The sequence below is a fragment of the Nicotiana attenuata genome, unplaced genomic scaffold (assembly GCF_001879085.1).
Source record: "Nicotiana attenuata strain UT unplaced genomic scaffold, NIATTr2, whole genome shotgun sequence".
NCBI classification, from domain to species: domain Eukaryota; kingdom Viridiplantae; phylum Streptophyta; class Magnoliopsida; order Solanales; family Solanaceae; genus Nicotiana; species Nicotiana attenuata.
In genome coordinates this window covers 91,427-151,218 of record NW_017673013.1, presented here as the reverse complement: position 1 = coordinate 151,218, position 59,792 = coordinate 91,427, and the positions used below count along the sequence as shown (strand labels likewise).

General features: G+C 40.2%; 1 protein-coding gene across 2 annotated transcripts; it reads right to left on the bottom strand.

The window, feature by feature from the left end:
• Positions 1 to 16,744: 16,744 nt before the first annotated feature.
• Positions 16,745 to 27,735, bottom strand: LOC109215191. Of its 2 annotated transcripts, none has more exons than XM_019379207.1 (8): positions 27,518 to 27,735; positions 25,925 to 26,438; positions 25,394 to 25,774; positions 25,193 to 25,274; positions 24,981 to 25,047; positions 19,549 to 19,734; positions 19,377 to 19,437; positions 16,745 to 17,389 (listed from the first exon to the last, which is right to left on the bottom strand). In XM_019379207.1, the coding sequence occupies exons 2-8, from the start codon at positions 26,394 to 26,396 to the stop codon at positions 17,223 to 17,225; spliced, it is 1,416 nt and encodes a 471-aa protein (XP_019234752.1). In that variant the 5' UTR covers positions 26,397 to 26,438; positions 27,518 to 27,735; the 3' UTR covers positions 16,745 to 17,222. The 2 variants fall into 2 exon arrangements, with proteins under 2 accessions (XP_019234752.1, XP_019234753.1); XM_019379208.1 differs by having other exon boundaries at positions 25,925 to 26,427.
• Between the last annotated feature and the right edge of the window lie 32,057 nt (positions 27,736 to 59,792).

Below are 59,792 nucleotides of genomic sequence, written 5' to 3'. Positions count from 1 at the left end.
GCTAGGCTCAAGGCTCGTGTGGTTGAAGTGAAAACTGAGAGGGATGGTCTCAGATCTGAGCTTGCCAAAGAAAAGGAGAAGAATGATGGAATTCTTCAGAACATGCTGAATCTTCTCCAAACCCAAACCCCACCCTCCAGTTCCTCCAAGCCTTAGGACTCCTAGCTCCTGTCCCCTGAACTTGCCTAGTACCTCACTGACCTAGATTAGGGATTTTTCTATCTTTTTGTTTTTGCTCATGGTTTGAATGTTTTTCTTTCTTTTTGTGGATTGTAGGTGGCAACATATCTCTATCAATGATAACTACTATTTTTTTCTCTTGTTCAATGATTAATTTGTCCTTGATAGTTTAAATATGTTTGTTTGATTGCACCATGATTGCACTTGCAGCTGCCCCAGTGGCCATGAGTACTTATTAAAATCTGGAATTCACACTTTGTGTGCAACTTTTCGATGATGCCAAAAGGGGGAAGAGACATTGTGCTTTACACATTCTGAAAAAACTGATATTTATGACCTAATTAACCTGGTCCTTGATGATAAGTGAATTTTCTAAGGATTAGTATTGATGGTTAAGCTGAGTTCTTACAGGTTCCACATCAGTAAAAAGCACAGAGTTTGTCATCATCAAAAAGGGGAAATTTGTTGGCCCAAGAATAGGTGACGTTTTGAAGATTGACAAAAGAACTCAGTCATGGACCAGGTCCATCTTGTGAAGCACAATCATGATCAATCTATACATGTGAGATGCACGTGAAGGAGATAAGGACTACTGATCAAGCAGCAATATCTCCTGATCTGATCGAAAAGGTTGCATATTAGATAAGGGGAGAAAGTCTCCTTATATGAAGAGAACACAATCCAGGATGAAGATAGTGTTAGAGTTTGAGAACATCATGAACTCTTCTACGATAGAAGAGCAGCAATTGAGTCCTAATCAAACTCTGATCACTAACCTATTAAATGACAGTTATTGTTCTCTTTTATAGGTATTGCACATACGCAGAAGTTAAACTAAATTGAGAGCAAAAGATCAAGGAGATTTTGCAAGAAATTTATGTGTGATTTAAGTGTGCACTCCCGGAGCTACTTGAACGAGATAGAAGAACCAGTTACATTGTGTTTATCTTTTATTCTAGTTCAATTGTAGTAGGTGGTTTAAAATTGTACCTTTCAGCTTTCATAGAAGCAATTATATTAGGTACCTAAAGTGTTCAAGTTATATCTAACTTAAAGTTGTCGCAACAGTTGAGGTTGTGTGCCACAACGGGATTAGAGTTAATCCTTAGGTTTACAAGAGTTTTGTAAATGCTGTTTTAGCTCAGTGATTTAGTGGAAGTTTGGGAAAATCCTACTGAGTAGTAGGTCGTGGTTTTTTCACCTTTTGAGCCAGGTGTTTTCCACGTAAAATCTCTGTGTTCTTTATTTTTAGTATCTATTATTCCACAAACAGTAGTAGTTGGAACACCTAGAAGAACCAGGTTCTTCAATAGTTCAGTTAAGCGAAAATTGGGTACAGCGCAAATCACCCCCCCCCCCTCTTGTGTGGTATTGACGTTTAAAACATCAGCAACAAATTAGGAAATCATACCAAAAATCCTCCCGGGCCCACATATCGAAATCGGGTAAAAGTCACAAAATACCGAACACCCATTCACTCACGAGTCTAACCATACAAGAATTACTCGAATACGACCTCAATTCGTCTTCCAAAACTCGAAATTATAGCCTATGAAGTTTCTGCCGTTTTCCCCCAAATTTCCAACTCAAATCCCTAATTAGAAGATAAAAATAACGATAGATTCATGAAATATAGCCCAATCCGAGTTAGAACCACTTACCCCAACAATATTCTTGAAGAAATCTCGAAAAATCGCCTCACACCGAGCTCTCAAACTCCCAAAATCGAAAATGGGAAATCAACCCTCGAGATCCTATTTTCTGGCCAGCAAACTCGCTTCTGCAAGCCTTCAACCGCACTAGCGGGAAACTTATCGTAGGTGAAAAAATCACTTATGAGGGCTGGGTCCACATCTGCGGCAAGGGGGCCGCACCTGCGTGTGCGCGCCTGCAGAATACTGTCCGCTTCTGCGGTCCTTCTCCACACTTGCGATTCCTTAGGTACTTCCCTCGCACCTGCACTCCTTGGTCAAGCCTCCAAACTCCGCGTCTGCGCCCTTCACTCCACACGTGCAAGTCCGCACCTGCAGTCTCCCCACCGCAGGTGCGAAACACCAGAAACCAGCAAACTTCAGAAATTGCATAAGTCCAATATTTCATCCGTTAAGCATCTGAAACACACCCGAGGTCCCCGGGACCTCAACCAAACATACCAACCAGTCCTAAACACCACAAAGACTTAGTCGAGCCCTCAAATCACACTAAAAATGCTAAAAACACAATTCACCCTCTGATTCAAACTTAAAGAACTTAAAACTTCCAAATTCGACAACCGATGCCGGAACCTATCAAACCACGTCTGATTGACCCCAAATTTTGCACACAAGTCATAGTCAACCTTACAAACCTACTCCAACTTCCGGAATCGAAATCCGAGCCCGATATCAAAAAGTCCACTACCAGTCAAAATCTCCAAAAATTCAACTTTCGCCATTTCAAGCCTAAATAAGCTATGGACCTCCAAAACACAATCTGGACACGCCCCTAAGCCCAAAATCACCCAACGGAGCTAACGGAATCGAAGGAACTCCATTCCGGAGTCATATTCATACGGTACCAACTACGGTCCAAATTCTAAGACTTAAGCCTCCATTTAGGGACTTAGTGTCCCAAAACACTCCATAAACCAAAAATGAAACCTACCGGCAAGTCACAATAGCAGAAATAGATATGGGGGAAGCAGTTAATAGGGGATCGGAGCTATAACTCTCAAAATGACCGGCCGGGGTTGTTACATCTTCCCCCTCTTAAAATAATCGATCGTCCTCGAACGAGCATAGAGACATACCTGAAGTGGTGAAAAGATGAGGATAAAAGCTGCGCATATCCTGCTCGGTCTCCCAAGTCGCCTCCTCGGCCAGCTGACCCCTCCACTGAACCTTCACTAAAGCAATGTTCTTTGACCTCAGCTTTCGAATCTGCCTGTCCAAGATAGTCACTGGCTCTCAACATAAGATAGATCTTTGTCCAACTGGACTGAGCTTAAATCCAACACATGAGATGGATCACCATGATACTTCCGGAGCATGGAAACATGGAATACCGGATGAACTCCTGCTAGACTGGGAGGTAAGGCAAGCTCATAAGCAACCTTCCCAACTCACCGCAACACCTCAAAGGGGCCAATAAACCTTGGGCTCAGTTTTCCCTTCTTTCCAAACTTCATAACGCTCTTCATAGGCGAAACCCGGAGCAAGACCTGCTCTCTAACCATGAATGCCACATCGCGAACCTTCCGGTCCGCATAACTCTTCTATCTGGACTTGGCAGTGCGAAGTCTATCCTGAATTACCTTAACCTTCTCCAAGGCATCCTGAACCAAGTCTGTACCTAATAATCTAACCTCGCCCAGCTCGAACCAACCCATTGGGAACCGACATCGCCTACCATATAGAGCCTCATAAGATGCCATCTGAATGTTAGACTGATAACTGTTGTTGTAGGCAAACTCCGCAAGGGGCACGAACTGATCCCAAGAACCTCCAAACTCCATCACACGCGCTGGAGCATATCCTCAAGAATTTGAATAGTGCGCTCGGACTGCCCGTCCGTATAGGGGTGAAATGTTGTGCTCAACTCCACCCGAGTACCTAACTCCTGCTGTACGGCCCTCCAGAACCGTGATGTAAACTACGTACCCCGGTTAGAGATGATAGATACCGGCATGCCATTATGTCTGATAATCTCGCGGATATGCCAACTGCTTGGAAGAATAGATAGTCATTACAGGAATGAAATGAGCTGACTTGGTCAGTCTATCCACAATCACCCAAACTGCATCAAACTTCCGCTGAGTCCGTGGGAGGCTAACAACAAAATCCATAGTGATCTGCTCCTATTTCCACTCCGGAATCTCTAACTTCTGAATCAATCCATCTGGCCGCTGATGCCCATACTTCACCTGCTGGCAATATAGACACCGGGCTACAAATTCCACTATGTCCTTCTTCATTCTACGCCACCAATAATGCTGCCTCAAGTCCTGATACATCTTCGTGGCACCCGAATGAATAGAGTACAGCGAGTTGTGAGCCTCCTAAAGAATCAACTCACGCAATCCGTCCATATTAGGCACACATAGCCTGCCCTGCATCCTCAATGCACTATCATCTCCAATAGTGACCTCCTTAGCATAACTGTGCTGAACCGTGTCCTTAAGGACAAGTAGATGGGGGTCATCATACTGACGCTCCCTGATACGATCATAAAGAAAAGACTGGGAGACCACACAAGCCAAAACTCGACTCGGCTTAGAAATATCCAATCTAACAAACTGGCTGGCTAAGGCCTGAACATCTAGTGCAAAAGGCCTCTCTGCTGCTGGCAAGTATGCTAAGCTTCCCAAACTCTCCGCCCTACGACTCAAGGCATCGGCTACCACATTGGCCTTCCCGGGATGGTATAAAATGGTGATATCATAGTCCTTAAGCAGCTTTAGCCACCTCCACTGACGCAAGTTAAGATCCTTCTGCTTGAACAGATACTGCAAACTCCGGTGATCAGTGTAGATCTCACAAGGGACACCGTACAAATAGTGCCTCCAAATCTTAGAGGCATGAACAATAGCTGCTAACTCAAGATCGTGGACAGGATAGTTCTTTTCATGCACCTTCAGTTGTCTAGATGCGTAGGCAATCACCCTACAGTCCTGCATCAACACCGTGTCATGACCAATCCGCGACGCATCATAATAAATAGTATAAGACCCCGAACCTGTAGGCAATACCAATACTGGGTTGTAGTCAAAGTTGTCTTGAGCTTTTGGAAGCTCTCCTTACACTCCTCGGTCCACCTGAACGGAGCCTTCTGGGTCAGCCTGGTCATAGACGCTACGATAGATGAAAATCCCTCAATAAATCGACGGTAATACCTTGCCAAACCAAGGAAACTCCAAATCTCTGTAGCTGAGGACAGTCTTGGCCAACTCTGCACTGCTTCCACCTTCTTCGAATCCACCTTGATCCCTTCACTCGACACTATGTGACCCAAAAATGCCACTAAATCTCACAGTTTGAGAACTTTGTACGTAACTTCTTTTCTCTCAAGGTCTAAAGCACAGTCCTGAGGTGTTGCTCATGATCCTCCCGACTCCGGGAGTACACTAGAATGTCGTCAATGAACACAATGATGAATGAATCAAGATAAGGCTGAAATACATTGTGCATCAAATGCATAAATGCTGCTGGGGCGTTGGTCAACCCAAATGACATCACAAGGAACTCATAATGACCATACCGAGTCCTAAAAGTAGTCTTCGGGATATTCGGCTGCCGAATCTTCAACTGATGATAACATGAACGCAAGTCAATCTTGGAGAACACTCTGGCACCCTGTAACTGATCAAATAAGTCATCAATACGAGGCAAAGGATACTTGTTTTTCATTGTGACTTTGTTCAACTGGCGATAATCGATGCACATACGCATAGAACCATCCTTTTTCTTCACAAACAAGACAGGAGCACCCCAAGGTGACACACTGGGCCAAATGAAGCCCTTATCAAGCAATTCCTATAACTATTCCTTCAACTCCTTCAACTCAGGAGAGGCCATACGATATTGAGGAATAGAGATGGGCTGAGTGTCCGGCAACAAATCAATGCCAAAATCAATATCTCTGTCGGGCAGCATGCCCGGAAGATCAGCTGGAAACACATCTGGAAAGTCCCTCACTACTGGAACTGACTCAGCTGTAGGGGTATCAATACTGACATCTCTCACATAAGCTAGATACGCGTCATACCCCTTCTCAACCATTCGTTGAGCTTTAAGAAATAAAATAACTCCGTTGGGAGTGTAATCTAAAGTACCCCTCCACTCTAACCGCGGTAAACCTGGCATAGCCAGCATCACGGTCTTGGCGTGACAATCAAGAATAGCATAATGGGGCGACAACCAGTCCATGCCCAAGATAACATCAAAGTCTACCATGCTGAGCAATAATAAATCGGCTCTGGTCTCAAAATCACTAAGTGCAATGAAATAGGACCGTTATACGCGGTCCACAACAAGAGAATCTCCCATAGGAGTACATAAACAGGGGAACTCAAAGAATCCCAATATACGCCCAAATGCGGGGCAAAATAAGATGACACATAGGAATAAATGGATCCTGGATCGAATAGAACCGATGCATCTCTATGATAGACAGGGAAAATACCTATAATGACAGAGTCGAAAGAAACTCCCTCTGTACGAGCAGGAAGGGCTTAGTATCTGGCCTGGCCTCCCCCTCTAGGGAGACCTCTACCTCCCCGACCTCCACCTCGAGCTGGCTGAGTAGGAAGAGTGGAAGCTGGTGCTGTGATCATAGCCTGAGGACCCTGTGGAGCACGCTGTGGCTGAGAAGTCTGTGGAGGTGCACCCCTCCTAAGTCTAAGGCAATCCCTCACCATATGACGAGTGTCGCCACACTCAAAACAAGCTCTAGGATGGCTTGGCTACTGTGGTTGACTCAGGCCAGGTCTGCTGGATTGACCGCTAAAAGCACCATGTGCAGGAGTCACACTAGATACTAGAGGTGCATAATAAAGCTCTTGAGGCCTAGAAGGGGCTGGAATGCCACTGGCGGATGGAAGAGCTGAATGAACAGGGCTACTCACATAGCCCCTACCATGTCAAACTGCAGTTGGGGCACGAGCACCAGAATAATGGCAAAACTCTCGAGACCTCTTGGCCTCTCTCTCCTCTCTCTCCCGAGCAAGCATGCCCTCCACTCTCCTAGCAATACTCACAACCCGCTGATATGAGATATCCGTCTCTAACTCCCGGGCCATGCTAGTCCTGATGCTGGGATAGAGCACCTCAATAAACCGACAGACCCTCTCTCAAACTTTAGAAACCAAGGCCGGTGCATGGCGAGCCAAATCACTGAAACAAACTACATACTCTGAGACAGTCATAGCACCCAGGCGCAACTGATCAACTCTGCGCCCCATGCGTATTTGAGGCTCTGAGGGACATACTCTCTCAAAAACATGTCCGAGAATTGGTTCCATGTAAGGGAAGTTGCCTCAGCCGGACTATCCAACTCATAAGCACGCCACCACTGATAGGCTGCTCCTCGAAGCTGATACGCAGTTAAAGAAACCCCACTCGACTTTGTTATGCCCATAGTACGGAGGATAAGGTGACACTCCTCCAAAAATCCCTAAGCATCCTCTGAAGCTAGGCCACTAAATGTAGGAGGGTCGTACTTCTTGAACCTCTCGAGTCTACGCTGCTCCTCCTATGAAACTACTACCCTACCCTTGGGCTGAACTGGGGCTACCAGTGGCAACTGTATAACCTCTAGAATCTGATAAACCTGAACCTGCTGCTCTAGGGTTCGGGTGGCAGGAGTCTGTGCTCCTCCCCCGGCCTGAGATGTGGTTGGAGCAAGGGTAATCAACCCTGCCTGAGCTAGAGTACCGAACATGCTCAGGAACTGTGCAAGGGTCTCCTGAAGAGCTGGTATAGTAGTAGTAGGCGTCTCGGGTGCTTGTGCTCCAACTGGAGCTAATGGTGGCTCCTCTGTAGCAGCTCGCTAGGGGTCCGTGGCAGCACCCCGTAGGCGTCCTCGGCCTCTACCCCGGCCCCGGCCTCAAGCGGCTCTAGCAGGGGACACGGGTGCCTGTTCATCTCCGACTGCACGTCTCCTCACCATCTGTGAGAGAATAGAAGACAGAAGTTTAGAATTTCGAAGTCAACAATTTCGCACGATAAGGAATCCAAAGAAGTTAAATTTTCCTAACAATCCCATAGCCTCCCGAAGATAAGTACAGATACCTATCCGCGAGACTCTAATAAACCGGCTTGTGACTCACGACACCTATGAACCTAGAGCTCTGACACCAACTTGTCACGACCCAAATTTTCCCTCCGTGAATTGTCGTGACGGTACCTAGTCTCTACGACTAGGTAAGCCTAACATTTGCAGAAAAGAAATGAAAAACATAAGAATTAACAACAATCAAAAATAGATAATTTAAATAAAACATTTGAGATACCGCTCGGCATATACAATAATCAGTCTCGAAATGTACACAACTCTCCCAAGACCCGGAACACCGTAAGTCACAAGCTTCTACAAATCTCTAACTGTTCTATACATCTGTACTAGAATAAATAAAAGGGAAGCAATATCAGAAAGGATAGAAGGGGACTCCGAGGTCTGCGGACGCGGCAGATATACCTTGAAGTCTCTGGAATAGCAGCAACTAAACAACTAGGAATGCAGCTGGTAGGAGGTACCTGGATCTGCACACGAAAAAACATGTGCAGGGAAGGGCATGAGTACACCACAACGATACGCAGTAAGTGCCAAGCCTAACTTCGGTCGGATAGTGACGAGGTCAGGTCAGGACACACTGGTATATATATAATAAAAACAAGACAAAATGAAATATCGCAGTAAAATAAAGACTAAAATTTAACAAGAATGAAATCATAGGAGGTAACAGCTCAGTACACAGAGATAACAACAGGGGATCTCCCGAGATACTGTCTCGTAGTCCAAACGTAAATGTGCAGGGGGATATCCCGAAATACCGTTCCGCAGACCCAAAGTAAATATGTAAGATCGGGGGGATCCCTCGGAATACCGTTCCGTAGTCCCAAAGTAAATATGCATGGGAATCTGCCGGAATACCATTCCGTAGCCCTAAAGTAAATGTGCAGCTTAAACAACGGAAGTAGTAGTTACAGGAAGAAAAGCCTACAGTTTAGACTAAGTTCAAATCAAGGGAAAACAGGGAATTCACTAAACATGCTGCACAGAGTTCAGATAGGCAACTAAGGCAAGTAGTCATGCTATTCTAAGCTAACAGGATACAACGCATGCTGATATAACTCAATTAAGAAGGAAAACAGGTTATTACTTAGCAGAAATCGGGTTTTACAACAATTAGCCCGTGTACGTACTCGTCACCTCACGTACACGGCGCTCACATATCAAAAACAGTACCAAATCCTATGGGGAGTTCCTCACACAAGGTTAGGCAAGCCACTTACCTCGAACCAAGCTCAAATCAATCCATAACAATGCTTTTCCCACGAATATCCGGCTCCGAATGGCCCAAATCTAGCCAAAATCAATTACATACCATAGATATAGCTATAAGAAACTAATGTCAATGAAATCTAAGCTAAAGCGAGAAATTAGGAAATCGTTCCAAAAAGCCTCCCGGGCTCACATCTCAGAATCAGGTAAAAGCCACAAAATACGAACACCCATTCACTCACGTGTCTAACCATACAAGAATTACTCGAATCCGACCTCAATTCGTCTTCCAAAACTCGAAATTATAGCCTATGAAGTTTTTACCATTTTTCCCCAAATTTCCAAATCAAATCCCTAATTAGAAGATAAAAATAACGATAAATTCATGAAATATAGCCCAATCCGAGTTAGAACCACTTACCCCAACAATTTTCTTGAAGAACTTTCAAAAAATCACCTCTCCCAAAATCAAAATGGGAAATCAACCCTCGAAATCCTATTTTCTACCCATCAAACTCGCTTCTACGAGCCTTCAACCACACATGCGGTAGCGCACCTGCGGGAAATCCGTCGTATGTGCTAAAATCACTTATGAGGGTTGGGCCCCCATCTGCGACAAGGGGGACGCACCTGCGTATGCGCGCCTGCGGAACACTGTATGCCTCTGTGGTCCTTCTCCGAGCATTGCGATTCCTTAGGCGCATCGCAGCTGCAGTACTCCCTCGCACCTGAGATCCCTGGTCAAGCCTTCAGACTCCGGATCTGCGCCCTTCACTCCGCACCTGCGGTCTCCCAACCGCAGGTGCGAAACACCAGAAATCAGCAAACTTTAGAAATTGTATAAGTCCAATATTTTATCCGTTAAGCATCCGAAACACGCCCGAGGCCCACGGGACCTGAACCAAACATACCAATAGTCCTAAAACTGCACAAATACTTAGTCGAGCCCTCAAATCACACCAAACAACGCTAAAAACTCAATTCACCATCCGATTCAAACTTAAAGAACTTGAAACTTCCAAATTCAACAACCGATGTTGGAACCTATCAAACCATGTCCGATTGACCCCAGAACACAAGTCAAAATCAACCTTATGGACCTACTCCAACTTCCGGAATCGGAATCCGACCCCAATATCAAAAAGTCCACTACCGGTCAAAATCTTCAAATATTCGACTTTTGCCATTTCAAGCCTAAATAAGCTACGGACTTCTAAAACACAATCTGGACACGCCCCTAAGCTCAAAATCACCCAACGGAACTAACATAATCGACGGAACTCTATTCCGGAGTCGTCTTCACACAGTACCGACTACGGTCTAAATTCTAAGACTTAAGCCTCTGTTTAGGGACTAAGTGTCCCAAAACACTTCATAAACCAAAATGAAACCTCCCAGCAAGTCACAATAGCAGAAATAGATATGGGGGAAGCAGTTAATAGGGGATTGGGGATATAACTCTCAAAACGACCGGCCGGGTCGTTACAGGTATTTCATATGCTTTGGATTAATTGTTGGTACCAATCGAAGTCATGTGTTAGTGCCTAGAGTAGACCTTTTTAACTGGGCATGATATTGATGCACTATTGAGTTAAATACTTGGAAGGAGATTTTGTCGCTTTTATTGCTTGAGGACAAGCAATAGTTTAAGTTTGGAGGTTTGATAAGTTGGTATTTTACCAACTTATCTCGTCTTTAAGCTTAGATTTATGCTATGTTTGATTGATAAAATCGTGTGTTTAATATCTTTTACTTCTATATTATAGGTTCTATGTGATTTAGAAGTGACCATGAAGAAACCAAGTGAAAACGAGTCAAAAAGAAGTTGAAAATAAGAAAATCTGGAAAATGGCCTCAGATGTTGCAATTGCGACATAGATGTGAGAAATGCGAAGAAAGCAGTGTTCGCAAATGCGAAAAAGGACTTCGCAAATGTGAAGTCAACCCAGTCAAGCAGTGTTCGCAAATGCAAAAAAGTACATTACAAATGCTAAGTCAAACTAGACGGTCAACCTTTGCAAATGCGAAGTCTTTATCGCAAATGCAATAGTCAACAGGAAAGTCATTTTTCGCAAATGCGAACATTGCTTCGCAAATGAGAAGATCGCGCTTTAGTTCTGGGTACTTCTGTAATTTCACATTTTTTTGCCCCAAACCCTTTAATACACGACCTAGCTTATTGGAAAAACATCTTTGGTTTATTTTTCTATCTTTGGACTAGAGAACACAAGTTTTGGAGCAAGGGTTCTTGACTTCTTGCACACACACTTGGGTCTTGAAGATTTGAAGCTTTTGGTTGAGAATTTCTTACCCATTTATGTTCAGTTCTTCATTTCCTTGCTTTGTATTGTATATCTAAGTGGTGTAGTATTTATTCCAACACTTGAATCTTGTTTATGGGAATATTCATATTTAAAGTGTGGATTAAATATCTTGTTGTGTTTATGTATTGAACGATTTTCATTTATTATGAAGTGAGTTATTGTTTCTTTAATTATTCTTGTTCTTTAATGTGTCCAAATGGATTAGCTAACCCTAGGACTCGCCCGTTAACTTCGAATTAATTTTGGGAAAGATAATTTGGGGTTGGGAAAGATTAATTAACAAGAACTTGAGGCTCTAACCCTCATTTTATAGATTCTACCTAGGGATAAGATTGAACTACTTGTAGCCATAATTGGGTGTGCTTAATCTCTTAATTGTTTTAGGGATAATTCAATTAGGAAGTCTTGTTAGTCTTTAAAAGAAGCTAATATATAATTATTACCCGAGGCTAATTAACATAAACTCGCTCATATTTGTTAAATCGTGAAATACATTGGATCGGTACTTGAGTATAATTCTCCGTGCATCTATACTTGTAGCCATTGATCATTTTACTTGCTTTCTAGGTTACTTTACATTTTCGCATTTAGTGATAAATATTTTTTCAAAACTTTTCTAAGTGTTTGGCTTAGCATTATAAGTGATAATTTTCTTACACGCCTAATCACCTACATATTATTCTCTGTGGGATTCGACCCCGACTCATAGTTGGGTAAATTATATTGCATACGATCGTGTCCATTTATTTTTTAGTAGTAGATTTGGACGTCATCACTTAACTACAATTATGTCTACAACTACTATACGAAGTACATAATCTATTCAATTTAAGCAGTGTTGTTAGGAAAGGCTAAATAGTAATAAATATACACAGTATTTGAACAAAACAACTACAAACCAATTGCATTAAGTTTTGAAATATGTTTATCAAACATTCATTATAGGAGACAATCTTTATTCAAATTAGCAACACAATTACACCACAACTATAATTCTCCAGAACAGAACAAATAGAACTTCATATGTCTTAAAGGATAGATTATCATCAACAGTACTCAGGAAAAAAAATCTTTAAATTGTATCAATTTTTATTTCCTTTTGGGAGCATTCCTACAAGATCTTTTGTTATGCCCTTCTAGTCTGCAGGTTCCACATGATACATTGTACTTCTTTGCATTTACTTCATCATACGGTTCGTATCTTTGTTTTTGAGGTCTCCCTAGATGTCTTTTCGCCGTAGGTGGCATTACAACTTCTTCAGCTTTATGTGGTGGCACATTCCATTTGCTTTCGTCAGGCAGCGGGTCTACTGGTATTTCATAAGTCTGCAGAAGACTCTCCCTCGTGTAATAAGGAGAACAATAGTTTTTTACGACTCGTTCATGTGCCTCAAAGCCACCAAAGCATGTGCACAAGGAAGTTCGTCAAGCTGGAATTGTCCACAACTACATCTCTTGTTTTGAAGGCAAATAATGAAGCGCTTCACACCATCTATAATAGTATGGATGTAATCTGTTGAAGCCCTCACCTACAATTTCATTACAAATACACAACAAGTTGTCAGCAACAGATAAAAAACAAAATAACTACAATTATACTATAACTTTTCTACAATTAACAGTATATATTTAGTTTGATGGAATCAATGATCTAATGTTATTGGCTATAGCTTACTCTCATCTTCTGTGATAATGTCATGTTGTCCTCCAACTCTTTGTTGTATTTTTTCCCAAGGTATGTGAACGTACCCTTTGCATTTAATGACTCTGCAATGTTTGATGTCATCGTCCACGTTCTGTTCATCGTAGCATGCATCCGAGACCATCTATGATAGCCAATATCGTATAGCTATGCTTTTAACATGCGTGTCGATCTCTTCAATCTTTGATATTCTTTCATTAAATTCATTAAGCGTGTATGATCTTGTCGTGGAAAAGTATAATTCACTTAACTTTAGATGACCCTTCTTGAACTTTGACCTTACATTTGTCCAAATATGCCACATGCAAGCATAAAGTGGCATGCCGGTATAAATAATAGATGTTTCCTTCAAGATACTCTCATTCCGGTCCGAAACAACACACATATTTAGTTTTTTACCATATGCACGTTTGAATTGCTCAAAAAACCACCTCCATGATGCTTCATTTTCTGAATCATCAACGGCGTATGCTAGTGGTAATATGCTACCTATCACACAGGTGGCAAAAAGAAATTCAATTTCTGTAATAAAACTTGAGAATATAAAATATACAGTCTCAAAAACAACTTTATAATAATATTTTTACAATTAATCTACATTACCTGTTGCATCCATTGTGCTAGTTGTTAGCATGATTCCCCTATATGCCGACTTCAAGAAGGTGCCATCAACTACTACAACTGGCCTACAATGCTCCCAACCCTTGATGGGCGTACTAACCGAAACAAATGCATACAAGAAACAGTCATCTTCAGTCTTCTGCAATTTCAGTATCGACCCCGGATAAGTCTTCTCCAGAATATACAAATAACTAGGTAACGACTGTAGGAATCAGTAGGATGACCTCTCAAAAATTCCAAAGCCTTTTCCTTTGCTCTCCAAGCTTGCATGTATGTTAAGTTCCCACCATGATCCGAAAACATATCAGTTTGTATGTATTTTGGTGTGTGTATATTGTCTTAGGATCCGCATATTTTGGCATCACCATGCTGCCAATTACCATGGCAGTAGGTTTGTGTTGTATGTATGTGTTGTCCATCAAAGAGCATGTGTGCAAGCTGTTGAATTTTTGAATCTTGAACAATGTTGATTTGCTTATGCTGGTGGACTTGAAGTGCCACGTACAATTGTCCCCAACACATACGAGGCAGTAGCTACAGAATAAAAACAATTCAAAAAATGTTATGCAAATTGTAGCTACAAAATACGAGGTTGTTTATGCACCAAAACATATATTAAACAATTTATATACAATTTATATACCAAAAAACTACAACTTATACACAATATGAATTTGGCAAATAAAATTTTCCTACCTTCTTGCACTAGATCTTTTCACCCTAAATTGAAACTTATTCATGATAGAATAGTGTTTCATTGCACAGACAATTGTTTGCTTGTCTTGATAAGCTTGGTCTACTTCAATAACATTTGGTGTATGTTCTGTTATGATGATACTTTCATATTTCACAATCGCTGGAGATGTTGGCCTATCAATCAACTTCTTTGTTCCTGATACTTCTCCAATTGTGTTACAATTGCTTGACAATTGTACCACGTTGGACATACGATAATCAGATGAACCTGCACTCAATTAAAAGTATAGTAATTCAGACCTCAGTATATTCATGTGTTCAGTATTTGACTGAATACTTGTAAAGACATAATAGTTGAACTACATTTGTTATTTAGTATTATTGTAGATAATTTATAGTAAAATTGTAGAACACTTGAAATTGAAAAAACATCAGCACTGAAAAAACAGAGCAAACCTGCAATTGTGCTCGAATTAGAGATACTGCATTCCAAATTAAAATCACGCACTGTTATACACAGCGGATACATTCCTAAGTTTTTGTTTTCCTTTTTCGTCTCCATATACACTCGAACTCCCATATCGTTCTGAATTTTCATTGGAGGACAACGTTCGTTGACAGTGTATTTGATTTCGATAATTTTTGCGGAGGTATCAATCATTAGATGCTCTGCAATTGCGAAATTCAATTGACTATAATTTGAATCTTCATTGCCTACAATTCTATCAACATCAAAATCTTTGTGTCTCCCAACGCTATCCCAGCGACCATTTAGCTGAAGCATAATCGCTGATTTTGACATTATGTCGCGAAATTCAATACAATTGTAGCTAATTGTTTGAAAAAAAAATTTTCAAAACCTTCGTTTATGAAAAACCAGAGAAAACCAGAGAATAGAACTTGATTATGGTGCGACGATAATCAGAGAAAATTTGCGTAATAGCAGGATTCAACAAATAAGTTGGCTTGATTAAGGTGCGATGATTGCGTCAGTAAAATCTCCAATTGAAATATACACAATCCCAAAATCCCGCGTCTAAATAAGGAAGGCTACCGCAGAAAGGAGTCTAGTTTAAATAAATGTATATTTTTTGTAGCTGAAACTTGTTTGGGTCGGGGTAAAAACAAAACGTGGACATTTTTGGTAATAAAGTTTCAAATAGTATATAGGAACGAAAAAATCTCTAATTGTATTGCACACCAAAAGACTTTATCACTTTTTGAAAGTTATATGCCTTTGCTAAAGTGTAGCTACGTTTTTTCCTTTTTAACTCGTTGAGCTCTGAGATTAAGGTTTTTCGAAATATCAATATATTTGAATTATAGGCTACTTTAACTGCTTTAGCTTATATAATATTTATTCTATTCGTTCAGTCCTTTTGAAATCAGAGGCGGAGTCAAAATTTAAAGTTTATGGGTTCTGAATTTGCAACCGAACCCATAGCTCGTTAGTTATTGGGTTCGCAATTAAGTATTTATACATATTTAATAGATTTCTAATACAAATATAATATCTAGACAAAAAGCTATTGGATTCGTCCGAACCCGTAATTAACACTCTCCCTCCGCCCCTGTTTGAAACACAATAAACATGGGACACATGCATGGTTTTGGACATATCAAATTAACAGGCTATTTCAATAAACCTCCTGAGGTCCATCAACTAGATTAAAAGAGGTGATAAGGTAAAAAGTGGCTAGATAACATACACCAAGAACGTCGTTTGTAAAAAGGATACAATAACATCCATCAACTAGATTAAAAGGGGTGATAAGGTAAAAAATGGCTAGATAACATACACCAAGAACGTCATTTGTAAAAAGGATACAATAACATAACATGCTTTTATTCATAGAAGGCGGTCTGGTACATAAGGTATCCCACATTCATGCAAGATGTCCATGCAAGATTTGTCCGAGAAGAGCCGCACCCCAAGGGATATAATATAAATAGCATACCATGATACAAGCATTAGTGTATGCTTATATCATATACTAATACAATATATACAAACACTATATGGCTAACTTAACTAATTAAATTGTTCATGTTTGACCAATATATGTATGTTGGATCTATTTAAACGCCAACTGCTATTATACATAGTTTATTCTTGTTATATACATTTTTATTATTAATAGACGCGGTTTTCACGTATAACGCATGTACCACAAATTAGTTATACAAATTGACTCTTTTCATCGTCACGTAAAAACAGATTTAACAATATAAGATAACCATATTTAAGTAACAACCAAAACAACTATTGAATTTAAAGTACCAATACAATATAGTACATGGGTAATAACTAACCGACCAAGCTGCTAAAGGAAAGCCTAAGCTACAAAAGCATCATTACCCTGAAAGCAGACAGAGGGATCATGAAAGTAAGCAGATAATATTACATAATCAACAGGAGAAAGAAGCCTAAGCAACTAAACGTTCCCCAAAAAGGAGGGAGAGAAGAAAATGAAGAAAATTAACATGATACTGTTAAAAAATAGCAGGCAAATAATCAATCAACTCCTGAAGGAAGAACGTCGATGAGTTCAAAGAAACTCCAGCCACCACATTCCACATTATTGTGATTGCTACACAGCTCGGACCAGTTATCTGTTTTTAAATTGTCAAAAGTCCGAAAGCAAGCCTCTGTTCTTATGGTGTCTGGCATCACAGTATGTCTCTCACATGCAAATTATACAAAGAGCATATCAAGAATTTTAGCTTGATTGACCAAGCAGACTGCAAAGAACATCAGAGTAAAAATTCCAATCTGAGCTTGTATCATCGATTGCCCGCTGACCAAATGGATGTTGCTCTACGTACTTCTGTACATGTTCGGCTTTTAATAACCCTTCCAAATAAATTCGCAAATCACCTCCAGGGCCTACAACATTGTGCAACTTTTCAATCTTCAAAATCTCCACAATTTTATACCAACATATTAGAAGTTTCTAAGAAAAACTTTGAACAATTATCAGTGTTTTTCGAAGCAAAAGGTGCAAAGGTCCATGATGCTTGAAGTGAGACACGAGAAGCGCACAATATATGAAAAATAAGAAAATTGCCAAACATACATGAATTTAGTACTATAATAAATAGCAATTGAGACAACTAATTGGCCATGCGCAACGGTGGAGCAGATTTGTCTTCCAATCCCTCGGTGCTGGTGGGCACAAAAATCTTTATGGTATCCTTGGATCTCTCGCTGTTAGAGTTGTTGAACACTTTTCATCATGTTCACTAGTTCAGACTCCTCTTTTTGTTTCGTAGAAATTGATGAAAGGAGCTAGAATAGTAGTTCCAACAATTACCTACTTCACTTCTTTGTTTCGTAGCATTTGGTGCTTCTTTGGAAAACTCATGTCCTATGAAAACCCCATAACTCAAAAGAACTCCTAATTGCAAAAATTGACTGAAAGCTATTAACTTTGTAAATATAACTCCTCAAATTCTTGGAAACAAAGACAACCTCGCTATAAGAAACTAGTAAGATATAATAATACAGAGATGCGATAGTGCACAGTTGTGGTCTGTGCGCAGCAATGGTGGTATTTTCGAGTGAAATCATGGAGTTGAAATGGAGCTTATTGAGGTTACAGGTGAAGGTGGAGATTTAAAGAATGAAGTTGTTGACTGGTGCGACTATAGCAGTGACAGGCTGTTCAGGAGGAAGAATATTGGAGGTTTGAAAATGAATGCATGTTAGGTACTTGTGAAAAGGTCTGAAAAGGAAAAAAAAGGTAGTAGATGGTGGTGGATGGAGTAGGTCTCACAGAGGTGGTGGTGGAGATGCAGAGTGAAGAAGACAGCTGGTGGCTTGTTGTGATCACTAATGAAGTAATGATGTATCAAAATGGTTCCAATGGGCCTTATCAAGAAAAAAAAAATGGTTCCACTAGGTTGTTCTGTTTCCCTTGGTTCCTTTTTTTTTTAAAATTTGGGTTAAAGCCAAGTGTCGTGTTACTGTTACTGGTTTCTTTTTCCCATGTTATCGTGTTTGATCTGCCAAACTCAGGTGTTCAATAGATAAAGGCCTCAATTGAGGTGTCTAAATGAAAAGTGGTGACAACTTTAAACCATCTCAAAAAAAAAACTTTAAAGGACCATCTACGTATTTGGCCGAACTAATTTCAGCATCCAATATACCATAATACCAATATTAATCCAACTCCTCAAAGTTGAGATCTAAAGAACCGCCGCTTTTTACAGCTTTTGTAATGCTTCAGTACTATCTTGATACAGCCTAACATTTTTTTTCTTGATAAGGTAAAGGTTTATTAACGAAGTAGCAAGATGGTACCAAAAAGAAACAAAATACTGCAGGGAGGGAATATCCATGCAGTTAGTTACAACATTTTCCTAACAACTCCAGGAAGTCCAAGTAGTGATCAATACTATCAATTAGACTACTCTTGCACCAAAGTAACAAATTATGCAAACACTTGCCTAACATTTTTTTTAATAATTATCTTTTGCTGATAAAAAAGAATCGCCGCTTTTCATTTGGATAACTTTGCAATCGCACACTTCTTTGAAGCACGTGGCTTCATCAATGAAGCGATAACCCCTCGCTTCATTGCTTTAAGAGTGATGGCTTTTAGTAATACTAGTAATCATAGCAAATGAATCACCACTAGCAGATTGTTGCTTGCATATGTCCATCTATGTTAATCTAACTTCGCATGTTGCTCATATGCATCACACGTAAAATAATCAAACAAGGAAAGGAATCAAGCGGCAAGTGTGTCTAAACCACTGTGGCTCACGCTATTAGATGGTGGGAATCAATTCTAATAGCCACTAAAAGGCCCACATCAAACATGAAAAGGAAAACAATTATCAAGTATTAAGCAGTACCATAGGGGTCTCACCTAGTGAATCATCATTCTCGACCTTGAAGTTGTAAGAATGAGGAAATATCGCAGTGTGCGCCTGAGGAAGGTCATGCACAAAGTAGTTACAATCACGAGAAGAAATACCAAGTCAGAAGGGGTCATTTGAGCGTTAGTCTTGAGGCCAAAAAGAGGGTGGTGTGAAGCTTACAGGATTTAGCAAGGCCTTGTACGGAGAATCATCCAATAGTAAAGTATTTGATTCATCATAATCCCCTCTTTCCCAGGGTAGATTCGGATCATATCTGTCCCACACCTTGCTCAGCTCCTTGCAAACCAAGGGCTTATGTTTGTTATCAAGTGTCTTGAACGTTGTCTGAGTGCTATGTGACATATCCTGCGAAATTTAGTAAATAGAAACTGCTTATTCTTCTAAGAGGGAAGGAACCAACAATAAATGAAATATACCAAACAATATAAACACACACACACATATACACATCAATAGTCACAGAGAAGCATCATCCTGTGACTGCAGTCTCATTTTTTCTTCTTTGTCTTTTCTTTTACCTTTCTTAATGGCAGGGCTGTGAGAGAAGAAAAGAATGAACTAATCTTTAGTTAAGAAAGTTAATGCAACATAAGAAGGTATATTTTCACCAGCAACCACCTCTCCTACATTACAATAAAGGTGGCTTCTTTCACAATTTGCTATCTTTGCCAAGACAAGGGCACAGTCAAGCTACGTAACCGGTAAAGTATAAATGAAGTAGGATCAATATAGTCACGAGAAGGAAGTCAAATATAATTTTCCCTCCCCCTTTTTTTCTTTTCCAAAAGGGGAAAAAACAGTTCCAAAAGGGGAAAAAACAGCCCATGTGTTCATACAGTTGATACTGTTATTCCCATGTTCGTGAAGGCTTCTTAAAATCACAGTGACCCATCAGAGTCCTGACAATCTGGCTGACCACAAAGAATTCCTTATGCATCAGTGTAGGAAATGGCCAAAAGATCACATAGGAAATTGATGTTTTCCCCAAGCAAAGAAAGAAAGTGGTAGGAAAAATCATACTCCTTATTCTTTGCTTCTCTTTTGCTTAATGGTTATTGAGACCTCTCATTGGACCAAGGTTGCTATGACCAAAGCATGCAAGGCTTTCGGAGTTGACTCAGTTGGATTTGAACATGAAATTTTTGATATGATCCTCAGAATGGAGCAAAAGAGGCAATCACAAATACAGTTGCAAAAGGGAAGAAGGGTGAAAGGGTGCTGGAATGCACACTTACATATGAAAAGGGTGAAGGGTCTGACAGGAGCAGGTTTCACAAAGCTTTTTAGAATGAAAGCAAAAATTATTAGCTGGAATAAAGGGGGTTCAATGATGAGAGCAAGTGAAGCACTATTAAGGCACTTATTCAAAAGTGGAAACCTGACATTTTGTGTTTGCAAGAAACCAAGACTGAAACTTGTTCTGTGGCTATAGCCAGGCAGATTTGGGGCTCGAGATGGGTCGAGTGGACTGAGTTGAAGGCTAGTGGCAACAGAGGAGGGCTAATAATTCTATGGGATAAAAGACAGTGGAATTGCATTGACTCTTTGCAAGGGAAGTATTCTATCTCTACAATGCTTGAAGAGGTTCGGATTGATCTCAGATTGTGCTTCACAGGAGTATATGGTCCTCATACTAACTGGGAGAGGATTGTATTTTGGGAAGAACTAGCTGTTGTAAGGGGTTTATGAAATGATAGTTGGATTATTGGGGGAGATTATAATGTATGCCGTTTTGAGAATGAAGGTTTAATTGTATAAGAAGATAAAGGCTATGAAAATATTTTCTGACTCATTCAAGACAGGGGCTTGGTGGATCTCCCTTTACAGAGAGCTTTTTACACTTGGGCTAGGGGTGAAAATTCTTTACAGGCATCAAGAATTGACAGGTTTTTGATCTCTTCTGAATGGAATGATCTCTTTGGTTCAGTTCAACAACTAGCCCTTCCTAGAGTTGTTTCTAATCATAGGCCTATTGCCTTGGAAAGTGGAGATTGGACTTCTGAACCTTCTTATTTTAAATTCGAAAACATGTGGCTACAACATGAAGGGTTTTGTGATATGATCAAACAATGGTGGTAGGGTTATGGTAGGGGTGGCAAATAAGCGGGTTGGGCTGAATTTGGGCGGGTCAAGATGGGTTAAGTCAATAAATGGGTCATTGTCCAACCCAGCCCAAAGTGTACTTGGGCTAAGATGGGCTGGGTCAAGATGGGCTAAACTATGGGTCATAACCCAACCCGCCCAACTTTACCCATGTTTTAGAACCATGCTTTTCTTGCATAAAAAAAATCTTTTACCTTAAAATGTGTAAGTTGAAATTTTTTTAGGGGTGGTGCAAAAAAACGAAAAAAATAGAAAATTGAAAATACCAAAAAAAAAATTGAGGGGAGGGGGTTGGGTGAATGGTGCAGAAAAAAATAGAAAATTGAAAATACAAAAAAAAAAAGTAAATTTTTTGGTGGGGGGTGGGAGGGGTAGGTGGTGCAGGAAAAAAAGCAGAAAATTTAAAATACAAAAAAAAAACGTAAAAAAAATTTTTTGAGGGAGGGCGGGGGGTGGAGAGGGGGGCAGAGTGGGTGGATGGTGCAGAAAAATAAAAGAACATAAAATTGAAAATACAAAAAAAATAAATAAATTGGGGCAACTAAATAAATTTCTATATAAATTGGGTTGAGATACCTTTTGTTTTGGGTGAGTTTTATGAGTTGTATTTGGGCTGCTAAATGGGTCAGAATGGGCTATAAAATATAATGGGTTAACTTGGGCTCAGCCCAAATTGACCCATGAGCTAAAATATTTGTAACCCAACCCATTAATTTCTGGACAGGTTGGGCGGGTTAGATGGGTTTGGGCTCAATTGCCACCCTTAGTTATGTGGTAAATGGCTCCCCTGACTTTGTACTATCCCAAAAGCTGAAACCTCTAAAGAAGAATTTAGCAATCTGGAACAGGGAGTCATATGGTAAAATTAGCACCAGAACCAACAAAGTTATGGAAGAACTATTATTAATGGAACAAGCAACCGAAGAAGACTGCAGACTCAAGCTGAAACAAATAAAATCCTTCAGCTAAAAATGGAGTTACTAAAATTAGCCAAGGTTGTAGAAATATCATGGAGACAAAAGTCAAGATGCTTGTGGTTGAAAGAGGGAGACAGACATACAAAATACTTTCAAAAGGTAGCCAATTCTCACGGGAGGTATAACTCCATTGACAGACTACAAGTGGGAGAGGATATCATCCAAGAAAAGGAACAGATTAAAAGGGTGATATTAGATTTTATCAAGATCTATACTCTGAGAATGAAACTTGGAGACCTAGTTGTACTTTTGAAGGCTTGGGGTGTTTGAACAATGAGGAGAAGGATGCCTTGGAAGTTGCTTTTGAAGAGGAGGAAGTTCTAGATGCTATCAACTCTTGTGCACCTGAATGCTTTTATTAAAGGCAGACAGATTACAGATGCTGCACTAATTGCTAATGAAGTCTTGGATTGAAGGCAAAAAAATGGTGAACCTGGCGTGGTCTTTAAGCTTGATGTAGAGAAGGCCTTTGACAAAATCAATTGGCAGTATCTCAATTTAATTTTAAAGCAGATGGGATTTGGTGAAAAAAGGATCAGATGAATTAGATATACCTTCTCCACAGTCAAATATTTTGTTCTTGTTAACAGAAGCCCTGTTGGCTTTTTCTCCCCTCAGAGAGGGATAATACAAAGGGAGCCCCTTGTCCCCTTTCTCATTCATTATAGCGATGGAGGGACTTAGCAGAATGCTGGAAAAAGCGAAGCTAATACATTGGATGCAGGGTTTTGATGTTGGCAACAACTCCGGCTTAACAGTTTCAGTGTCTCACTTATTGTTTGCTGAAGACACCCTCATTTTCTGTGGTGCTGAGAAGTCTCAAGTTGAATATCTCAATCTTACTCTGTTGATTTTTGAAGCTTTGTCAGGGCTGCACATTAACATGTCAAAAAGTGTCATTTACCCTGTAAATGTGGTCCCAGAACTAGAGATGTTGGCTGATATAATGTGCAGTAAAGGTTCATTCCCTACCACCTACTTAGGCCTCCCATGGATGTTAGACATCAACTGAGATATAGAATGTGGTCATTGAAAATTTTGAGAAAAGACTGGCGTCTTGGCAGCAACAATATCTTTCTCTTGGCGGCAGACCAACCCTCGTACCAACCTATTTGTTGGTTGGTATGTGTTGGACAGCATACCAACCTATTTTATGTCCCTCTTTCCAATTCCTATCAAAGTTCAAATGCAGCTAGATAAACTCAGATGTTCATTCTTGTGGGAAGGCAACAGCAAGAGCCATAAATTTCACCTTGTCAAATGGGCCAAAGTAACACTTCCTAAATCACTTGGAGGTCTAGGGGTAAAGGACTTGGCTTTACATAGCAAGAGCATGCTAATGAAATGGCATTGGAGGTATAATCAGGAAGGAGTTGGTCTCTGGAAGGAGGTTGTTCAAGCTAAATATGGCTGTCAACATCACTGGTGTACCAATACTGTTAGATGTAACTATGGATGTGGGTTGTGGAAGGGAATCAGGAAGCTGTGGGATGTCTTCACTATTGATTCAACCCTTCAGGAGGGAAATGGGGAACATATCTTATTCTAGAAAGATAAGTGGTTAGGCCATACAACACTGAAGGATGCTTATCCAAGACTATTTTCTATTGCTACTAACCCAAACTCTACCGTTGTGCAGAATTGGGAGGTTAACTCATGGAATCCAAGCTTAAGAAGAAATCTGAATGACTGGGAGTTTAATGACTTGGTAGCACTTCTTGGCAGCCTTCACAATAGTTCAACCATTACTCCAGGTAGGGATAAACTCAGATGGGGCAGCAGTAGGAGTGGTGCATACTCAGTCAGAGCTAGCTATCAAACCTTAGGCTCCAGGAAGGAAATGATTGATCAGTGGCTCCGGAAACTAATTTGGAGGACTAAAATGCCTCCAAAGGTCAGTGCTTTTTGCGGGATAACCCAAAATGAAGCATGCCTAACCCATGACAATCTCATCCGAAGGGGTTTTCAGCTTGCTAGCAGATGCCATATGTGCCATAGCAACTCTGAAACAACCAACCATTTATTTCTTCACTGTCCAGTTGCAACAGACATATGGTCCATGTTTCTTTCACTTTTTGGAGTGCGTTGGACAAAGCCATGCAATGTCAAGGAAGTTTTAGTGAGTTGGAGTTCATGGAAAGTTGAGAAGTCCATCAAGAAAATCTGGTGTATGGTTCCTGCTATTTTGTGGTGCTTATGGACAGAAAGGAATCAAAGATGCGTTGATGGCATCTCAACTGCTAGATACCTACTCAAGTATAGATGTTTGGTCACTCTTTTTTGTTGGGTTAAACTCTCCCCTATGTAGAACCCTGACCAATTCATGGAATTTATCAGCTCTCTGGCCTCATGATAGATTTTTTTGCTTTGCTTAGGAGCTGATATCTTCTTTTATTTTGTAATATGTGCATCCAATGGATGCTTTTGTTATTAATACACCACTTACTTCATTAAAAAAGGTGCAACTAGGAGGAGGAATATGGAACTATTTGTGGAAGGAAGAACGCTTACCCAACAAAATAACAACTTATGCTTCATGTTTCCCAACAAATAATCCACCACTTTCACAATGATCTTCCTGCACAAACATGTATTCCAGTTAATGCTCAAGTAAACCATAAAATGCATTAGAAAAACTTGTATCATTAACCGGGCTAAAATATAAAAGGTCAAGTCAGGAAGATGACAGAAATTCAAATAAGCACTTCAAAATCGACGATTACTTGGATCTAGAAGACCAGATGCCCACGTCAAATCTTTCAAAGCAAAATTTCAGAAATTCATCACAGTAGGGTCTCTTGAATACTGCAAACAGAAGTGACAAGTACTTCTACGTAAGAACAGTGCGTTGTTCATCTTGTGAATGAAGTAAGATTGAAAGATCGATAATGCAACTAAATAAAAAGCAAATTATCAATTCTCACTTGCCCGTCTTGAGAAACATGCATCAGGATTACAATCTTTTGGCGGTGGATTGACTACATCTGCAAGTAGCCCATTAACATCGAGGATGAGAAGTTTTCTCCTCATACGAGGACCTCCAATCATGCGGAAATCACCTGGCCTAATGGGAGCTGAATGAAAATGCATGATTAACTCTGATTTGTCGGTGAGTTGAGTCCTTTCACTACAGCTTTCCACCGAAATTCTTCCAGCTTCAAATAATGAAACTTCTTCAATTGCATCATTTGCAGCCTTAGCATTATCTTTTTTAGCTCGCTCAGCACAAGAATCGTGATTCTTTTCTTGAGCAACTGTGTTCGCTTCCTTTTTCTGGACTCCCGTCCGAGAGTCAAGTCCCTTATCTGATATATTAGCAGGAAAATTGTCAGTTAAAATGTTCAGTACATTTGATGATAACGCAATATCATCACAGTTAGGCAATTCTGGCTCGTCCTGTTCATTCACTAAATCAGATGAAGAAGCAGAAAGAGATAAGTTTACATCAGTCATACCCAATGCCTCAGTTACTTTCCTCTCGGAAGATACAGAGTCATGAGTTGAAATGTTTGGATTAAGTAGGCCATTTTCTACTTCTCCATGCTTACTATCCGACAGGCTTGGATTTGAGGGAACATCGGTCTGAACCATGCTACATGGCTCACCCTTTTGGTTCATCGCCTTCATGACACTTCTCTTCTTCCGTCTCTTTTTCCTACCAGCACTCTTTTCCAAAAGAGTTGTGGCCGATTCCGTTTGTATTTCTAGATGTCCTAGAGGAAGCAATTGTGTGCTAGAATTCTCTAGACTAGCCATGTCTTCAATGGAACTTTCTTCATTTCTAGGAGCCTCCAGATTTTGCAGCATTTGATCCAACCTTTGCTGTCTTTCTTTTTTGTTAGCCTTCTTCCTCGCCCTTTTTCTTTTCCTGTTTAATAACAATTCTGCACTCTTCGTAACAGAAGCTTCAGTTGAACTTGCGTCCATTTAGATATGCAGAAACTTTTAACAAGAGCACCTGGTGGATCACTAACAACAACAAGCCAGAGTGAATCAGTTATTTAAAATCCTCCAACTTTCATTCAAGCGCATTATACATAAGGTGGATTGACAATGAGAGCGGTTGATTGACTAGATATTGAGTATTAATCCGGGAGCCACAAACCACAAGTTATGAAGAAAAATTTATAAAAAGGAGATATGTAAATTTCAAAATGAAAATCAACGTATGGTACATGTTTGACCCCAAGCTCAAGAAAAAGGAATATGTGACACTTCATGCACTAATTGCACTGAACTTCTATCTTAACTGCAAATTTTGATTGGCCAGTCTGTTTTGGATTTAAGTGGTATCTTAGATCAGTTGATCTTAATAACTTAAATAATGAAAGGTGGAACTCTGAAGTCTGAAATATGTCGTGTGGGAATTGGAAAGATAGGTAAATGTTCATTCAATGCCCTCAACCCTCATACTTCAAGACACAAATTATAAATGGTTGGTGATAATTCCCTCTGTCCAAATTATATGATACTCTTTCACAACTTTCAAATACTGAAAATAAAGGCGCGATGTTTATTCTATCTAACCTAACTTTTCAACCAATACTTCAATATTTTTTCCACTATCACAGTATCACAAATATAATGTAAAAGCCAAATCAACACTTAGACACCAGTCAGATATCGACATATAAAATGGTGGTCAACATTTGAAGGATTTAGCAAACGTTCGAAGACATATTTTAACAATTCATATTTTAAGGACTTCTTCACTTTGACCTTTTGCGAGAGAACATTCATAAAATTGATTACAAATATTTAGGAGCAGAGCAATAAAAGGTCACAACTTTGTAGCAATTGTCACATGAAACAAATGAAAATGCAAATTAACATGCAAGCAAAACAAAGAGCAACAAAAATCGAATTTTGAGCCTTTATTTAGTACAGCTGGAGCTAACACGAAGCAATTCCAACCATACAATTTCGATTCTAGCATTACAAATCATATGAAACAGAAAGTAGGGTTTTTTGGTCACATGAGAAACATGTAGCTGGAAGTTAGAAAAGAATGGAGATATAGAATGAGAATAGAAAATAGAGGATCGTACAAACTATATTTGCCGGAGAAGAAGATCGCAAGAAGTTCGCCGGAGAAGGAGATCACAAGAATTTCGCGGCCGAGGAAGACTGATGGTCGCGCAATCGACAGTGCTGTCGTTTTAGATGTTTTGGGTCCAAATATTGAATTCGTGCGCCACAAATGCCAGAGGAAATCTGGGCTGGATTCTATATCAACGGATGGATCTTTTATTCAGGCCTGTATATTGGAAAAGTGGCTTTAAACGGGGACAAGTGCACAATAGCCATTTTTAGGACACCATATTTAAAGAGTAGTCGAAGTTTACAAAAATTCTAAGGTTTAGCCATTTTTTAGGACCCCATGCATAAAGAGTAGTCTAGGTTTATAAAATTATTAAAGTTTAATCATCTCTGTCTAAAGTTGAATCGCAGGTAAAATTACTAAATTTAGACCTCGCGTTTGAATTTGAACTGAGTTTGAACACATTTCAATTCATATATGAGGTCTAGCTAGCGTTTGGCCATAAATCCCAAATTTATTTTGAAAAATCTGATTTGGGTGAAGTTTGGTTTGAAGATGAAAATGTGTTTGGACATACGTTTTCAAAACATATTTTCCAACTTTATTTTGTAAAAACATGTATATAATTCCCAAGTTTTGGTATTTTGGCCAAAAATCAGCTCAATTGCTGATTTTGGAATTTGGGATTTGAGATTTGGGATTTGGCCAAAATATGGGCAAAATTTATGGCCAAACATGAGTTTTGAAAATAAATCCCAAATTTATTTGGCAAAACTCATGGCCAAACGAGGCCCTAAAGTTAGGAACAACTGCACAAATAGTCGTACTTAAATTTTCTCCGCCAAAGCCTAACCTATGTCTGAATCTGGGCTCTGGCGACACTTACCCAATGTGTAGTGCGTACCTTTAAATAAGTAGTATTTAAGTGAAAGATAGTTATAGAGTGGTGGTCCGGCCTACTATGTTGTATAGGATTGAGTAAAGCTAGTCAAGAACTCCCATGTGCAGAAGATGAAAGTAGCTGAGATGAGGATGTTGAGATGGGTGATTGATTGTACCAAGAGAGATAAGATTACAAATGAAGTTATTCGGGACAAAGTGGGAGTGGCCTCCGTGGAGGACAATGTTGGGATATATACTATTAACCATGAGTTTGGTTTAGATATAGTATTTATTATGGAATAATTATTTATTCAATTTTAATAAAGTTTTAAATAGATCATATATTAGTTTGTGTCCTTTGCTTATACAGTAGATGATTTAGTGTATAGAGTTTAGCTTATACACTGAAGATTAAATCATTGGTTCTTATAAGTATAAAGTTTGAGTTCACAATCTAATGATGATTGGACAAATCATCATGGATGATTGTAGCACAAGATTAAATATAATTTATCTTGATTATGGGAATGGTTTAATTCTAACTTCTTGTGCTAGTACATTTTGTATGTATTGAACGGACCAAGTAGATATAAGTATTTTATACTGACTTAATAAACTCTCTAGCCATTAAATGTACTTATACTCTTAATCTTTGATATAATTATTATTAGTTGTGTACATTATTATTGTTTTGATTTATTAAAAGGCGAAATTCTTTCGTGGGCCAATATGTCTGGTAAATTGGATCATAATAATGTACATTGGCGAAGTAATAGTTAGTTGATGGAATCCATGTCTCGGTTTAGAGATTGATGATACACCTTTATGAAAGCTTATAAGTTTTCATGTGTAAACCCGGGCAGTGAATTTTGTATCCGACACATGAAATAAGTTAAGCGAAAGTCTAAAGGAAATAATCAATAAATTAAATCGTCAGTAATTTAATTTAGTTGATTAGTATCTGAATCTTAACATGGGGAGTTAAATAAGATTTAATGGATGAATTTCGAAATTGAATAAGGAGTGCAATTACGAATTTTTAGTGGAATAATTCGTAATTAATTATGGTATATATTAATTTTAAAAATTAGAAATTAATTCCATAATTGGAGCCTTGTTAATTAAATTCCATGGTCCCTACTGTGCCTAAATAATAGGAAATAAAGGAATCTTTTTTCTGACGGAAAAGAAAACCCAACAGGTTTTGGAAAAGGGTTTTAACCCTTAAAACTTGTGCTATAAACACATAAAGTTTTCCAACTAGAGGAAGTAGTACATGGTGGCTGAAATTTTCAGCCAAGTTTTCCTAGAAATTTTGCCCACACGAAATTGCTATTTTCGGATATTATTTGGGTAACACAGTAGAAGACCGTGGAACGTTAGGAGATTGTGATCGTGCGGGTGATGGAGATTTCATCGAATTGTTGTGTAATTGGAAGCTCACGTGATAGAGGAGCTTTGTCCACGCTTCAAGATGTAACCCGTGAAATCCCGTTTATACTAGTTGTCTAGATTACATGTGAGTTTGATACTTTCGCTGCTTATTATAATCCATCAATTGGTATTAGAGCCCACTCACATCTAATTAGATAACTAATTTTTTCATGAAACAATAATATCGTGGTTATGTGCGTTTTTGAATTACATGTATATGCGGTTTTCTGAAAAACTGCACTGGTGTTTTGTGAATTAACTGTGCAAAAAATTTGGATTATTCTTGTAATCATGAGATATCTATTTTTTATTGATATTTGATTGGGATGATCTAGATATTTTTTTGGTAAACCCTAAGAAACGCAAAACCTGATTTTGACCGAATTGGCGGTATTTTCGGAGGTCAGCGAACTTGACGGACTCCGATTGAGTTGAAATTCGTAGATTCATCGGAAACGCCGTGGTGAGAAAAACTCACTGCTAGCAGTGAATCATGGTATTTTTCGGCGTTTTGAGGCCGTTTGGACAGTGTTTTGGATATTTTTCTATTTTTTGGAATTTATTTTTAATTCAATGGTGGTGGGGTGACTCCCCATGGTCTTCATGATTAAATAATGTTGATATAATAGGTTTACACATTGGCTATTAGTAAATAGACGTGTTGTTGTATTAAATTCAATAATAGAGGTGTAGGATTTTATTGACTAGGTCTTACAAGGTATAATTGATATTGTGTGATGATATAATTATTTTGTAAGAAAGTGAAATCCTTTGTTTGATATCCTGGATGACTAATGATTGGAGTGTTTGGCATATTTGTGCATAAAAAAATTCTCAAATTTTAGTTTATGTTTTCATGCCCTACGTGATTACTAGTCTTAGATTTTCGATGAAAAAATTTGGCTCTCTGGTTGGAGGTTGTAATTAAGTGAAATATGAAGGTATTTTGTATGAGTTTTATTATTGGCATGGCTTTTAAGTTGTGCTCCATAATCTGCCATAGAATAATTTTATGAGCTACACGTATCTTCACTCGTAAGTTGAGAATTTTGTGAGTAATAAATAGTTACCACTAAAGTGGTTTGTTTATTTGAACTCATGAAATTTTTTTAATAAATTTGTACATGGGAAATTGTGCCTATTCATGGATCGAGCATTATGAAATAAGTAGGATCCACAAAATGGTCTATTTATTTGAGTCATTAAAATCTGCTTAATGTACCATGTGAAAATTATCCTTGATAAATCTACATTAGTGGTGGAGGTTCTTAACTAGGAAAAGAGTTTTATCTTTGGGTACTAGTGAGACCAACTCCACCCATGAGAAGAGATATTAAGTTTTTCACTGAACAGGAGAAAATATAATATCTTAGGTTCTTGTGTATTTAATAAAAGGATAATTTATTGTAAAAGGAGATATTATGTATCCTAGAAATAGGAAGAACATAATATATGCCTTAAGCTCATAGTATAATTATATGGAGAATGGAAATCAATATCATATTTATTTTAATTCATGAAACTGCTTAAAACGGTTATTCTCCGAGTTTAGTTACAGGCTGGTGGTCATGAATTTGACGAACTCCGATTGACCTGAAACTTGGTAGGTTCATCGAAAATGATCAAGTGAGAAAAACTCACTGATATGCAGTGAATCATGATGTTTTTCGGCATTTTGAGGTCGTTTAGATGAGTTTTCAAGCAGTTTATTAAATTGAATTTGTTATAAATATGAAAAATTATTCTTTATACATCGGCTATATGTGTGTTAAATTTGAAGAATGACGATTTAACTTGATATGATATATAGCAAGAATGAAAATCACATGAATTTTATCCTAAATACGCCAAAAATAATTTGTTCGAATTTGGTCTAGTTTTTGGCGATCGTGAATTTCACGATCTCCGAATGACCTGAAATTCGGTAGGATCATCGAAAACGATCAGTTAAGAAGAACTTACCGCTATGCCGTAAATCACATCGTATTTTGACAATTCGGGATCGTTTAGATGAGTTTTTTGGAGGTTTTGGCGGATTAAAATGTGATTTACACATGAAAAGTTATTCTTTCTATCATTTTATTTATGACTAATCTAGAACATGATAACACATGTTGATTTGACATGAATTGGTATATGATAAGAATGTAGGTCATATTTTAAATTCTTAAAAAAGTGCTTAAAATGGTAATTTTTCAAATTTGGTCGCAATTTTTGGAGATTGTGATTTTAACGATCTTCGATTGATCCGAAATTTGGTAGGTTTATCAGAAAAAACCCAGTGAACAATACTCACTGCTATGTAGTGAAAAGCGTTAATTTTAGCATTCTAAGACTGTTTAAATGTGGTATTGAGCATTTTTTAATTATGGAACTTAATCCTCAAAGAAAAGTTCGTGGTTGTGATAAAGTGATGATAGGAATTAACTCTTATAGTCTCCATTTTTTTATATTTATAGTGAGATAATAAATTTACGCGTTGACATTAGGTCTTTCTCCATATCGGATAAATTTATTATGAACTCACTGGATATAGTGTAACGATCCGGCCGGTCGTTTCATGAGTTCCAGTCCTGTTCTCCCTATTTCTGCTTTTTTATGTGTTGTTCAGCTACATTTCATCGTATCGTGTTGGTTGGTTCGGGTTTGGAGTAGTTTTAGAGTGATATAAGACACTTAGTCTCTTAAGTTGGCCATTTAGTTGGAAAAGTCAACCGGAAGTTGACTTGTGGGTAAACGATCTCGGAATTTGGTTTTTATGGTTCGGATAGCTTCGTTAGGTGATTTTGGACTTAGGAGCGTGATCGGAATATATTTTGGAGATCCGTGGTAGATTTAGGCTTGAATTGGCTAAAATGAAATTTTAGCGTTTTTCGGTTGGTAGTGGAAATTTTGATATCTGTAACGACCCGGCTGGTCGTTTTTGGAATTTACGCCCCGATTCCCCATTAACTGCTTCCCCTAAGTTCATTTCTGCTATTTTGGTTTGTCGGGACGTTCGATGTTGAGTTTTGGAAAGTTTTGGGACACTTAGTCCCTAAATGAGAGCTTAAGTGTTGAAAAGTGGTCCGTAGTCGGAACAGTATGAAGACGACCTCGGAATGGAAATCCGATGGTTCCGTTAGCTCCGTTAGGTGATTTCGGGGTTGGGAGCGTGTTCGGAATGTATTTTGGGAGCTCGTAGCTCATTTAGGCTTGAAATGCCGAAGTTTGAATTTTTGAAGTTTCCGGTTCGATAGTGAGTTTTTGATCCGAGGGTCGGATTGGAATTCCGGAAGTTGCAGTAGCTCCGTCATGTCATTTGGGATGTGTGTGCAAAATTTCAGGTCATTCGGACGTGTTTTGGTTAGGTTTTTTTGATCGAAAGTGTATTTGGAAGAAACTTGTAGTTCTTAGGCTTGAATCTTTGATTTAATCGGGTTTCCGGTGTTGTTTTAGGTGTTTTAAGGATTGGTACAAGTTTGAATAAGGTATTAGGTGGTATTGGTGCTTTTGGTTGAGATCCCGGGGGTATCGGGATGATTTCGGATGGTCGACGGGAAGAAATTCTAAAGTGTGCAGCAGCAGATTTTGAGTCTTCTGGTATTTCTGCTTCTGTGGCTTGGGAACCGCAGAAGCGGAGCCGCAGAAGCGGCTTCTTCATCGCAGAAGCGATTCCAGGCATCTCCGCAGGAACCGCAGAAGCGGTCCCTTCCTCCGCATAAGCGGGACCGCAGAAGCGGGATTTGTACCGCAGAAGCGGAGTCTGGCCTTAAGTGAAAAACCGAAAAAGCGGCTCGTGGTCCGCAGAAGCGGTCCCTTGTCCGCAGAAGCGGAAATGACTGTTCTGAAAAGGGGATAATTCGAAGGTTAATTCAAAAGTTAGAAAAAACAATTGGGAGCTCGGGAGAAGGCGATTTTGGGTGGATTTTGAAGAGAAAATCACTGGGTAATGTTTTCTTGACCCTATTTAGTTGTATTCCATCAATATATAGTTAAATCCACCATTAGAATTCGAATTCAAGGTCAAAATTGGGGAAAATTGGAAGAAACTTCATAGACCTAATTATTGAGTTTTGAGTGAGCAATTGACCTCCGATTTGGGAGATTTTTATATGGTTAGACTCGTGAGAGTACGAGAATTCTGAAAATGTAAAAATTATTCGATTCCGAGACGTTGGCCTGAGGGGCGTTTTGGTCATTTTACCTATTTTTGCGCCCTAGCTGTAAATTTATTAGCGGAATCAGTTGTTTGCAATATTATTTACGATATGTAATTGAATTGAATAGATTTGGGCCATTTGGAGTCGGATACTCGTGGCAAAGGCGTGGTTTCTATTGATATTGAGCCGGTTCGAGGTAAGTGGCTTGTCTAACCTTGTGTGGGGGACCTTTCCCCTTAGGATTTGTTATTTTGATTTGAGTGCCTTGTACGCGAGGTGACGAGCGCGTACTTGAGCCAATTGTTGAAAAATCCGGTTTTCTTAAGATATTGAGATTGAGTTCCTTTCATATTTGCTTTATTCTACCTGCAATTATAACCTGTGCTAGATTAGGAAAGCATGTTTAGTTGATTTAACTTGCCTAATTGCTTAAGTTGCCTTGACTGTACTACGTGAAGCATGCTAGGCCAGTACTACCTGTTGCTTGTCTTTTGTACTTCGTTTCCGTGTACCTTCTAGTTGTGATTGCGCATTTACATTGGGACTACGGATGTGGGATTCCGGTAGCTCCCCCCCTTGTTTGTTTACTTTGGGATTGCGGGTTCGATTCCCGATAGATCCCCCTGCACTTTACTTTGGGACTGCGGGTTAGATTCCCGATAGATCCCCCTGCACTTTTACTTTGGGACTGCGGGTTAGATTCCCGATAGATCCCCCTGCACTTTTACTTTGGGATTGCGGGTCGATTCCCGATAGATCCCCAGCACATTGATGGTTGGACTACGGGATGGTATCCCGGGAGATCCACTGGACAGTTGAGAAAAAAGGGGCTACAGGACGGTATCCTGGGAGACCCTCATTGTTATCATTGGTATTGAGCTGTGTTTACTCTGTGTTTATTCTGTACTCGTGTAGTTGTTATAGCCTCGTTGACTTGTCTTATCTCACTGCTGTGCTTATTATATCTGTCAGATTTTTATACTGTTAAATTATTATTATTATTATTATATTTTGTCTCAGTAGGGCCCTGACCTTCCTCGTCACTACCCAACCAAGGTTAGGCTTGGCACTTACTGAGTACCGCTGTGGTGTACTCATGCCCTTCCTGCGCATGTTTTTCATGTGCAGATCATTCAGGTACCTCCACTCAGGCACACTATCAATGAGGCAGGAGGACTACGGAGACTTCGAGGTAGATCTGCTGCATCCGCAGACCGACGAGTCTCCCTCTTACTCTATCTTTAGTACTTAGTTTTCCTTCTTTCGGTTGTTAGAAATTCTGGAGTTTGGAACCTTTACTATACACTTCTGTAGCCTGTGTTGCCCGTGAGTTTCCGGGTTTTGGGAATTGTTTTAGACTTGTGATATTGAGTTGTACTTGCCAAGCGGCATTCAGTACAGTTTCCTTTAGATATTTGATTTGATTTTCTCTATTTTTCCGCAATTATTATTTTCCGCAAATGTTAGGCTTACCTGGTCATGGGGACCAGGTGCCGTCATGACATGTTCACGGTTGGTGAACTAGGGTCGTGACAATATCAGGGTCGGAATGGAATTCTGGAAATTGTAATAGGTCTGTTGTGTCATTTGTGACATGTGTGCAAAATTTCAGGTCATTCGGATGAGGTTTGATAGACTTTTTGATCGATTGCGGAATTCGGAAGTTTTAGAATCCGTAGGCTTGAATCTGAGGGTATTTTGATGATTCGATGTTGTTTTGAGTGTTCCGAAGATTGGTACAAGTTTGAATAGTGGTATATGACTTGTTCGTATTTTTGGTTGAGGTCTCGGGGGCCTCGGGATGAGTTCGAAAGATTTTCGAAAAAGTTTGGTTTTGAAGTGTGCAGCTTCAGCTGCTGTTCCTGTCATAACCGTACCTGCGGATTGGGAACCGCAGGTGCGGGCCGCACAAGCGATGAAGTTGGCCGCATATGCGACCAAGGTTGAGCAGTGGCAGGAGCCACAGATGCGGTGAGGTGAGCGCACATGCGAGGTCGCAGGTGCGGGTAAATGACCGCAGATGCGGGTTTGAGCGGATAAGTGACTTCCGCAGGTGTGCGTTTAGGACCGCAGATGCGGAATACCTGGGTCAGAAAGTATATATGTTTCCCTTCGCGAATTTTGGGTTGTTTTCCACTATTTTTATCTGGAGGTGAATCTTTTTAGAAGGTTTTGAAGAGGGAATCAAGGGGGTTTCCATTGAGGCGAGTTTCTTGAATCTAAAACTCGATTCTATGTTGATTTTCAATTGTTTAAGCATGAAATTTATGGGATTAAGGGTGAAAAATTGGGAAGTTAGGGCTTGAAATTGGAGAGGTAAAATTGGGAATTTGAGGGACCATATGAGGTTCGATTCTGATGTTCTTGGTATGCATGGACTCGTGGGAGGACAAGGATTCAATTGATGTAATTTTTATCGGATTCCGAGACATGGGCCCGGGGGTCGGGTTTGGCCAATTTCGGGATTTTTGATGCAATTTATTATTTTCGCGTGGGCTTTGTTCCCTTAGCGTATTTTGATGTTATGATTCTGATTTAGGATAGATTCGACGCGAGTTGGGGCCGAGTCGAGAGACAAGGGCATCGCGGAGTAGGATTTCATCCGGTTTGAGGTAAGTAATGATTGTAACTCTAGATTTGAGGGTATGAAACCCCGGAATTTCGTGCTGTTTTGATAAATGAGGTAATGCGCATGCTAGGTGACAGGCGTGTACCCGTGGGGATTGTGACTTGGTCCGTCCCTTGGAGACTGTATAATTGCATATTTTGATATACTGTATGTGATATCCATGTGTTTTAGAAATGAATTTGTTAACTTGGGCTAAATGCCGTGTTTGGGGCCTTTGTGCCGAATTGTTTAGACCCTTAGGGGTGTTTTACTACTTTCCTCACACTGTTCTGATTTAAAAGCATATCCTCAGTCATGTTTTACCTGTTTATTATTTAATCCGGTTTTATTACTCTACTTCTTAATATGTGAAAGCTGTTTGGGCTGAGTATTTTCACTGAAATGCCCGAGTGGCCGTGAGGTTAATGACTGAGAGAGGTTGAGGACCTAATGGTAAGGATTATATATATATGTTATGGATCGGGTTGCACGCCGCAGTGATATTTATACATATATGGATCGGGCTGCACGCCACAGCGATATATATATTGGACGGGCTGCACGCCACAGCGATATAACACATGGGCTGTAGGAGCCCCTCCGGAGTCTGTACACCCCCAGTGAGCGTAGTCGGCTATATATATTATGGATCGGGCTGCACGCCGCAACGGTTATTATTATGAGATATCTATTGAGCTGGAGTACTGAGTGTGAGTACTGGTTGACGAGAGCTGAGTCACGAGTGACTGAGAGGCTTGCCCGAAAGGTTATACTTATGAGTGATACTTTGTCCGAGGGGCTTGTTTGTGAGATTTTCATGTTTTCACTCTTCTTTTATGCTGAGCCTCTATTGAAAATGTTGAATAAACGTTTTTAAAGGATTTTCATTGAAACTAGAGATTTTACAAGACATTTGGTTATTGAACTGCAGATTTTGACTTTGATATTTCTGTTGAAATTCTTGATAAGTACGCATATGATTTTAAATGCTCGTCACTGCACTCAGACTTTATTTACTTTGGTTACTTACTGAGTTGGCGTACTCACATTACTCCCTGCACCTTGTGTGCAGATTCAGGTGCCAGAGCCTCCGAGTGAGAGCTGTTCGTTGCTTCTAGAGTACTATCTGGAGATTGCATGGTAGCTGCACGGCGTTCGCAGCCCTGCCTTTCTCCTTCCTATCCTTAGTATTTTATATTTCAGACTCGCAGACAGTATTGGGTTGTGTTTAGAGGCCCATGACTAGTGACACCAGATTCGGGTTGTGTTGATGTATTTACGTACTTGTTTCCGCGTATTTTTATATATATATATTAAACTGAGAGATTTGGGATTTATCTGATTAGAAAATGAATTATGAGAGAACTCGATGTTGTAATGTGTTGATTTGGCTTGCCTAGTACTGCGATAGGCGCCATCACGACCGGGGTGGTTGGGGTCGTGACATATAGTTACTAGTTATTGATAACATGTATTAACTCTCTATATGAGTTTAAAGGGTTGAATCAATTTTGTAACTCAAATACAATCATGATTAAGTGGCGATAGAAATATATTTCTATGGTCTTCCACTATTAATTTTAAGTGAGTAATAAATTTACGCGTTGACTTTAGGTCTTCCTCCATATCGGATAAATTTATTGTAAGCACACTAGGTGAAATACTAGTAATTGATATCGTGTACTTACTCTCCATCTGAGTATACATGTTGGATCAATAGACAACGAGAACATTTTAAGCCTTCCGCTAGTACCACTAGATCTTTAACAAGGTGGAAATTCTTGTGTGCTACCGGATCTTCAACAAGGTGGAAATTCGCGTATTGCATGTTTGCATGTTCCTATGGAATAATTTTACTAATAATGGAAAAGCACTCCATACAAGTGGACAGAGATATACCAAAGAAATAGAGAATCTACCTGAAGATATGATTCTCCATGAAAGACACCTAATTTTCTATACAAATAATAATCTCATGGTGCGCCCAAAAAAACTAAAAACATGGTTATTCCTCTAGTGCACAAAATCAAGTTCTTTCCTGTCAAAAGTTAACTATTTCTTCCCCCCCCATGCTGTCACATAAGTGCTAATAAAATGACAACCCACACAAGGTGTTTTCAATTCCATCCTTTAAATGGCCTACTAAATAGTGCATTGTTCATAGTATTTGGCATGTTCAATGTATTCCAAACTCATCTCAAAAGTCCCACTACAAANGGATGCAATATATGTATTTTGTTAGAGGAATTTAATCCGGTTCTGGGCAAATAGAGATGGATATTTTTTATTTTTCGAATAACTCTTGATTATTGAGCTTGATAAACATTTTATCTCTTGTGGTACATAAATGCATGACCTTGTTATTATATATTAATGTCTCTCCTGAACAGAACAATATTAGTCTACCTCATAAGAGAATATGTTCTTCAAAATTGTGTAAAACTTATCTGTGCACTTTTGTCTAAGACATATTAATCTGGATAGAATTTCAAGTTGGTCAAGGATGGACCTTAAGGTTCATTGAAAGTAGAGGCACTACCAACTTGTAGATCCTGTTTGGAAGGAAATTTGACTAAAGGTTGTTTCCCTTCAAAAGGAAATAAAACTAGTGATAAGCTAGAATGAATCCCTTCTGATTTGTACGGTTAAATGAACATACTGGTAAGAGATAGTTTTGAGTATTTTTATGACGTTTATGAATGATTACTCAAAATATTAATATATTTATTTGATGCACCGTAAGTCTTAATGAATTAAGTAATTCAAGATTTTTAAGACTTGAAACGGAGAAGCACCAAGAAAATATATTAAGTTACTGCAATTTGATTGTAGTGGCGAGCACCTCTCTGAAGAGTTCTTTTGTTACTTATCAGAATAAGGGATTATCTCAATTGACTACACCGTAAACTCAATAATAGAGTGGTGTAGTAAAAAGAAGAAATAAGTCTCTTTTGGACATGGATAGATTAATGACGTGTTATTCAGATTTGCCTTATATTCCTGGAAACTACAAATTATATTCTGAATTTAGTTCCTTCTAAGTTAGTATGGGACATCTATAGGACAGTGGACTGAATGTAAGCTCAGTCTGTGGCATGTTCAGATATAGGATTGTCCCGCATATGTGCTGAAAGAGAAAGCGGCTATGTAAGTTGGAACTAAGAATGGATAGGTGCATGTTTATTGAATATCCAAGAAAACGAATGGAGTTTTATTTCACTTTCCTAAAGAAAATAAGGCAATTGAAGTTCAAGAACATCAAAACCCACAAGTCGGAATTGACGTTCCATTGCAATTAAGTAGTGGGAGAACGTTAATAGACATAATATGCCTTTATCGAGTGGGAGTGATGTTTGAACAATGAACACTATAGTAAGAAGTCACTAATATTTCAATTCCGTAAGGTAATGAAGGTAATATTAGTAGTACTTCGTCGTAGTGGGAGAATGCTAAAGAAAATCATAGTTCGGTGTACACTCTTAGGATAGTTTCAGTAACAGAATCCCTGAAGAGTTTAATACCAAACTAGATGGTTACAACAAAGCACTACTGGACAAATATTGCATCAGAAGTAACTTGGCAAGATTCTTCAACAAAACCTTATTTGGTGAAGATTTTTAATAGTCATGTAAAAGAATGCTTGAGAAAGTTGTAGATGCATGGTTGTGAGTCTAAGTGGGAGATTGTTGGGGCATACACTATTAACCATGCACTTGGATATAGTATATTCTAATGATTGTCGGTTAAAAGTCTAAGTGGGAAATTGTTGGGATATATACTATTAACCATGAGTTTGGTTTAGATATGTACTATTAACCATGGGTAAGTGCCGGGCCTAACCCCGGCGAAGTAGTGACGAGGCTAGGACCAGACTACCAAATAAACATGTGCAGTTAAATCATGTACAACGGAAAATAAAGGCAAAACTTTACAATTAAAGATAGGAAGGGAAAACATGCTGCGGGGAAATATCAAGTAACAACGGAAATCCAATAGATAAATGTAAGGAACACTATAACTAAATTATCAGCAAGAATCAGGAAATCGGAGACAAGTGCACGACATCACTCTTCGTGCTTTACACTCTCTCACAAATATCATGCACGGCATCACCCTTCGTGCTTTACACTCTCCCACAAATATCATGCACGGCATCACCTTTCGTGCTTTACACTCTTCCTCACCCAAGCAACAATCACAAAGCAATTTGGGTAAGGGAATCAATAACATCACAATAAAATCAAGTAACCACAGAAAATCGATAAATAAACGTGAAGAACATCATAACTCAATTATCAACAAAAATCAGGAAAATCAAGGACAAGAGCACGACATCACCCTTCTTGCTTTTACTCTCGTCCTCACCATAAGAATCAATATAATCGGCACGGCATCACCCTTCGTGCTTTTACCTCACATAATCATGGCACGGAATGATCCTTCGAGCATTATCACTCTCTCGCAAAATATCATGCACGGCATCACCCTTCGTGCTTTAACACTCTCTCACCAAAATAATGCACGGTATCACCCTTCAGGCTTTAACACTCTTCCTCACTCAAACAACAATCACAAACAATAAGGGCAAGGAGTTAAATAGAATCACAGTAAAATCACAATGAAAATCCCAGCAAGGGAACAGTATCAAAAGCAACAACATCCCGGCAAGGGAACAATATTTAAAAGCAACAACATCCCGGCAAGGGAACAATATTAAAAGCAATAACATCCCGGCAAGGGAACAATATTAAAAGCAACAACATCCCGTCAAGGAAACAATATTAAAAGCAACAACATCCCGGCCAGGGAACAATATTAAAAGCAACAACATCCCGGCAAGGGAGACAATATCATAATCCTCTTCTCTTTTTCATATTTACTTCACAACTCAATTTACAACTTGAGCCAACGCTCTACCATGCTCAATTGCCAATGATACTTTCACAATTCGATTCATAACTTGAGCCAACGCTCTTAAATGTTCAAACACCAATGACACTTTCACAAATCAATTCACAACTTGAGCCAACGCTCTTAAATGTTCAATTACCTAGTTTACTTCCACAAGCCTTGTTCAACAATAGGAATATCACATAAGGCATGAACAATTTAAATCGGTCACATTAATCATAGTATAAGACTCACGGGCATGCTCGACACCAACGTATAGATACTCGTCACCATGCCTATACGTCGTACTCAACAATTAACATATAGCAAATAGGACACGACTCCTAATCCCTTAAGCTAAGGTTAGACCAAACACTTACCTCGATGCCACGAACACAATTCAAACCTCAACTACCGCTTTACCTCTTGATTCCACCACCAATTCGCTCGTATCTAGCCACACGTTACTTAACTATATCAATAAATGCTAAATGAATCAATTCTAATGCATCAAAATAGATTTTCTAGAGTTTTTCCCAAAAAGTCAAAAATTGCCCCTGGGTCCACATGGTCAAAACCCGATTACCCATTCACCCACGAACTCAAATATATAATTTGTTTTGAAATCGGACCTCAAATCGAGGTCCAAATCCCCAAAATTTGAAAAACCTAAGTTCTACGCAAAACACCCAATTTCCCCTATGAAAACCTTTGATTTTGAGTTAATAAAAACGAGTTAGAAATGACTTACAATCGATTTGGAAGAGTACTTGTCTTTGAAAAATCACCCAAGAGTATTTAGGTTTTGAAAGGGTTTGAAAAATGGTTGAAAATGCGTCTAAGTTATGATTTTGCATGTTGCAGATGTCGCAATTGCGACCAGCGTTCGCAATTGCGAACCCTTCAGAAATCTGCTTTCTTTGCATTTGCGAACCCTGAGGATTACTGTACTCTTCGCATTTGCGATGCTGCAGTCGCATTTGCGATATCGCAATAGCGACAAATACATCGCATTTGTGACCAAGGTAGCCTAGGCCATAGTTCGCATTTGCGATACAGTGTTCGCATTTGCGAGCCAGGCTTCGCAAATGCGAAGCCTGCAGACCTGCAACACACCAGCAATTCCTAAGTGCAAATTTCACTCCGTGGCCTATCCAAAACTCACCCGAGCCCTCGGGGCTCCAAACCAAACATGCACACTAACCTAAAAATATCATACGACTTGCTCGTGCAATCAAATCATCAAAATAACATCAACAACTATGAATTTAGCATCAAAATCAAAGAAAATCTCAAGAACTTTCAAAGTTTCAAATTTTACAACTAAGGTTCCGAATCACGTCATATGACCTCCGTTTCTTACCAAACTTTACAGGCTCAACTTAAATCACATATAAGACCTGTACCGGGCTTCGGAACCAAAATACGGGCCCGATACCATCAAATTTCAAACACATTTCATTTCCAAAAACTCATATATATTCTAGAAAATAATTTTCTTTTAAAATTCATTTCTCGAGCTTGGGACCTCGAAATTCGATTCCGGGCATACGGCCAAGTCCCATATTTTCCTAAGGACCCTCCGGGACCGTCAAATCATTGGTCCGGGTCTGCTTACACAAAATGTTGTCCGAAGTCAACTTAAATTTATTTTAAAAGCAAAATTTATTATTTTTCACAGATTTTCACATAATGGCTTTCCGGATACAAGTCCGGACTGCACACGTAAATTGAGGTGAGGCAAAAAAGGAGGTTTTAAGGCCTCAGAACACAGAATTTACTTTTAAAATAGTTCACCACATCCTCCACCTCTAAAACAACCGTTCGTCCTCGAACGGACATAGAAAAGAAGTACCTGAGTCGGAGAAAAGATGGGGATAGCGGCTCCGCATATCGGACTCGGACTCCCAGGTCGATGCCTCAGCAGGCTGACCTCTCCACTGAACCCAAACAGAAGGGAAACTCTTGATCTCAACTAACGAACCTGCCGGTCTAGAATAGCTACCGGCTCCTCATCATAGGACAAGTCCTTGTCCAACTGGACAGTGCTGAAATCTAACGCGTGGGATGGATCGCCGTGATACTTCCGAAATATGGACACATGAAACACTGGATGCACGGCTGGTAAGCTCGGTGGCAACGCAAGTCTGTAAACCACCTCTCCCACTCGATCAAGAATCTCAAACGGGCCAATGAACCTAGGACTAAGCTTGCCCTTCTTTCCAAATCTCATCACGCCCTTCATAGGCGACACACGAAGCAACACTCGTTCGCTGACCATGAATGCCACATCACGAACCTTACGGTCGGCATAACTATTTTGCCTGGACTGAGCTGTACGAAGCCTGTCCTGAATGATCCTAACCTTTTCCAAGGCATCCTGTACTAGATCCTCACCCAACAACCGAGCCTCTCCCGACTCAAACCACCCAACCAACGACCGACACCGCCTACCATATATAGCCTCATACGGAGCCATCTGAATGCTCGACTGGTAACTGTTGTTGTAGGCAAACTCCGCTAAAGGCAAAAACTGATCCCACGAGCCTCCAAAGTCAATAACACAAGCTCGGAGCATATCCTCCAAAATCGGAATAGTACGCTCGGACTGCCCGTCCGTCTGAGGATGAAATGTTGTGCTCAACTCAACCCGTGTGCCCAACTCACGCTGCACTGCTCTCCAGAATGCGGGGTAAACTGCGTACCTCGATCAGAAATGATAGACACGGGCACACCATGAATACGAACAATCTCCCGGATAAGATCTCAACCAACCTCTCAGAAGAATAGGAGACTGCCATAGGGATGAAATGCGCTGACTTGGTCAGCCTATCAACAATAACCTATACTGCGTCGAACTTCTTCTGAGTCCGTGGGAGTCCAGCAACAAAATCCATAGTGATACGCTCCCACTTTCACTCAGGAATCTCAATCTTCTGGAACAAACCGCCAGGTCTCTGATGCTCGTACTTTACCTGCTGACAATTCAAACACCGAGCCACATACGCAACAATATCCTTCTTCATCCTCCTCCACCAATAATGCCGCCGCAAATCCTGATACATCTTAGCGGCGCCCGGATGAATAGAATACCGGGAACTATGGGCCTCCTGTAGAATCAACTCTCGAAGTCCATCCCCATTAGGCAAACAAATACGACCCTGCATCCTCAAAACTCCATCATCTCTAACTGTAACCTGCTTGGCACCACCATGCTGCACTGTGTCCTTTAGGACACACAAATGGGGATCCTCATACTGCCGATCTCGGATGAGCTCAAATAATGAAGAACGAGCGACGGTGCAAGCTAACACACGGCTGGGCTTAGAAACAACCAACCTCACGAACTGATTGGCCAAAGCCTGAATATCCAAAGCAAGCGGTCTCTCACCGACCAGAATATACGCAAGACTGCCCATACTGGCTGACTTTCTACTCAAAGCATCGGCCACCACATTGGCCTTCCCCGGATGATATAAGATGGTGATATCATAGTCTTTCAACAGCTCCAACCACCTCCTCTGCCTCAAATTTAGCTCCTTCTGCTTGAACAAATACTGTAGACTCTTGTGATCCGTGAACACCTCACATGACACGCCATATAAATAGTGCCTCCAAATCTTCAGCGCGTGAACAATGGCTGCTAACTCCAAATCATGGACTGGATAGTTCTTCTCATGAATCTTCAACTGACGTGAAGCATAAGCAATGAACTTGCCATCCTGCATCAACACCGCACCAAGTCCAACACGAGATGCGTCACAATAAACTGTATATGGCCCTGAACCTGTGGGCAAAACCAACACCGGCGCCGAAGTCAAAGCTGTCTTGAGCTTCTGAAAGCTCGCCTCACACTCGTCCGACCACTTGAACTGGGCACCCTTCTGGGTCAACCTGGTCATCGGAGCTGCAATAGATGAAAACCCCTCCACAAACCGATGGTAATAGCCTGCCAAGCCCAAGAATCTCCGGATCTCTATAGCCGATGTGGGTCGAGGCCAGTTCTTGACTGCCTCTATCTTCTTCGGATTCACCTGAATACCCTCTGCTAAAACAACGTGACCCAAGAATGCAAATGAACTCAACCAGAACTCACACTTCGAAAACTTAGCATACAACTGATTATCTTTCAAAGTCTGAAGAACCACTCTCAAATGCTGCTCATGCTCCTCCCGGCTGCGGGAATAAATCAAAATATCATCCATGAAGACGATCACAAAGGAATCCAAATAAGGCCTGAACACTCGGTTCATCAAATCCGTGAAAGTTGCTGGGGCATTTGTCAATCCGAATGACATCACCAAGAACTCATAATGCCCGTACCGAGTGCGGAAAGCTGTCTTAGGGACATCGAATGCCCTAATCCTCAACTGATGGTAGCCCAGTCTCAAGTCGATCTTAGAAAACATTTGGGCACCCTGAAGCTGGTCGAACAAATCATCAATCCTCGGCAATGGGTACTTATTCTTGATTGTGACCTTGTTCAATTGCCGGTAATCTATACACATTCTCATTGATCCGTCCTTCTTCTTAACAAACAACACCGGCGCACCCCAAGGCGAGACACTAGGTTAATGAAGTTTATCAAGCAAGTCTTGCAACTGCTCCTTCAATTCTTTCAACTCAGGCGGGGCCGGCGAAATAGATATGGGCTGAGTTCCCGGAGCCAAATCAATGAAAAAGTCAATATCCCTGTCGGGCGGCATACCCGGCAGGTCTGAAGGGAAAACCTCAGGAAACTCACGAACAACAGGCACAGGAATCCATAGAAAGGAACCTCATCACTAGAATCGGAACATATGCCAAATAGGCCAAACACCCCTTTCTCGACCATACGCCGAGCCTCATATATGAGATAACACGAACGGGTAGAATGACCAGGAGTCCTTCTCCACTCAAGACGAGGTAAACCTGGCAAGGCTAAGGTCTGGTCTTGCATGACAGTCCAAGATAGCGTGGTAAGGTGATAACCAGTCCATCCACAATATGACATCAAAAATCAACCATATCCAAAAGTAACAACCTACTCGAGTCTCAAGACCCCCAATCACAACTACATAAGAACGATGAACACGATCTACAACAATAGAATCACCCACTGGTGTAGACACATAAACAGGAGCACTCAAAGAATCATGTGTGAATAACTGCATCGGAAGCCTCAGCCTCAGGCCTGGCTGGAAGAGCATAACATCGAGGCTGGCCCCACCACTCTGAACTACATCTCATGGACGGCCTGCTGCTGGCTGGCCTCCACCTCTAGCGGCCTGACCTCCACCTCTAATACCTCTACCTCCACCTCTAGCAGCCTGACCTCCACCTCTAATACCTCTACCTCCACCTGTAGCTGGCTGAGCGGGCTGACGAGTCCCCCAATGAACCTCCTCACTCTCTCTCTCTCTCTCTCTCTCTCTCTCTCTCTCTCTCTCAGAGGGAAGTATAAGAAGAGCATGACGGGCCAAATAAATAAACTTGGTCTCGTACTGAGTAAAAGTCATAGAACCCTGCTGGAGACGCTCAAATTTCCCCCGATAGTTCTCCCTCTGAGTGATAGGAAGAAACTTCTCCAAGAATAGCTGAGAAAACTGATCCCAAGTCAGAGTTGGTGACCCAGCTGGCCTAGCCAAGCAATAATCTCTCTACCAAGTCTTGGCGGATCCAGACAATCGAAAGGCAGCAAAGTCGACCCCATTGGTCTCCACTATCCCCATGTTCTTAAGAACCTCATGACAGCTGTCCAAATAATCCTGGGGATCCTCAGAAGATGTAACACCATAAGTAGTAGTGAAGAGCTTGGTAAAACCTATCCAACCTCCACGAATCCTCCGGAGATGTAGTTGATCCATCACCGGTCTGTGCTGCTGCTCAGCCGAAAAAGCGGTACGTGACCTCGCCATCCGTGAAAGAACAAGAGTAGAGGGTTCAATTTTTGCATTGAGAGAACAAAATCGCACGATAGGAAATAGTAGATGTGAAGTTTTTCCTAACTCTGTAGCCTCTGGGGGATAAATACGGACGTCTCCGTACTGATCCCTCAGACTCTACTAAGCTTGTCCGTGAATTGTGAGACCTAAGTAACCTAGAGCTCTGATACCAACTTGTCACGATCCGGATTTCCTACCCTCGGGGGTCGTGATGGCTCCTACTAGTGAAAGCTAGGCAAGCCAATTATTTCAACTATTTACCTTTTACTCATTTTTAATCCTTTAACAGTTATGAATCAACATTATGTAATCAGCGGAATTAAATAAGCGGAAGAACAAATTATAATCATTAAAATATTACCAATACAATTCCTTAAACATAGACTACCCATGACTGGTGTCACAATTTCAAAGACTGTCTAAGAATACTACAAATAAGGGTCCGAAAGATAAATACAACGCTGTCTCTGAAATACATAAAAGAAACAGAATGGAGGGATAGAAGGAGACGCCAAGGCCTGCGGACGCCTGCAACACTACCTCGGGTCGTTTGGTGAACTGGAAGCAGCAACCTCACTGCGGTCCAAAAACTACAGTATCGAGATCTGCACAAAAGAGTGCAGAGTGTAGTATCAGCGCAACCGACCCCATGTGCTGGTAAGTGCCTGGCTTAACCCCGACGAAGTAGTGACGAGGCTAGGACCAGACTATCAAATAAACCTGTGCAGTTAAATCATGTACAACGGAAAATAAAGGCAAAACTTTACAATTAAAGATAGGAAGAGGAAACATGCTGCGGGGAAATATCAAGTAACAACGGAAATCCAATAGATAAATGTAAGGAACACTATAACTAAATTATCAGCAAGAATCGGGAAATCAGAGACAAGTGCACGGCATCACCCTTCGTGCTTTACACTCTCTCACAAATATCATGCACGACATCACCCTTCGTGCTTTACACTCTCTCACAAATATCATGCACGACATCACTCTTCGTGCTTTACACTCTTCCTCACCCAAGCAACAATAACAAAGCAATTTGGGTAAGGGAATCAATAACATCACAATAAAATCAAGTAACCACAGAAAACCGATAAATAAACGTGAAGAACATCATAACTCAATTATCAACAAAAATCAGGAAAATCAAGGACAAGTGCACGGCATCACCCTTCGTGTTTTTACTCTCGTCCTCACAATAAGAATCAATATAATCGGCACGTCATCACCCTTCGTGCTTTTACCTCACATAATCATGGCACGGAATGATCCTTCGTGCATTATCACTCTCTCGCAAAATATCATGCACAACATCACCCTTCGTGCTTTAACACTCTCTCACCAAAACAATGCACGGCATCACCCTTCGTGCTTTTACACTCTTCCTCACCCAAACAACAATCACAAACAATAAGGTCAAGGAATTAAATAGAATCACAATAAAATCACAATGAAAATCCCGGCAAGGGAACAGTATCAAAAGCAACAACATCCCGGCAAGGGAACAATATTAAAAGCAACAACATCCCGGCAAGGGAACAATATTTAAAAGCAACAACATCCCGGCAAGGGAACAATATTAAAAGCAACAACATCCCGGCCAGGGAACAATATTAAAAGCAACAACATCCCGGCAAGGGAGACAATTCATAATCCTCTTCTCTTTTTCATATTTACTTCACAACTCAATTTACAACTTGAGCCAACGCTCTACCATGCTCAATTACCAATGATACTTTCACAATTCGATTCACAACTTGAGCCAACGCTCTTAAATGTTCAAACACCAATGACACTTTCACAAATCAATTCACAACTTGAGCCAACGCTCTTAAATGTTCAATTACCCAATTTACTTCCACAATCCTTGTTCAACAATAGGAATATCACATAAGGCATGAACAATACAAAATGGAGTCACATTAATCATAGTATAAGACTCACGGGAATACTTGACACCAACGTATAGATACTCGTCACCATGCCTATACGTCGTACTTAACAATTAACACATAGAAAATAGGACACGACTCCTAATCCCTTAAGCTAAGGTTAGACCAAACACTTACCTCGATGCCACGAACACAATTCAAACCTCAACTACCGCTTTACCTCTTGATTCCACCACCAATTCACTCGTATCTAGCCACAAGTTACTTAACTATATCAATAAATGCTAAATGAATCAATTCTAATGCATGAAAATAGATTTTCTAGAGTTTTTCCCAAAAAGTCCAAAATTGCCCCCGGGCCCGCATGGTCAAAACTCGAGGTTCGAACCAATACCCGATTACCCATTCACCCACGAACTCAAATATATAATTTGTTTTGAAATCGGACCTCAAATCGAGGTCCAAATTCCCAAAATTTGAAAAACCTAAGTTCTACCCAAAACACCCTATTTCCCCTATGAAAACCTTTGATTTTGAGTTGAAATCATGAGAAAAGTTGTTAAAGATTAATAAAAACGCGTTAGAAATGACTTACAATCGATTTGGAAGAGTACTTGGCTTTGAAAAATCGCCCAAGGGTGTTTAGGTTTTGAAAGGATTTGAAAAGTGGTTGAAAATGCGTCTAAGTTATGATTTTGCAGGTTGCAGATGTCGCAATTGCGACTAGGGTTCGCAATTGCGAACCCTTCAGAAATCTGCTTTCTTCGCATTTGCGAACCCTGAGGATTACTGTACTCTTCTCATTTGCGATGTTGCTGTCGCATTTGCGATATCGCAGTTGCGATAAATACATCGCATTTGCGACCAAGGCAGCCTAGGCCATACTTCGCATTTGCGATACAGTGTTCGCATTTGCGAGCCAGGCTTCGCAATTCCTAAGTGCAAATTTCACTCCGTGGCCTATCCAGAACTCACCCGAACCCTCGGGGCTCCAAACCAAACATGCACACTAACCTAAAAATATCATACGGACTTGCTCGTGCAATCAAATCATCAAAATAACATCAACAACTATGAATTTAGCATCAAAATCAAAGAAAGTCTCAAGAACTTTCAAAGTTTCAAATTTTACAACTAAGGTTCCCAATCACGTCATATGACCTCCGTTTCTTACCAAATTTAACAGGCTCAACTTAAATCTCATATAAGACCTGTATGGGGCTCCGGAACCAAAATACGGGCCTGATACCATCAGATTTCAAACACATTTTATTTCCAAAAACTCATATATATTCCAGAAAATAATTTTCTTTAAAAATTCATTTCTCGAGCTTGGAACCTCGGAATTCGATTCCGGGCGTACGCCCAAGTCCCATATTTTCCTACGGACCATCCGGGACCGTCAAATCATGGGTCCAGGTCCGTTTACCCAAAATATTGACCGAAGTCAACTTAAATTTATTTTAAAAGCAAAATTTATTATTTTTCACCGATTTCACATAATGGCTTTCCGGATACACGTCCGGACTGCGCACGCAAATTGAGGTGAGGCAAAAAAGGAGGTTTTAAGGCCTCGAAACACCGAATTTACTTTCAAAACGAGTGATGACCTTTTGAGTCATCACAAGATATAGTAGTATTTATTATGGAATAATTATTTATTCAATTTTAGTAAAGTTTTAAATAGATCATATATTAGTCTATGTCATTTGCTTATACAGTAGATGATTTAGTGTATAGAGTTTAGCTTATACACTGAAGATTAAATCATCGGTGCTTATAAGTATAAAGTTTGAGTTCACAATCTAATGATGGAATTGGACAAACCATCATGGATGATTGTAGCACAAGATTAAATATAATTTATCTTGATTATGGGAAATGTTTAATTCTAACTTCTTGTGCTAGTATATTTTGTATGTATTAACAGACCAAGTCGAGATAAATATTTTATACTGATTTAATAAAATAAACTCTCTAGCCATTAAATGTACTTATACTCTTAATCTTGATATAATTATTATTAGCTGTGTATATTATTATTGTTTTGATTAATTAAAAAGCGAGATTCTTGCGTGGGTCAATATGCCTGGTAAATTGGATAATAATAATGTACATTGGCGAAGTAATAGTTAGTTGGTGGAATCCATGTCTCGATCTAGAGATTGATGATACACCTTTATGAAAGCTTATAAGTTTTCATGTGTAAACCCGGCCGATGGATTTTGTATCCGACACATGAAATAAGTTAAGCGAAAGTCTAAATGAAATAATCAATAAATTGAATCGTCAGTAATTTAATTTAATTGATTAGTATGTGAATCTTAACATGGGGAGTTAAATAAGATTTAATGGATGAATTTCGAAATTGAATAAGGAGTGCAATTATGAATTTTTAGTGGAATAATTCATAATTAATTATGGTATATATTAATTTCGAAAATTAGAAATTAATTCCATAATTGGAGCCTTGTTAATTAAATTCTGTGGTCCCTATTGTGCCTAAATAATAGGAAATAAAGGAATCCTTTCTCTGGTGGAAAAGGAAACCCAACAGATTTTGGAAAAAGGGGTTTAACCCTTAAAACTTGTGCTATAAATACATAAGGTTTTCCAACTAGAGGAAATAAAGGAATCCTTTCTCTGGTGGAAAAGAAAATCCTACAGATTTTGGAAAAGGGTTTTAACCCTTAAAACTTGTGCTATAAATACGTAAGGTTTTCCAACTAGAGGAAGTAGTACATGGTGGCCGGAATTTTCAGCCAAGTTTTCCTAGAAATTTTGCCCACAAGAAATTGTTTTTTCCGGATATTATTTGGGTAACACAGTAGAAGATTGTGGAACGTTCGGAGATCGTGATCGTGCGGGTGATGGAGATTTCATCGAATTGCTGTGGAATTGGAGGCTCACGTGATAGATGAGCTTTGTCCACGCTTCAAGAGGTAACCCGTGAAATCCCTTTTGTACTAGTTGTCTAGATTACATGTGATTTTTATACTGGGATTGCTTCCGCTGCTTATTATAATCCATCAGACAAAATGCGGGAGTCGAGGCTAAAATGGTTCGGGCATGGTAAGAGGAAAAACATTAATGCTCGTGTTAGGAGGTGTGAGAGGTTGACCATGGCGGGTTTGAGAAGAGGTCAAGATAGGCCAAAAAAGTACTAGGGAGAGGAGATTAGGTAGGATATGGTGCTACTCCACCTTACTGAGGACATGATCATTGATAAGAAGGTGTTGAGGTCGAGTATTATGGTAGAAAGTTAGTAAGTAGTTGATAGTTTCTCATTTTCTTACCTGTAGTACTAGTAACACTCATTTTCCTTCATATTCTTAGTTTTATATTATGTCATATTGTTTAGTTCGCTTCAGTTATCGTATTTCCATGTTATTACTATTTGGTAACTATTTATTCTTTTCCCCTTCCTTTTCTTCTATCTTCTTCCTTCTTTTTCCTCCTTTTTTTTTCTTCTTCTCATTCTTCTTTGTGTTCTTCTAAGCTAGGGTATATTGAAAACAACCCTTCTACCTTCACTAGGTAGAGGTAAGGTCTACATACACACAATCCTTCTCAAGCCCCACATATAAGAATACACTGTATTTGTTGTTGTTGTAAAATACTTATTTAGCTTTTGATAGAAAAATGGTGGTTGAACCATCTAGGATGGGGTTTTACGCTTTTAGAATAATATAAATATATAGACAGACAGATAGATAGATAAATTGTAAGAAATATAATAGATACGAAAGTAAAATATTATAATTGTCACACAAAAGGGTGTAGTGAAATAGTTAGAATCTCTCTACCCTTACCCAACCGTTTCGAGATTGAATACCAGTGAACAACTTCTTGGTAGAATGATTAAATTTCGGGTAGCAAATTAGCTAACACTAAAATAAGCCACAGAGAAAAAGGTAATGTAAGTTGGGATTATATGTGTTCATAGTTCAATGAAAAATTGATTAAATAAACTGATTGTTTTATTTGATTTAGTTTCGTTAAGAAAAAAAATATCAAACCAAATAGACAAATAATATATACAATTTCTATATATATATATATATATGGAATTTACATACTTTGAAATATTTTATACACTTTTAATCAAAAGTTTAGTCTTTGTGACGACCCGACCCGTCGTCCCGTGAGTTACCGCCCCGTTTTCCCCATTTTTCGGTTTCCTTATGTGTTATTATACGAGTCTTGTGTGAATAAGTTGATTTGGATTGATTCTGGATGGAAATGAGACACTTAGTCTCTTCAAGGAAGGTTTGTTTTGGAAAAGTCAACCGAATGTTGACTATTGAGTTAGAGGGTTCGGATGTGATTTCCGGTGATTCGGTTAGCTTCGGGGGATGATTTGTGACTTAGTAGTGTGATCGGAATTGATTTTGGAGGTCCGGTATAGAATTAGGCTTGAATTGACGAGGTTGGTATTTTGGCGAATTCCGGTTGATAGGTGAGATTTTGATCCGAGGGTCGGAATGAAATTCTGAGAGTTGCTGTAGCTTCGTTAGGTGATTTTGGATATGTGTGCAAAATTTCAGGTCATTCGGACGTCGTTGGTTGGGTTTTTGATCGAATGCGTGTTTCGGAAGAATTTGAAGAACTTAGGCTTGAAATTGATGAAAATTGAGGATTTTTGTGTCGTTGGATGTGTTTTTAGGATTGAAACAAGTTTGAATAGGGTATTGGACCATGTTTATGCTTTTGGTTGAGGTCCCGGGGGCCTCGGAGTGAGTTCGGGTGGTTAAACGGAGAGTTTTGGGAGTTTGCATATTGCTGAAGGTTTGCTGCATCTGGTATTCTCGCTTCTGCGGGTCTTGGACCGCAGAAGCGGAGGCGCTTAAGCGGAGGGCTCACCGCAGAAGCGGTCCCTGTGGTCGTAAGGTAATTCCGCAGAAGCGGACCATTATTCGCATCAGCGGGTCCGCAGAAGCGGACGGGTAGTTGCAGAAGCGGTGTTGGCATTTTAAATGAATATTCGCAGAGGCGGGGATTTGGCCGCATAAGCGGTCCCGCATAAGCGGAAGCGGGACCGCAGAAGCGAAAACTGGACTGGTCATAAAGGGTTTTTATTGAATATTTCATCCGCGAGCTTGGTATATTTTCCTCCATTGTTGAGCGACCTTGAGAGCTTTTGGCGAGAATTAAAGGGAGTTTTGACTGGGAATCGATTGGAGGTAAGTCCCTTGGCCTAAATACACGAGATTATGATAGATTTAACATGGAAATTGGTTGAAATTCATCAAAGGGGTGAAGCTAGGGCTTGAGTTTTTGATATTTCAAATTGGAATTTGATAGGTCATTTGAGCTCGGATTTGGGAGTTCTTGGTATGTATGGACTCGTGGCGAGACGAGGAATCTGGTAAAGTAAGTTTTGTGATTTTTCGAGAAGTGGGCCCGGGGCTCGTGTTTCGCTAGTTTCGAGATTTTTGCTATTTTTCGATTGTTTTCGATTGGGTATTGTTCCCTTAGCATATTGTGATGTATTCTCTCTGATTTTGGTTAGATTTGATGCGCGTGGAGGCCGATTTGAGGGGCAAAGGCGTCGCAAGCTAGAGTTTTACCGGTTCGAGGTGAGTAATACTTGTAAATGATATCCTTAGGGTTTGAAACCCCGGATTTGCACATCATAGTGCTGTATTGAGGTGACTTGCACGCCGGATATGAGCGTGGGGTAGAGTACCGATGGGGATTGTGACTTGGTCCGTCCCGGTTGTTGATTTTTCACCGCGTATTTGAATGAAACTACTTGTTATCATCATAATTTGGGCTGATTGCCATGTTTGGGCTTCGTGTCAACTATGTGAATCCTTCAGGGATTGATATCACTGTTTTCGCATTATTTTGCATACTATTTGATCTCGGTCCAGGGTTTTAATACTGATTTGCAAACTCAGCCATTTTTCTAAGATTTGAAAACTTAAACAACATTTTATTGACGTTTTGAGCTGAGAACTGTTATTTTAATATTGCCCAAGTGGCTTATGTGCATTTCTGGACTGAGCATGGATCGGGCTGCGCGCCGCAGCAGTGTTATAGTGATTTCTGGACATATGGTTTGCTCGGGCTGCACGCCGCAGCGGTACTGTATTGATAATGAGGCCGAGGGCCTGGTTGATGCCACGAGATGGCTTGATTATTGCGCTTGGGCTGTAGGAGCCCCTCCGGAGTCTGTACACACCCCCAGTGAGCGCCGTCGACGTTAAATACATGGTTGGCTCGGACTGCACGCCGCAGTGGTACCTGAGTGTACCGGTCATATGCATTGCATTGCACCCATGTATTGGTTCCTGTTTGTATTACGTGTCATGACATTCAGCACTCTCATTTCATTGGCATCCATACTACTTCTTGCACTGTTTACCAGATACCCTGGTGTTATTTGTTAATGGAGTGCTGTGCCCGAGGGGCTGACTTACGTGCTGACTTGCACTATCCGTTTCGCATTCATTGCTTAACTGTTGAAAAAGATATTTTCAAAAGAGGTTTTAACCGAGCCCAGATATTTTTCAAAGGATTTCACGATTTTACTGTTTTTCTCAAAGGGTTGCACTGTTCTATATAGCATGATGGAGTGCCTTACGTGATTTCTTGCTGCTCAGTTATTATTTACTTTTATTACTCACTGAGTTGGAGTACTCACTTTACTCCCTGCACCTCGCGTGCAGTTGCAGGTATTTGTTACCCGGTAGCGGGTTAGAGCTGAATTAGGATTTTGTTATCGTTGCTGAGCAAGGTGACCGCCGGCGTTCGCGGCACCGGACTTTGTCTTTTGATTCTAAATTTTATTCTGTGTATTATTGGCCCTGTAGTCATGTTCAGACTTCTCTAGATGCTCGTGACTTGTGACACCCTGGTCGGGCTGTGTTGGGTTGTAAATATCGATTATAATTGCCATTAAGTTGTATTTATCTATTCATTCATGATTAATAATTTTGAAAGAGGCGTTGTTGTTCTGTTGGCTGGCCTTGTCTTCACGAGAGGCGCCATCACGACCAGTGCGGGTTTTGGGTCGTGACAAGTTGGTATCAGTGCCTAGGTTACTAGGTCTCACGAGTCATGAGCAGGTTTAGTAGAGTCTCGCGAATCGGTACGGAGACGTCTGTATTTATCCTCGAGAGGCTGCAGAACCTTTAGGAAAATTTCCCATTCTTGGAATTCTTATCGTGCGTACTTGATTCAGCTTGGAATATAACTCTTGAAATTCCTTCTACACGTCTGTATGCGCACATGAGCGCTCAGTATTGTATGTGCCTTGATGGCTTGTGATTCCCCGATCGAGGGGCGAGATGTAATCTTCGTGAGTATGTTGGGCCAGTCTGGAGGACTTGAGGCCGGATCTTTGCCTATGGCTTGAGCATCGAGGTGCTGATTGTGCGAGCAAGTGTTCTGAACTTATATGTTCGGTAGTGTCCCTATTAGCCGGAATGGCGGTTGGATATCCATGTGATGAGTATGTTAGTGCTGCGAGGTGTATTTATAGGACTTGGTAGTGACGAAGAAGTTTGTTGGATAATAAATGAACTGTTAAGTGTTCGATTCCTATTGTGACTTGATGTGTAGCCCGAATTATGGGCGCGTGAAGAATATTTTCGTGTCTCCTAGTTGGAAAGTAAAGTGCAATACACAAGGCGGTATGAGTTCAGACTCAGGAAGACTAAATTGACTGTGTAACGTATATGATGGTGGAAGGTGTGCTGAAATACCAAATTGAGGCGAATCAGGTGGGTTATCTCCTGCGGAGTGTTCTAAGTGGTATGCTCCTTATGTGTACGTTAGAAGATCTCATGTGTAATTGAAAGGTACGTGTTGTAATTTGAAAATCTGGATCGCTTAAGAGAGTGGACTCAGCTGAAGTGGGGATGAATGCGAGGTTTGCAGAGGATTTCAGTACTAGATGATCTGTGTTTTCATAGACTTGTAAGTGATTTGAGTTTATCTCACTATGGTATTGTGGCATCATTAGAGTAAAAGTGTTATGAGTTGTTGAGTGTGTCTTGATACATGGCTTCGAGCCAAGTTGGGGTGATTAGCTGATTGCACGGTTACGTGCTACGTTGGTTCCATTTCGAGGTATGCTGATGGATCAGTTCGGGTTGCAGAAAATTGAGCCGAGGATGGCACGAGTGAAGCAAAATTTTGACAAAGGTTATATGGTGCTTCGTAGATGTGTGAAAATAATAGGATGTCTTGAACTGTTGTCGATAAAGAATGCTCAGTGTATAGAGAAGGAAGATGTTTGTTTGTATTGAAATGAGGTGGTATCATGCGGTGTTAGAGTGCTAAAATGGCACGAGTGGTTATGTTCGTTAAGTCAGGTAATTTGCAGTTTGAATAAGAGTGAATGACTCTCGAGAATGGTTTTATTGTGTTCAAGATTCTACATGTAATAATCAGGTGTCTTAAGGTTGTGTATGTGGCTAGAGACTGTGTTTTCATTAAAAAAGGTCAAGACTTGTGGTATTTTTATGTTGATTATGGGATCCTATGTATCGGTATCTGGAAGGTAATGGTAACGAATTCAGATTCGCAGGAAGTTCTGCAAGTAAAGTATTCTGGAATGTGGTATTTCTGGGAACATTTGAGAGAGTATTCAGCGGCTTATGGGTCTTAGGCAGGGTGGTCTTGTGCTTGGGTCTCGGGTAGTGAGCCTGGGTTGAGGAACGGTGGTGCTACGGCAAGAGGGAATATCAGGTTGATGATGAATCAGAAGGGAAATTAAATAGATGGAATAGCTTGATAGCAGACCAAATCGGTATGGTAAGGATATGATTAATTCATCGTATGTGTTCGAGGTAATGAGCCCTTTCAGGTATTGTGCAGCAAAGCTCTTGAGTTTTGACAGCTTGCTCAGCTGGGTTTGGATAGAAGGATTCAGTCTTGGCAGTTTAGCTTGTGCAAATGGAATTGGCAGAGATGTTCTTGTTGGGTTTCACCGTGGTTTGGAGATGTATATATCTTTCTACGGGCATGCGAAACGTGGGATGTGTGATTATTTTCTTCTAAATGGGATCAACGGGAGTTCTTGATTAGATGAGTTACAGTTCAGTTCTGAAAGGGAGTTCATAAGATTCTTAGGCAACGGGTAGCCTCAGGTAATCAAGGAAATGGTACTGCTAATCGGAAGTAATTCGATGAGAGTAGATGTCTCGGAAAAAGGGTGATGTGATCAGACTGATGATACTACGTTAGTATTGCGGTGTTTTCTTGCTAGATCGACTGCTGATATCTGGATTTGTTTGATGGCACAGGGGAATTTTAGAATATCCTTCGTGGAATGATTTGGTACTTGAGGTGTAATACGTATTCATGCTGCGGAATTTGGGATCAGGTACAGTGATTCGTGTGCTATATGGAGTTGGAGACTAGGAGTTCTCAGGTACCGACTATGTAGTGGTTGTGGATTGTGTGCATTGGTACAGTTAGCGGCTATTGGGATTTGGAGGCCCGAGTGGATCTTTCTTTGCTTGGTATATTAGATTTTTGGATATGATATTGGGGTGTAGACTGGTTGTCTCAGTGTTGGGTTATTCTAGACTATTGTGCTATGGGCTATGTCGGAAAATGCCACAGGTTGCGTGGCGAGGTGCATCGGATCATGTTCTAGCAGAGTGGTTTGTATTCCAAAGACCAGCGGACGGCTGGGAAGGATTGTTTTTCTTAAGTGGGCCTTCGTGATGGATGTCAGTGCAGAGGTTTCTACCATTGATTCAGTTGCGGTGTTGGGAGACTTTTCGGATGCGTTTCTTGTGGCCGGGCATGTCGTCGGGCGAGGTTGTGGATTTCGGTATTGATTTGGTGCCGGGCACTGTATCGTACGGCTCTGGCATGAGTTATGGTAGTGGAAGGAGCAGCTTCAGGCTTCTTGGTATTGAGTTCGTTGGCAGGCCAATGTGGCTACGTACTTAGCTTGGTTGGTCCCGAGTTGTATTGTTGAGGGATAGGTTGATTCGATCGTTATTGAACTTGTTAGTGATCTGGGGAGATCTATGAGTTGCCTTTTTTTGTGCTGTGAGACGTTATGATTTGTTGGATATGGGCACATGTGGTGCGGTTCTATTGGGGATTCATAGAGGAAGTCGAGCGGGAAGAGCAGTTGAGAGTTGCTTGGTAAATGGAGTATTGGTTGTGACCTATCGGGTTGCGTGTCGTATGTTATATGGTTCACCGTGAGTGTAATGAATTGATTTGGTTTCAGACATCACATTGAGCGTGCTGTCGATTTTGAGCATAGCGATTTGAGGTGCTTCATGTGTAACAGTGTTTGGATAGGATCGCGCATTGTAGCGAGGCTACGTGGAGTTATGACCCTTCGGGGTAGATTCAGGTATTCTATTTCTATGATGTGAGACGGGGTCTCAGCCTTGTGTGGTGATGGTACTGATGAACTTGAGTTATAGCTCTTTCGTTTGAGTCATTTGTCATGATTTGAGTATGTTCAGACCGTTTCTTATTGGTGCGAGTATTATGCAAGTTGTGGCTTAGGCCGGTATTGAGGTGT

Excerpts from the sequence above, each read along its gene's own strand:
- LOC109215191 (XM_019379207.1), bottom strand. The coding sequence starts at position 26,396 with ATGGACGCAAGTTCAACTGAAGCTTCTGTTACGAAGAGTGCAGAATTG. Across the intron at positions 25,048-25,192 it reads ATCTGGTCTTCTAGATCCAA|GAAGATCATTGTGAAAGTGG; the intron begins GTAATCGTCGAT and ends ATGTTTGTGCAG. Across the intron at positions 17,390-19,376 it reads CGAGAATGATGATTCACTAG|GCCCTGGAGGTGATTTGCGA; the intron begins GTGAGACCCCTA and ends ACAATGTTGTAG.